The 71,197-nt window shown below is 48.0% G+C and overlaps 3 protein-coding genes across 3 annotated transcripts in view; all 3 read left to right on the forward strand.

The window, feature by feature from the left end:
• BPI (bactericidal/permeability-increasing protein) overlaps window positions 1–16,610 on the forward strand; it is a 29,195-nt gene extending 12,585 nt beyond the window's left edge. Inside the window, exons 6-14 of the mRNA XM_023743473.1 lie at window positions 1,283–1,374; window positions 3,137–3,313; window positions 4,398–4,457; window positions 5,757–5,924; window positions 6,921–6,988; window positions 9,071–9,113; window positions 13,108–13,171; window positions 14,142–14,218; window positions 15,738–16,610. Coding sequence (XP_023599241.1) covers window positions 1,283–1,374; window positions 3,137–3,313; window positions 4,398–4,457; window positions 5,757–5,924; window positions 6,921–6,988; window positions 9,071–9,113; window positions 13,108–13,171; window positions 14,142–14,218; window positions 15,738–15,776 — 788 coding nt within the window. The 3' untranslated portion in view covers window positions 15,777–16,610. The remainder of the gene's footprint in view (window positions 1–1,282; window positions 1,375–3,136; window positions 3,314–4,397; window positions 4,458–5,756; window positions 5,925–6,920; window positions 6,989–9,070; window positions 9,114–13,107; window positions 13,172–14,141; window positions 14,219–15,737) is intronic.
• Window positions 16,611–25,288: 8,678 nt separating this feature from the next.
• Window positions 25,289–46,261, forward strand: LBP (lipopolysaccharide binding protein). Its single transcript, XM_014467405.2, is given in 16 exon segments — window positions 25,289–25,421; window positions 27,212–27,326; window positions 28,712–28,840; window positions 31,794–31,949; window positions 32,560–32,623; window positions 33,856–33,885; window positions 33,887–33,923; window positions 35,728–35,819; window positions 36,360–36,536; window positions 37,783–37,842; window positions 38,626–38,793; window positions 40,060–40,127; window positions 40,663–40,705; window positions 42,711–42,774; window positions 43,583–43,659; window positions 45,875–46,261. Coding segments are annotated over 16 exon segments (1,458 nt in total). The 3' UTR covers window positions 45,920–46,261.
• Window positions 46,262–70,533: 24,272 nt separating this feature from the next.
• The window catches only part of LOC102425384 (lipopolysaccharide-binding protein-like), a 17,834-nt gene continuing 17,170 nt past the window's right edge, over window positions 70,534–71,197 (forward strand). The window contains exon 1 of the mRNA XM_023743474.1: window positions 70,534–70,657. Coding sequence (XP_023599242.1) covers window positions 70,534–70,657 — 124 coding nt within the window. The remainder of the gene's footprint in view (window positions 70,658–71,197) is intronic.

The raw sequence follows: 71,197 nt of genomic DNA on the forward strand, positions 1-71,197 counted from the left end.
AGACCGAGGTAGAAGGGGTTGAGGGGTAGGGAGATAGGAAGAATGTGATGGAGCCTGGGCCTGGGTGTGAAACAGATTATTTTCATTTTCACATGGCAGTTGACATTGGATCCCTATTGGGCCAGGTCCTGTGGCAAGTCCAGAAGGGAGGTGGAAAAACACCCACTCATTCTCCTATCCCCACAACCAAACGCCCTCAGCTCTCTGAGGCCAGACACACATACTGTCCTGAGATCTGAGACTGATCACTTTGCCTCTCTGGGCCTCAGTTTCCGTATCTTTAAAACGGAGACAATTCTCTCTGTCCCCAAGTGCGTGGCAAACTGTGAAGAGCCACAGTAGGTGGGGGAGGACTCCCCTGGCCGAGAGCTCACCGTGTGCCTTGCACCCGGTAGAATTGTCTCTCCATGTCCTCACCACACCCCACTGAGTTTGCATATTCTCCCAATTTTACCACGAGGAATCTGAGACTCAGAAAGGAGCCGTGACTTGCCCTGGACTCCCTCCCTGGAAGCTGGTGTGGCAAACATGTGGCTTATGCCCACTGATGATGCTTTACCTTGCTCCAGGCACCACCCAGCCCCTCCAGGGACAGAGCCCATCCTGGGGATGTGCAGTGCAGTTGCAATGTCCAGGGTTTGGCCTCGCCAGGCAGGAAAAATATGTTGGGTTTGAGTCCCAGTTCTGTGCCATCTTGCCTTGGACAGGCTGCCATTTCTGAGCCTCTAACATAGGAAGAAAGGAGGGACCGGTGTTTACTTAATTTGTACTGTTTACTGCTGGGAAGCAGAGAAACCTTCAGACCCGAGCCAGCCGGAGCTCAGCCTAGGATATTATTTATGCTAATATCGGTGCCTTCTGTGTTTGAGCCCCAATATGTACAGGGCATAGGGCATAGACCTTCTTCTCATTTAGTCCTTCAGCACCGTGAGCCACTGCTATCACCCCACTCTACAAATGACAAAAAGTGACTCAGAGAAGCAATAGGACATGGCCAAGGTCTTACAGAGTTTGATGCAAGCCCAGGTCTCTCTGCTCCTTTACCCTGTGTTTTAGCTTCATCGAGGGGCTGTTGGAAGAAGGGGGAAGATGATGGCTGTGAATGTGGGGTGTGGATTCATTTTCTTTTAAAGGGAGTTCCGGGTGGGCTCCCTGGAGGAGGTGGAAATGGAACAAGCACTACAGTTCTTAATTCAACTTTAGGGGATACTGACCCTGCATCAAACGCCCCAAAGACGCTGCCATAGGGAGCCAGCTCATAGTCTGTCTTCTTTCCCTCTAGTGACAGCCAAAATAGATAAGGTGGCCGGGATCGATTACTCACTGTTGGCACCACCGATAGCCACGACTGAAACCCTGGATGGGCAGCTGAAGGTGAGACTTACACCAACAATCATATACCCTCACTCCTGGGGCTCCCCATCATCCTGGGAAACAAACCTTACAAGACTCCACCCTTTCCTCTCTTCCTCAACCACCTGCATCCGAATCTTCTCCCTGCTCAGGCACATGGGCCTCCTGTCATTCCTGGAACACACTCGGCCTGCTCTATCCCTGGCCTGGCCCTGGCCACTCCTTCTGCCCAGAGACCCCCCGGCTCTCCCTTCCTTCCTTCAAGTCTCTACTCAAATATCCTCTCTCCCTGGAGACGCCTTCTCAGACCAGTGTCACTGACTAGCTCCTTCCTCCTGCCCCATATCTGCTTTATTTCTCTCAGCAGCATTTATTACTAACACGCACATACAAACACACACAGTCACTCACTTGGATTGAAAGAGAAGGGGCTGTGACTGCTTTGTTCGTTACTGTGTGTGCAGCACCTAGAACTGTGCTTGGCATATAGTAGGTGCTCAATAAGTGTTTATTGAATGGGTGGATGCTATGGAAGACACCAATTGATGTTCTCTCACATCGTTGTTCCCTCTCTTTCTCTCTCTCTCCCCTTCCCCTCTTTCTAAAATCAATGAGCATATCCTCAGGTGAGGATTTAAAAAAACAAAAAGAAATATGACCATTTTGTCATATTTGCCTCTGACTTTTTAAAAAATGAAACACTGTAGACATAAATAGCTCAGGCCCTCTTGGGCCCCCTCTCCAAACCTGCCATCCCACCCTCCTGAATTAATCACACTGAGGACGTCGGTGTGTGTCCTTCCTGCCTACGTGTGTCTGTAATTCTTACACAGTTGTTTTGTAGGCCTTTAAATTTTACATAAATAGTATCTGACCATATGTACTCATCTACAATTTGCTTCTTTATAACTCAACATTATTATTTTTTAGCTAAATAGATTATTTGCTTTTGCAGTGTGTTGCTAAATTGCTCTTCAGAAACCTATCCTATCTAATAAAAGGGTAATATGCAAATTAACCATCACTCTGTCACAAAGATGGCGGCACCCAGTCCTCTCAGCCCCGCCGGAGTCCCTGCTGCGGGACCCGGGCAGCGTGAGTGGCCTGGTGGAATGCTTGTTTCGTCGCCACGATGATGAGGCAAGTGTTCCACCCCAGCCACGGAGGGCCTCTGGGCAGTGGGCACGGAGAGGCGGGGGGAGGGTGTGCAAGAGTCAGCCAATCAATGATTCTCATCATTGATGTTTCTATGTCTCTCTCCCTCTCCCTTCCTCTCTGAAATCAATAAAAATATATTACAAATAAAATAAAGTACAAGTATACTCACAACAGTTCACCTCTCTCTTTGAAATTGCTGCTAACTTGATGGATGAAAAAACAAACAGAACTCATTGTTCATTTAGTAGAATTTCTGTGCTTCCTGGCAAGGTTGAGGCAGAGCCAATGGGATGGTAGGGAGTGTGCTGCGGGACCCCTGGTGCCCGGGGTTCCATTCCGGCTCTGCCACTTACCCAAGTGACCTGGGCCAGCCTCTCCACCTCCCTGTGCCTCAGTGTGGGCTCCTGTGAAATGAGCATGATCACACCTACCTCACAGGGTTGGTGGGAAGAGCAGGTGGACCGTGGCACCCAGGAGACGTTTGGTGCTATTGTTACTTTCTGGCCACGGCTTTCTCCTCTGCGAACGCATGATTGGTATCCTCAATGCATTTTTCCTGGAATGAACATGTTGAATGATAATGCCTGAAGGATGCCCAGGCTCACTCTGTCGCCTCCACCCCCAGGGGGAGTTCTTCAGCCTGGCCCACCGCAGCCCCCCTCCCTTCGCCCCACCGGCGCTGGCCATACCCATGGACCATGACCACATGGTGTACCTGGGCATCTCTGACTATTTCTTCAATACGGCTGGGCTTGTGTACCAACAGGCTGGAGTTCTGAACCTGACCCTCAAGGATGACATGGTACGTCCGGGCCGGGGGTGGGTGTGGGAAGAGCAGCAGACAGTCTGGATTTGAGTCTGTTCACTTTGGGGAGACCAAGGTCTGGACCTGAGTCAGCCAGACCTGAGTTCGAATATTGATTGGCCCCTCTTTTCCCACTGGGTCACCTTCGGCCGGTTCCTCCACCTCTCAGAATCTCAGTTCCCTCATCTGTAAAACACCAATAACAGTATCTACCTCCAAAGGGGGTGATGAGGATTAAGTGAGATAGAAATGCATGGGAAGCACTCAGCGCAGGCTTGGCAGTGGGAGCACTCGGTGAGTGCTCCTAGTGACAGCCAGCACTGAGACCTTGCTTTATGCCAGGCTCTGTAATCCAGTCTCAGCATCATGTCACCATGATTGTCCTCCTCCTCATTGTCTCTATATAGTCATGGCTGAGTCCCGCTCTAGGACTCAGTTTACCCATCGGTAAAATGAAGAGATGGCCATCCTCTCCAGGTCTAGGTGCAACCTGATCCAACCAGTCACCAACCACATGGGCTTCCTCCTGTGCCTCTCCTGGAAGAGATGTCATATTCTCCCTCCCTGCAGAGGGACCACAGGGATGCTGAGGCCCCGCCTACCCCCTGTGGAAATAAATGAAGACCACCGAATGAGAACTCTGTAGGGCAAGGGGGTCAGCCACCACTTGCATTTGGCAAAGACTCAGAGGCAGGCAGGGGGTGGGAAAGCTTCCTAGTGAGAGAAAGGGAGGGCTTCAATACATGAATTTGGGGGTGAGGGGGACACGAAGGTGTGCGCTTACGGAGCTTGTCAGGTGGGGAAGCTGGGTGTGGGTTAATAGAAGCTGGGCATCCTATACGATTGGTTTAAGAGCATATTTGACTTTTGGGGGCAAAAAACATTGGGCAGCTGGCAGTCAGGGAGCCGGTCCTGACTGTCCTGGGTTGGTTGCTGCAGAAGCCCTGGATCATTGTTCCACTGTCCTATAGGTCTGGCCATTGTGTTTGTATATTCCATCCCTCACTCTCATATGGAATTTGCCCCCTAATCTAGAACATAATTCCCCAGAATCTTTGTTTCTTCTCTTCTCTTGCTATAGATTCCAAAGAAATCCAAATTCCGACTGACAACCAAGTACTTTGGAACCCTCATACCCCAGGTAAGAAAAGGCCTGCCTCCCCCCTACTCCCACCCCCGCTGTCAGCCCAGGGGTGCTGGGAGGACAGGGCTCTGCTGAGCGGCCTGACGAGAGCCCCCTCCAGATCCAGGAGTAGTCCAGCCTGAAAGGGTAGCAGTAATTTGCAAAGTCCATCCCAAACAGAAAGGCTCAGGTGTGAGAGTGGCTGTGTGCTGGGGGCCCTGGGCTGGGTATCCAGCCAGAAAGACCATATCCCTGCCTTCCCGGGGCTCCAGTCTAGTGGAGAGAGAAAACGATTAGTCGGGCACCCAACACAATAAAAAAAGAAATGCAGACTGTGATAAGTGAAGCCAACAGGTTGATAAGGTCGTTAGACAAGGGGGCTAAAGAAAGCCTCTGTTTCAAACAGCTCAGCTGCCATAACCAAACGCCAGACTGGGTGGCTTAAACATCAGGAATTTACCTCTCACAGTTCTGGTCCAAGATCGAGGTGGCAGCTGGGTCTGTTTCTGATGAAGGCTCTCTTCCTGGCTGGTAGATGGCTGCCTTCTTGCAGGGTCCTCAGATGGCCTTTCCTGTGAGCACTTACAGAGAGGGGGAGCTCTCTGGGGTCTCTTTTTACAGGACACTAATTCTATCAGAGCAAGGCCCCACCCTGATGACTTCATTCAGTTGCAATTACTGTACTTCCTTAAGGCCCGTCTCCAAATACAGCCACACTGGGGATTAGGAATTCAATATACTATATGAATTTGGGCATGAGGGGGACACAAGTGTTTAGTCCTAACAGCCTCTTCAGTGGTGATACTTGAAGGTGTGACTGATAGGGTAGCTAAGGGAATTGTCTTGAAGCTTAATTTGCGTAACAATCGCATTATTTTTACTCAGACTTTGAGTTTACCTGGGGAGGATTGCAGGCCAGCAGAGATGAGGTGTCACCAAATCCCTCCTCATTCCCCCTTGAAGCCACCACTGCTTTCTGAGGAGGTGCCATTTGATCTAAGACCTGAGGGAAGGGAAAGAGCCAAGCTGGGAAAGAATGGAGGGACAAGCATTCAGGGAGAGGGAACAGAGAGTGCAAAGGGTCTTGGGAAAACAGCAGGTCCTATTTGCACAACAGGAGTCCCAGGTGGCTGGCACTGGAGGTGTGTAGAGTGGGGTTGGCAGGGTTTCAGCTGCCAGATCATGCGGTCTCAGGGTTTAGTCAAAATGCACTGGGAAGACATTGGAGGTGTTTATGCAGGGCCAGGACAAGACAGGATTTAGAAACATTTAAGTAAAAGTGTCCCTTTTGTTGGTTGTCCCCACCGGGGGCTGCAGTTGGCCAAGATGTTCCCCAACATGAGCATGCAGTTCCTCGTCAGAGTCTCTTCTCCACCGCACCTCACTGTGTCCCCCGCTGGCCTTGCCTGCACCCCGGTCCTGGAGGCCCAGGCCTTCGCTGTCCTCCCGAACTCCTCCTTGGCCCCTCTCTTCCTGCTTGGCATGGTAAGCTGTTCCAGGGTGTGGGCAGATGGGGAGCCCTGGACAGGGCTGAGAGCACGCCCTCGGGGTCAGGGGACCGTGTGAATCCTACCCAGATTCAAACCTGGACTCTGTAGCTGCAGGGCTGTGACCAGAGCCATTACACTAACTGCTTTGGGCTCCTGCAGGCACTCATTCACTCAATTATTCATTCGTCATTGGTTTGAAGTATGTGTACTGTTTCTGATTCATTCACTCCTATCTTCAGTCATTTATGCATTTGTGTATTGTTCATTCATTTATTCATTCAATTATTCATTAGATTGCTAACTTGAAATATGCTATATCTCTTCTGGTTTATACATGCATTATTATTCATTTATTCATTTACTTATACCCTTGTCCAATTGATCATTCATTTGTATATTTGTTCTTTCATTCATTATGTATTCATCCACACATATCTTTGTTTATGCCTTCATTGGTATGTTCAATCCCTCACTTATTCAAGTTTTTATTCCATTGTTGATTTGTGCACTCACTCATGTGATCACTGTGTCGCGCCGTGAACTTTCGGAGGCACCCACTCTGGCCGCTGGGGGTGAGGCCAGACTTTCTCCCACCAGGAGGCACTCACAGGCCGCAGCAGGTCTGCGCAGTCTCAAGCTGAGACCCATTTCCCCCACTTTGCAGATTAAATGGGTTCTCACAGAGTCGCTGAGGCAGGAAGCTCGGTTTTCTAACTCACCAAATATTTGTTGAATGAATAAATGAATGAATGGCTGTGAGAATAGGGCTGGCCTATGGCCTGACTCACAAGTAGCTTGGGAACTCAGACACGGACTCAGAAGCTGGGGAGAAAATGGTACTTGGTCCCAGCCCAGGACTCATCAACAAGGAGGAAGTAAAAGGGAGGCCACCCCCCACCCCCACCCCAAGCTGACCCTCCCAGCCGTGGAGGCCTTCCAGAGCCCCCAGGCCTTGGGCCAGCACCTCACCTCCTGGGTTGTTGTTTTGCAGAGCGCGAACGCTTCTGTGGAGGTCGGCGCCATGTCCGACAGGCTTGTGGGAGAACTCAGCTTGGACAAGTAAGTGGACCTGTGGGTCAGGGGGAGGGAGCTGCCCATTCATTCGTGGGGTCCATGGGCTAGCAATGACCTTACAGTGTGCCAAGTACTATGCCATTGCTTTTCCGTTCACCCATCACATTGAAGCTTCAAACAGTGTGCAGAGGGCACAATGTTCCCATTTCACAGACAGTGAAATCAACACTCAGAGACGAAGTGACTTGCCCAAGGCCACACGGCGTAGGGTAACCAGCCATCTCAGTTTGCCCGGAGTGTCCCAGTTGGGGCACTGAAAGTCCCTCGTCTCAGGCACCTCTCAGTTGTGGGCCAACTCATGGCTGATGCCACTCCACACTGAACCACAGCAGCCCCCGCCACCCCACACCCCCGGCCTTCCTTGGCACTTGGAAAACCCACTTCAACTTCTTCACCCCTATCCTTGGGACCCTGTCAGCCCTCCCCCGCTGGGAGACTGGGGTCCATGTGCTGGGTTGAATCCCGGCAGAGGAGGTGTGTGAGCGTGGTGTCTGACGTCCAGGCACCTGCATTGGAAGCGCAGCTCGCCGTGGTAAGCAACAAACTTTCCAAACTTCGGCGTCCCTGACTGTAAAATAAGCCCAAGAATTGCTCCTTCACAGCAGCATTGTCGTGAGGATGAAATGAGGCACTAATATGTGTTGATGTGTTTGGAGCACTTCAAGGGATAAAAATAATTGCTCGATAAGTAAAAGGGAGACACAGAAAAAAGAGAAATGCAGAAATTGGAGGAGAGACAGAGAAAGAGAGACATTCAGAGAGAGGGACACACACACAAGGAAAGAGACATCAAGAAAGAGAGACGGAGCGTGAGAGACAGAGAGACAGGCAGATGGGGAGACACATAAGAGAGACACAAAAGGAGGAAGAGGGAGGATAGAGGTGACACAAAGAAAAAGACACCCGGAGAGAGTAAATGCCGTGGCCCCAACATTTAGACCTGGCATCAACCTCTTACTCACACTCACGCTGGTTAAACTGAGTCCTGACCCAGGCTCCTGCCCATGTCCTCCTTCACCCTGGCACGGAGGTGTCCTTCTTCACCTTGGCATGGGTCCCTGAGGCCTCTATGCTGCTCATTTCTGTGACATCCTTCTGAGAAGAGTTACTGCTTTGGGAACAGGTGGGTTTAATGTTCCTTGAAGCTCCCGTGGGCCTCTCAGATAGAGGAGCCGGAGAGGACGCAGCTGGGTGGTGGCTGAGCACAGACTTTCTGAAATAACCTACAGGACTGGGGTCCGGGGCTCCTAAGTCTTGGTGAACAAGAGTGAGTTTTCAAACTTTGTAGGTAATGGAGACAAGAGTGTTGGCCTCCGGGGGACTTATTAGAAATTCTGCTTTGCTCATTGTTGGCTGTGTGGCCTCAGGCAGGTTGTTTGACCTCTCTGAGTGTCAGTTTTCTCATCTGCAACATGCCAGTGCGATGGCCCTTGCCTCTTGGAGTCTTGCAGGAATTCATTGGGACAAAGTACTCAACAGGGTGAATGATAGGGGTTTCAATAAACGGCCATTTATTTCTCCCTTTCTCTGAGATCACATTTAAAATGCCATAAAGGCTGTAAAGAAGAAATAGTTGATTGGCTCAGGCAATTGAAAAGTCCAAGGGTTTCAGGCCAGGGTGGATCCAGGTGCTTAAGTAATGTCCTTGGGACTCTGACTCCCTCGTCTCTTGGCTCTGCTATCCCCTACGCTGGCTTCATTTTCCAGAAGGCTATCGCCAAGTGGTGACAGAAATGGTCACCAGCAGCTTCCTGATTTCCCTGGAGAAAAAAGAACATCTCATTGCCAATATTTCCAGCTGAGACCACCTCTCCTTGGGCCAGCCATGAGCCACAGGGCCAACCCTGAAGCAATCACTGCGGCCAGGGAGGTGGAACCTGCCCCTTGGCCAGCCCACCCCCAGCTCAGCACTGACAGTGTAGAGAATGGGTGGTTTCCCCAAAGGAAAAACCGGGGGGCTGTGACCAGAGGAAGGGGGATGAACCAGAGTGGCCCTTCCTCCCCAGTAACTGAATTCTCATATGAGTCAGGCAAATGGTGTCTCAGCCGCCCCTCCCCTTCTCACAGGCTGCTCCTGGAACTGAAGCACTCAGACATCGGCCCCTTCTCGGTGAGTCTGAGGCCCTTGGAGGCTCCTTCCTTCCCCTGATCTTGAGATAATGGTCCTGAAGACCACTGGGCTCATGGCATCATTTCAGGAGGCCACTGGTCATTTGCATACAATTTGCATGTGAGGTAATGATGGGAGGAGCTTTGTGGGCCTTGGGCAGGTCACTTTCCTTTCGGAACTTCAACCCTTCCCCACAAGTCAGGGATAATCCTTCCCACTTGAGCTAATATGGTGAGGCTCCATTGGAGTTAAATGTGCACAATCTGGTATAGAAAATCTGCCCAGTAAATGTTTGTTGAATGAACAAGTGAATTACTTTGCCGAGCACCTGCTATAGGGCAGGCGCTGCTCCAGGTGTTGGGATATGCTCATGAGGAAGACAGGGAAGCCACCCCTTCTAGAGCTTCACATCATAGCGGGAAAGCAGACAATACGAAAGGAAGATTACTTCAGTCAAGATCAGCGCTATGAAAAACAAAACAGAAGTGGGGTAGACAGTGATGAGACGGTTGAGGGTTAGACAGTGTGACCAGGGAAAGCCTCTCTGAGGAGGTGATATCTGGGCTGAGGGAGGCAGCAGGGGGAAGATCTGCCGCAGGCAGAAGAAATAGCAGGGACAAAGGCCCCGGGGCTGGCTCACCCGGGGCTTCTGGGCTAGAGCAGATGGTGTTTGAAGGGCAGTGAGGAGCAATGAACTGTTTCATACAGAGTGACATGACCTGATTTGTACCTTGATGAAAGTTGCCCCGGGCTGGGAGTAGGAGAATGGAGTCTAGGGACAAGGTTAGACCACATTAATAAATGGGGAGATGGGTACATTTGTCCATGTGAAGATGAGGCCAGCAAGAAAGAGAAAGATGATAGATTGGGGACATGTACTTTGGAAGTAAGGTCAGACAAAACCTTTTTTAAAATTTTGTAAAATATGTTTTTATTGACTTTAGAGAGAGAGAGGAAGGGAGAGATAGGTAGAAACATAAATATTGATTGGCTGCCTCCTGCACGCCCCTCACTGGGGATCCAGCCTGCAACCCGTGACCTCTTGGTTCGTGGGTCGTCACTCAACCACTGAGCCACACTGGTCAGGCCAGGCAAAGCTTGATGAGAGATATGATGTATGGGGTGAGGGAAAGGGCATTGAAGAATGACACCTAGATTTTTGGCTTGAGCAGCTGGGTAAGTGGCAAAGTCACTGAGATGGAGAAGGGCAGGTGGGAGGGAGAGGAGCAGGGTTCTCACCAGCCCAGGTAGATGATGCCACTACCTGGAATCCCTGACCATCATTAAGTAGACTCACCCCTCCTCCCTCGTCCAAGGAGGGCCCTGCTGGTGAGCTGCCCACGTAAGTAGCAGCTCAAATGCTCTTCAACAGCTGCCCTGAGTGAGCATCACCCTGGTGACTCCCATTAGACGCCACAGCATGCGGATTCTGTCCACAGCGCCTTACTACGCGTGGCCTCTTGGTGAACCCCTGGAGAACATTTCCTTGGATCTCCTGCCCTGCCGGGGTTCTTGTCCCAGCATCAAGAAGGGTTCAGGAATCTGGAAAAGGGGCTGTGCATAAATGGAATCCAGAGACTAATAAAGTGTCCGGAGACGAGATATAATTTTGAAAGGCATTGGGGGTCAGAGGGCCTTCAGCTAAAGAAACTGAAGACTCCCTCCTTGTCTAGAACCCTTGCTTTTATTAACACAATTTGTCCTAAGGCAAGGTGGAGATAATACACTTCAAAGGGTAAGGTTTCAAAGGGTACAGAAGCATTGTCAGTTTGGGGGAATTAGCCTATGGCTGTCCAGTTGTTTGGCCAGTAGGAGGCAATAACATGTAGATTAAGATGCCCTTTTTTTTTTTTAAATATATTTTATTGATTTTTTACAGAGAGGAAGGGAGAGAGATAGAGAGTTAGAAACATCGATGAGAGAGAAACATCGACCAACTGCCTCCTGCACATCTCCCACTGGGGATGTGCCCGCAACCCAGGTACATGCCCTTGACGGGAATCGAACCCGGGACCCTTCAATCCGCAGGCCGACGCTCTATCCACTGAGCCAAACCAGTTTCGGCAAGATGCCCTTTAACTGGCAGCCACAATCAGTTTCCTATTCAGGTTTGGGGAAATGCCTTTAGCCATTCTCAACAGGTGACTCCATGTGTGACTCAACCCTGTTGAGTCCCCAAGTCTCATCAACCTTTTGATGAAACTCTTAAAAATTATGACATGCTGGAATTGGTCTACGGCACTGCCCCAGTACCCCCACCAAGTGGGTGCAACCCCCAAGTCAGACCGTCCCAATGTCCCTCCAAATCCGATGGAACTCCAACCAGCCCTTCCCATCTGATGAGAGATGACAACAACAACAACAAAAGGCTCAAAGCTACCTCACTGTATTCTCATGGCATCACTGGTGCTGAGGCACCACAGTGTGATGACTCAGTGGGCAACCAACTGCTGCTTCTGCAGAAAATAAAAATGTTAAGTTCCTAGATTCATGGGAAGAAGGGCACCGTGTTTGATGAGCCCAGAGAATTACAGCCTGGGAGAGGAGACTCAATTGTTCCAGAAACAAAAATGTGCATAATTACAAGTTGTAAATGTCACCACTGCAGGCAATGCTCTTGAGGGTGTTACATTATAGTTGACTTTTTTTTTTCATTGCAAAAGCAAAACATATACATTATAGAACAATCAGAACCTACAGGTTTACAAAAGAAAGAAAATAAAAACCATTTCCTAATTTCCCCATTAACTAATAATTTGAAGTATATCCTTCCTCGCCTTTTGCTATGTGTATCCAATAACAAAATGTAATTCTGTGGTTTCCACAGCCCACTTTCCTTACTCGAAAAATATCATAAATATGTGATTATAATTATACTTCTACACTGTCATGCATAACAATTGTGTAGTTTCCTAGCATCAAAGTGCCACCATGTCCTCCAGATGGCTCCCCAAGTGTGGACATGTAGGCTGTTTTTTAAACAATTGTTATTACAGTATAGTTGACATGCAATATTATATTAGTTTTCAGGTGTACAACACAGTGACTTGACATTTCTATTCCTTACAATGTGATCACCACACTAAGTCCAGTAACCATCTGTCACTGTGCCTACTTACCACACTATAAGTGACTATATCCCCCTTCACCATTTTCACCCATCCCTCCATCCCCCTCCCCTCTGGCGACCACACATATACGTGAACTCATGCTGTATTGTCTTTATCTGTCTGAGTTATTTACCCTCCAGGTCCATCCATGTTGTCACAAATGGCAGAATTTCATTCTTTTTTTTTGTTGTTTTTACTGCTGAGTAGTATTCCATTGTTTTTGTTACATTCATCACTCTTTGAGCATCCTTGCATCTGTTTCTGCCCACATCCTTGTCACTTCCTCAGGATAAATGCCTTAGAGGCATGCTTGCAGCCCACCAAACACACACATTTGTGAGGCTTTTGATGAACATCGCTGAATAACCCTGGGACAGGTTGAGCCAGTGTGCCCTCTAGCCCGCATTTTCACATTTAAATACTCTCTGCCTTGCACCTTATAGTCCAGAGCAGTGATGGCGAACCTTTTGAGCTCGGCGTGCCAGCATTTTGAAAAACCCTAACTTAACTCTGGTACCGTGTCACATATAGAAATTTTTTGATATTTGCAACCATAGTAAAACAAAGACATATTTTTATATTATTTTATATATTTAAATGCCATTTAATAAAGAAAAATCAACCAAAAAAATGAGCTCGCGTGTCACCTCTGACACGCGTGTCGTAGGTTCGCCATCACTGGCCTAGAACTTGCGTTGCCACTGGAACCTTTAGAGTTAGAGACCACTTCCATGACCTTGACCGAGCTGCAGAGTTTTCACATCACTGGGGTCCATCTCTCGGCCTTTTCCAACTGGGAGGTGCCCTGCGTGGGAGGGAGGGTGATGGAAGACCGCGCTGCCTGCATGCCCTGACGTGGGTGCCGTCCTCCTTCTGGTTTCCAGGTTGAGTTGCTGCAGGCCATCATGAACTACATTGTGCCCACTACTGTGCTTCCCAAGGTTAACGGTAAGGAGCTTTGCAGAAACACCTGAGGTTTAGTCCTGGGAGAAGTAGTAGGGATAGTTCTTAGAGCCGCCTAACACCTGGCTCCATTTGTGGGGGCTGAGGGGTGGTCACCTCAACTGAACCTCAGATGGCACCTGGCCCAGATTCGGAATGAAGAAAACGGAACTCGGCGTGGGTGGCATTCTTACTAGGTGCCCATCTGATCCTTATGAGGTGGGGGATTATTAATATCTCCTGCTTTCATGGGAGGAGGTCAGAGAAGTTAAATGACCAGGCCACAGAGCAGGTGAGAGGAGGAGCTTGGGTTTCATGCCACCTCTGAAGCCAGAGCCCTTGGCCTTTCTCCAACTCTGGGAGGAAGGCCAGGGGAGAAGGGTCCCAGCGAAGGTCTTATGCTCACCACACTGGTGAGCCTGCCGCTAACCTTGGCGTAGCCAGGGGCGACGGTACACAGAGAGGCCCACATAGCATGTGATTAGACTATTAAAAATAATAAATGAAGGCAACAAATTATTATATAGAGTCTGACTCATCCTCACACCTTGACACATGTAGCTTCATAATGACCTAGGAGACCAGGTTTGAATTTAGCATCGTCCTGAGTTCCAGTTCAGAACGTGGTGGTGTCAGAGAGCTGACCCCTGGCCACCGCCCATCTCTGATTTTATCCTAAACATTGAGGGGCTTCCTGCAACCACAAGTAGATACCCCCAATCACATGTCCACAGGCCGTCCACACCCGTGTGAGCAGCGCCCCCTGGTTGCCACCCAGGCCTGGTGCCCACTAGCAGGGTGCTCACCCTCAGCAGGGGGATCATGGTCAGGACGCCTGCTCAGGTCCTGGACGTGAGCTTGGGTGATGGGGCGGGAATGCGCGGGTCCCAGGTCTCTCTCCAGCCCAGGGAGGCCGCCCACCTGGCCCCATCTCCTCCCGTCTCCTCCCTGATCCTTTCCTGAACCTCCATTGCAGAGAGGCTGCAGAAAGGCTACCCTCTCCCGCTGCCCACCCACGTCCAGCTCTTCAACCTGGTGCTTCAGCCTTACCAGGTGAGTCCCAAAGGTCTCTTTTCACCCGGTCTCCACCACAACGCAACTGGTGCTGAAAAGCTTTCCCTATGCAAGCCCCGTGCCACGCACTTTCTACCCTTACAGCACCCCGGAAGGTGGGCGCTCTTGATAAACAGAGAAGGAAGCCCAAGACTCAGAAATGCCACGTGGCTATTTAATGAAGTCCAGATCCGAAGCCAGGCCCCTGCATATATTTTTTAATTGATTTTCTTAGAGAGGAAGAGAGAGAGAGTGAGAGAGAGAGGGACATGGATGTGAGAAACATTGATTGGTTGCCTCCCATATGCACCCCAACCAGGGAGCCAATCTGTAACCTGGGCATGTGTCCTGACCAGGAATCGAACCAGCGACTTTTCGAACCAACTGAGCCACACCAGCCAGGGCCAGGTCCCTGCTTTTAACTGTTGGCTGCATCATTCGCACCTGACACCTGGTAAAAATGCAACTCCCTCGGTGCCATAGAGCCTCGGCGGCTGCATTTAATTATTGTTGCATGCCTCTTCTTTTGCATCGGTGTCATTCCACGCCTGTGGGTATGAAGCCTGGTCAGTGGCTGGCGAATTCAGATACCAGTCCGGGCCACCTCCTCCTGCCCTTCTCCCAGCCTGACTCCCAGCAGCATCGGGCACTCTTTACCCCTTTCTTGGGAGCAGTCTTCTTAGCGTCAAAGAGCCCCCTCTCCCTGTTTGCCAGCTGCCTCTCCCTAGGGCCTTTCAGTCTCCTTCGCTGCTTCCTGCTTCCCCTTCCTTCCCACAGGGAGTTCCCCGGGCTCCTGCCCAGGCTCTGCCTTCCCCACTATGGGCTTTCCCTGGTCACGGCCATCAGCTCAGGCTCAGCACCCCGAGGCCCGAGCCTGTCCCAGCGAAGCTGATCGCTCTGCAACAAACCATCGCCTCCTGTTGCCCTCCTTACCTTAGTCAATGTCTTTCCTGATAGCCTCATGGCCCCATGGGAACCCCCATCACCCAGATTCCTTGCCCTCCCTCATTCCCAACATCCAAGCAACCCCCAACTCTTTAGACTAGGGAACTAATAGGGTGAAGAGAATGGAGAAACGTAGATGAGAGAGCAGAGAAAACACATCTCCTATTTGCCCACCTTTCCCCAAGCTCATCCTTAAAAGAAATAATGACCCCATGGCACCATTTTATTTCTTCATCTGTGAAAGTTCTGAGTAAAGGGCAGGAAGGAACAGGGAAGTGGGTTGGCAACCTTGGCTGGACCAAGGGCTCCCTTGAGCTGCCATGAGGCCGGGGTGACAAATGAAGGCCCCGGAGCTGCCTGGGGGTCTGCACCTCTGAGAGCTGCCGACACAGTCAGGGGCGCTGTGATGTGCAGACCCCAGAGGCGCGACCCCGAGTGCCCCCTCACTCCTGCCTTTCCGTCAGCGTCAGCGCCACTCTGCCCTCTCCCAAAGTTCTCTTCTAACCACCCGGCAGTCCCACCCTCACCACGGGGGTGCTCTTCCAGCTGTTGACAGCATTGTGTCTCTTCCTAGAACTTCCTGCTGTTTGGAGCAGATGTTCTCTACAACTGAAGTCGCCATCGGTGCGGGGGCTGTCAGCACACCAGCCGCGGAGGGGTTGTCAACACTGTTCCCGACAGGCCTGTGGGCCACCTTTCTCCAGGCGCCCCCTCTAGCTCTTGACCCAGAGACCCTTGTGAACGTCTCTGAACTCAGGTTTAGAAATGACCTAAGCATGGAGAGCCGTGTTGCTTGGGAAAGTGTGTGCTGTGTATTTTGGGGATTATGAGCTTCTTTCAAAAGCTAAGCCTGCCCAGACATTTCCGCCAGGAATTGCATTTCAGTTGTGTAACCACAATATGTCTCTTTGTGCTTCACACACACACACACACACACACACACGAACGAAAAAGAGAAACACCTGGGTTTTTTAAATGTGGAATTCTGTGTGATGGTATTTCTTGTTTTATGTCCATTCATTCATTCATTGGCTGTACCCAGCATGGCCTGAGGCATCAGTCTACAGCACAGATGCAGTCACCTCTTCATTTTTCTAGTTACTACCTTGGGCCCCCACATGCCTCTGTTAGCAAAAAGCGCCATTGTTCCCCTTTGGACACTGGCTAAGAGTCCAAAGGGAGTCTTGCTTTCTCATGTCAGAGTGCTGTGTAGATGGGTCCGCTGGGCTGTTGTTCCTGCCACTGCCACCTGGTGTCGCTGTTGAACAGCTATCCTGCAAAGCCTGTTTTCCCTGCCCCACACTTGGGCCCAAGGATGATGGATCCCTTAATCCAGTGGTTCTCAACCTTCCTAATGCCGCGACCCTTTAACACAGTTCCTCATGTTGTGGTGACCCCCAACCATAAAATTATTTTCGTTGCTACTTCATAACTGTAATTTTGCTACTGTTATAAATCATAATGTTAATATATGATATGCAGGATGTATTTTCATTGTTACCAATTGAACATAATTAAAGCATAGTGATTAATCTCAAAAACAATATGTAATTATATATGTGTTTTCCGATGGTCTTAGGCGACCCCTGTGAAAGGGTCGTTCAACCCCCAAAGGGGTCGCGACCCACAGGTTGAGAACCGCTGCCTGTGCTCTCCTCTCCTGCTCAGCCCTTGGGCCCAAAGTAGAACTGGGCCAGGGGACAGAGGCCGTTGAAGGTTTCAGTCGATCGCATTTTCAGCTGCAATTAGCCGTTCCCCATGACCTTCCAGGCTGGCGTGGAAGCCGGGTCACCAGTCCAGACCGTCCTTGAACTCTTCGTGAGCCTCCTCCGGGGCTTCAGGATAGCTCCTGCCATGGAACAGCAGGTGTGGCTGTCTCAGGCCATCAGATGGGCTCTAACAGCATTTTATTTCAAGTTGATTGAGCGTTTCTGGAAGGCCTCTTTGAGTTGCTGACATCTGGTCTGAGACCAGGAGGGTGAGGAAGAGTTTGAAGCAGTCAGTGGGGTGCGGGGCGACATGACCAGGGTTAGCTTTTAAAATGTTTTCTTGTGACTTCTGACAGCATTGGAGGGGCAAGAGTGGAAGGGGGTGGGCACAAGTTAGGAATCTGTTGTTCAGGCTTCATCCAGGCTGGCGATAATAAAAACAGACAAAAGCGTTTGTCCTGATGAAAAAGCGGATAAAAGGTGTTTTTAAAGAAAAATGTACACACTTCTGCTAACACCATCAATCCTCTGACAAATGGAGGTAGAGGCTCTGGGGCCACAGGGGAAGGGAGGGTCATTGATCAAACACAGCACAGGAACGATTTTATTTAATCCCACGACACTCTCACCCCCCAAAGTGGGAAGTGGCCAGTCCTCTTAGATCGAGTCACTCTCCCTGGGTCCACAGCTTGCAAGTGGCAGAGCTGGATTCCCACCCTCTCTGCCCTCAGAGCCCACGGTCTTTCCACTCCTCCCAGGTGTCAAAGTCTTGTGTGTCTGATGCTTGGGACGTGCCAGGCAGAACTACCAAGTTCAGTTGTACCGGTTTGCACTGTAGACAGGTGTCAGGTTGGGGGAACAAAATCCTCTCTCTAGTTTGCCCACCAAGAGGATGCACCTTTTCCTACTTGCCTAGCGGAGGCTCTGAAATGGAACAGAAAAGCGGCCAGTGGGGCTGGAAGGAAGAGCATGAGTGGGGACACAACACGGATGAGCAGGGGATGACACAATCCAATTCTCGTTTTTAAAAGACCCCTCTGGTTGGAATCGGGAGCAGAGCTGGTAAGGACAGGGACACAGCCCTGCCTCCCCCACCTTCACCTCATCTCCCACCTTCTCTTTGGACATAGTTGCCTCCCCGCCCCCATCCTCTACTCTCCAAAACACTCAGGCAGCCCCTGTTCCACTCTATAGAGGAAAAAAAAGCAGTATTTCTTGAACCTGAGGACTGCTGAGTGGAACACACTGTGCCCTGGGGACCTCTCTCTAGTGGCTGAGAAATAGGCAGTTGTTTGGAGGTGTGATCTGAGGACTCCCCAAGACAACCCAACTCCTCTGCCAGGCTGCCTACAAACCGCTGTCAGGGCAGCTTCTCCCTTAGGCGGTGCCGCTCCGAGGCCTGCTGTCGGGCCGGTTTCCTTGGGGGTGTTGAAAGTGCTCTCAGATTAGATGACTGGGATAGTTGCACACGTCTGTAAATACAGCAAAAACCACTGAACTGTACCCTTTACATGGGCGAGTGCTATGGTATGTGAAATATATGTCGATAAAGCTGTTAAAAAGCAGGAAGAATTGCCTACTCCAGGCTTCCTAAAAGCTCTCCATTTAATCAGCTTCCTTTGGGGGTCAAGCATTGCCCTCTGGGGTTCCTTTTGGAAATGGAGACATTAAATATGATGGAGGGGTGCCCTCTGTGGGGAGATGAGGGGAGGGCCGTGCACAGACTAACACTGTGCTAGCATTTATGCCACATCCCCTCAGAGGCCATGAGCGCCCCAGCCCCGGGCTAGTCTCTTCACATTTGTTATCTCATCTAATCCTCACGACTCTGAAAGTAGACAAGGGGTCCCCATTTCCGGATGCAGAGTCTGAGGTTTGGGGAGGTGCTGTGGCCCACTCGAGGTCACTCAGAGCTTGGGCGAGGGAGCACCGGGCCCTAGATTCAAAAGTCAACCCAGCTATGCACGGCTGCACAACTGTCCAGATGGTACTTACCCTCTGATCCTCTATTTCTTCCTCTGAGAGGGAAAACCTCGCCCTTGTGTTTGGCGTGAGGTTGTTGGGAGGAATCGGTGGTGTCATTAATAAGCTCATGGCATGGTGGTTATGAGCATGGGCTGTGCTCCCGGACACTATGGGTTCAAATCCCAGCTCTGCTATTTATCAGCTGTGTGAACCTGGGCAATTAACTCTCTGGGCTTGGATTTTTCTTACCTGAATCATAAGAATACCTACCTCACAGGGTTGTTATGAGAATCAAACATATGTGCAATCTGTGGGCCCAGAACCTGACACGTAGCAATCAAAGTTAGCTCTAAATGTCAGTAAATCCAGTAAATCCTTCTCTCTATACTGTAAGTACTTGCCATAGTTGCAGTCCCAATGCCTGGCATATAATAGGTGCTCAGTAAATATTTACTTTCAATATCATCTAGGATTTGAGTTCATGTCTGAATTCATAGTGACTCAAAGCCACTATGTCAGTGATTCTCAAAGTATAACCCAGAGCTGCCTGCCTGGAGGGGCCTGAGCCCAAGAATCGGAACCGCAGGCTGGCCAGAAAGCAGGGTTCAGGGCTGGCCCACAGTGTGACTTGGGCCAGTCTTCTCCCCCTCTTGGTTTCAATTTCACCATCTGTAAAAGCAGGGGCCCTCTGGAATTATGGGAAAGGAATCCAATAAAGTGAGCTCTGGCAAATATTAAAGAAGTTCTGGCTGAGAAATTTTCATTTTAACAGGAGCTCCTTAGGGTCCCCAAAGTTATCAAGACCCAGTGAAATGAGGCCACTGCTGGGATTTTAGATGCTGCCAATTGCAGAGGCAAAGGGGATGGGAGGGAGAGATGGGAGGGTTCTCAGGTTCCTCGGGGTCCCCCTGGGCCCTGCTCCAGGGGGTCTCCTGGCATCTCAAGTAGGTGATACACAAGCTTCAAACCACACTGGATTGTCACTGACATTACCACACTGGATTGTCACTGACATTCCTATTTTTCTTCTGTACATCCCCATGCCTCAGGGCTCATGTGTGTGTGTGTGTGTGTGTCTGAGAGAGAGAGAGAGAGAGAGAGAGAGAGAGAGAGAGGCCTAGGAGAGGGGCTGCCAACAATATTAAAGCCTGGAATCCAAAGTACCCTACAGAGATCCAGAACCGCAGGTCTTCATAACATCTTTGTCTTCCAGCGAGAGCTGATGCTCTCAGGAGTGTGGGCACCGTCAGGGGAAAGTGCACTGAACATAGAAGTGAACAGAGACACAGAACTGCGAACGTGGAGCTCATTTTGCCCCTGTACTCAAAGCGTGGTCCACCACCTGGGAGCTTGTTAGAAATGCAGAGTCCTGGCCCCCAAAGGAATCTCCTGACTCAGAATTTGCATTTAAACAAGATCCCTGGCGTATATATACCACATTCTTTTTTAAAAATATATATATATTTTATTGATTTTTTACAGAGAGGAAGGGAGAGGGATAGAGAGTTAGAAACATCGATGAGAGAGAAACATCGATCAGCTGCCTCCTGCACACTCCCCACTGGGTATGTGCCTGCAACCAAGGTACTTGCCCTTGATCTGAATGCCCTTGAGTCCACAGGCCGAAGCTCCATCCACTGAGCCAAACCAGTTAGGGCTATACCACATTCTTATCCATTCATCCATCCATGGGGACTTAGGTTGTTTCTCAATCTTATTGTGAATAATGCTGTAATGAACGTGGGGGTGCCGCTATCTCATCCACATCCTGTTTTCATTTCCTTTGGATAAATACCCAGCCCTGGAATTGCTGTATCACATGGTAGTTCTATTGTACCCATACTGTTTTGCATAGTGGCTGCACCAATGTACAGTCCCACCAACAGTTCACAGGGGTTTCCTTTTCTCGCATGCAAAAGTTGTGTGGTATGTGTATACCTCCTGCAGCCACGAGGGAGCAGGAGACCCTGCCATGTGCAACATATGGATGAAAGTTGAGAGCATTATGCTAAGGGAGATAAGTCAGACAGAGAAAGACAAAGACTGTATGATCTCACTTACATATGGAATTTTAAGTAGCCAAGCTCATAAAAACAGAGAGTAGGCTGATGGTTACAAGGATGGGGGGTGGGGCAGTAGAAGAGATGGTGCTCAGGGCGACTTAGAACCAGTGGATAAATAAGTCCTGGAAATCTAATACATGGCAGAGTGATTGGAGACAGCACCACTGTATTATGGATATTAAGGTTGCCAAGAGACTAGATTTTAATTGTTCCCACCCCCCAAACCAAAATGATAATTATGTGACAGATAGAGGTGTCGGTTCATGCTACAGTGGCCATCATATTACAACTAGAGGCCCGATGCATGAAATTCGTGCATGGGTAGGGTCCCTAGGCTTGGCTGGTGATCAGGGCCTATCTGCGGAGAGACTGGTGGGGTGATTGGGGGAGAGCACCTCCTCCCTCCCCCCCCTGGCACCTGCCTTGGCAGGCCTGGGGACTGCAGGCTGGGGGAAGCTCCTGTGTTGAGTGTCTGCCTCCTGGTGGTCAGTGTGCATCATAGCGACCAGTTGTTCCACCATTTGTTCCGCCGTTTGGTCGATTTGCATATTAGGCTTTTATTATATAGGATTATATAGGATATACTAGTATAAATATATCAAATCAACACGTGATATACCTTACCCTTATAGGTCAATTATATTGCAATAAAAATACATTTAAAAATAAATGAACAGGAGCCCTGGAGGATTCAAGAAATGCTGTCCTGGTCCAACACCGTCATCTGTACTTGGAGGGAAAGTGAGGATCGGAGAGGGGCATGGTTTGCCCATGTCACACAGCCCATCAGGAGAGGAGCCCAGACAAAGACCCAGGTTTCTTTGCTGTCAGTGCTTCCCACTTCAAGCAGTTCCCTCCCCCACAAAACCTCCGTGTGACCTTCCAGATCCAGCAGAATGTCAGCTCTCCACAAAGGCTTTCTCAGTGGCCGCCCGAGACTCTGTTGGTGGCATTCGTCTCTGTGTGTTTTTAGTTCTCTCTCTCCCAGCCCACTGTCCCCGCACAAGATCTGCAGACTTTGGAAAAGAATTCAGAGCTCTCCACAAGAGGAAGGCGTCTGCTACAAAAGATCCATGAGCTGATTGTGCCACTCAGGGTCCAGGCAGGAAACCGGAATCCAGCTCAGATGGCTCTTGGGATTCAAATGAAGAGGCTGGGAGAAAGGCTTAAGGAAACTGGTGAAGGAAGTTGCGGCCCCAGGAACTAGCATCCCTAAGCTTGAAGAGCAGAAATGGAGTCGGGCATCCACACCCAGTGAGGGCTGGAGACTGGTGAGGGGCTCAGGGGTGACATGACCCTAGCCAGAACTCTCTGCCCACCTGTGGCTGAACCCAACTACAGGTGGGGACACTGAGTCACGGAGTGCCCGAAGCACCCAGTGGGCGAGTTAGGATTCACACCCAGGCCATCTGGCCCCAGAGTCCACACCCTTCCCCTTGCGCTATGTTCTGCTTTATGTTCATTCACTCTTTAAACCAGCGGTTCTCAACCTGTGGGTCGCGACCCCTTTGGGGGTCGAACAACCCTTTCACAGGGGTCCCCTAAATACATCCTGCATATCAGATATTCACATTACGATTCATAACAGTAGCAACATTACAGTTATGAAGTAGCAACGAAAATAATTTTATGGTTGGGGGTCACCACAACACGAGGAACTGTATTAAAGGGTCGCGCAATGGGAAGGTTGAGAACCACTGCAAAAACAATTACCTCCTACATCCACTCAGCATTCCGAGCACTGTGGGTTCCAAATTCTGGGTTTTCTAAATTCTCTTCAACCTTTGTAATCAGAACACAGTAAACATTGTTCTTCTGAAAGGAGGAGCCTGTCCACTGCTGTGGGACTTCCTGGTGACGGGTGGTGGCAGCTGTGGCTTTCATAGAAGTGGGGGGACAGCCTGGTAGGAGAAAGGCCCGGGGGTTCTGCCAGCACTGGGGTCACACTGCTGCTGGGGGCCCTGCTGGGTCACCAAGGCACCTTGAGCAGGGGGAGCACCTATAGCGGCGGAGGCCTGGCCTGAGACTACTGGGCATGCCGGTCAGGGCAGATCTAAGGGCCAATGTTTGCCGCCGTGGGAATTCCCCCAGCCCCCAGCCTGGGACATCCTCCAACTGCCCCAGAAGACAAACCTCTGTGTCCCCATGAGGTCCTCACTCTCACCCTGCTCTCCAAGGGTGAAAGGGCCCAGGGAGCCACCTGCTCTGTCCTCATTTTACAGAGGGAAACTGAGGCACTGGAGGACACACGGCCGCTGAGGGTCACAGGCCAGGCAGGGCTGAGCCAGGTTGGGACACTGGTTTCCTGACTCCCAGCAAAGGACCGGTCCCCATCCCGGCAGGCTGAGCCCAGGAAGCAGAAGCCCCCAGGATGGCTGAGTCCTCTCAACCCTGCCTTCAGGAGCACCCGGGCTGCTGGGGCGACAGCCAGGACCTCAAGGAACCGCAGCCTGAGGACAGAGGAGCTGAGAGGCCTGGGCTGTGTGCTCCGCGTGGGGAGTTCCCCTCCTAATCCCAATTCTAGTGCCTTTTGTGACCCGCCGGGAAGACACTGTCACCTCACCCCGTTTGATTGGTTGAGGCAGTCACCATGACCCACCCAGTTCCAAGGACGGGCACCCAGACTCCAGCTTTTGATGGGAGGAGTAGCAAAGAATTTTTGTCCGTATTTTTAAAGGACCACAATTAGGAAACAGCAGAGAATGGATAATGCTGTGGTGGAGAAAGTGCGGGGGATTCTGGGAGCGCAGAGGGGGCCTTTCTCTAATCCAGGAAAACCTGGGGGAGACTAGGGAAGGCTTCCCGGAGGCGAGGGCAGAACAAAACTCACAAATACAGGGAGTCCTTGGGGACCCCAATGCGTTTAACACAACCCCTACTATAGATTTTGTTTTCCCAAATGAAATTTCATCATCTTTACTTACTGCAAATACAATATTACCCAGAACCATGCCCCCAATAAAAATTTTAAATACCAACAAGCAAAAAGTTTTTTATTATTTTTATTTATTTATATAATCCTCAGCCTAAGATATTGTTTCCATTGATTTTTGTTTGTTTGATTTTTAGAGAGTGGAAGGGAGGGCAGGAGGGAGGGAGGAGGAGAGAAACATCGATGAGGGAAAGACACAATTGGTTGCCTCCTGCATGCGCCCTGACCAGGGATCAAACCTGCAACCCAGGTAAGTGCCCTTGAGTGGGAATCAAACCCAAGACCCTTCGGTGCACGGACCGACGCTCTAACCACGTAGCAACACCAGCCAGGGCAAAGGATTTTTTAAAATACCTATAATCCTGCCCATCCAACCAGAGACAATCTCTCATAACTCCTTGCTAAGAATTCTCCTGGTTGGCAAACACGGAAACAGAACAAAGAACAGAACCTCACCCGATGGTGCCATGAGAAACCGACCCCTCCGGGCCCTCCTTCCTTATCAAGAAACTCACTGATTGCTGCAGCCTCACTCTCCATGGCTGTCTCATCAAAGCTTCACCAGTGCCCCTTGGTGGGACACTTTAGGTGGGTCCCCCTCCCCCTTCCTGTTTCACGTAGCACAGCAACGGGCATCTTGGAGCAGCGACACATTTGCACGCTGACAGCTCTGTAACGGCTGGGTCAGGTGGCCGTTGTTACTTACCTTCCTGAAATGTTACTACCACCAACGCTGGAGAAAGCCTGTTTTCCCACGGCGGGGTGGGCTTGGGGGTGGGGATGGTTCTTTGTTAAACAGACTGGAGTATAAAGAGGAGAGAATCTGGAGGCACCAGGCTGGCTTTGAGTCCCAGCTCTCGGCCCTTTCCTGGGTGTAAATCTTTTTTTAAAAATATATTTTATTGATTTTTTACAGAGAGGAAGGGAGAGGAATAGTTAGAAACATCGATGAAAGAGAAACATCGATCAGCTGCCTCCTACACATCTCCCACTGGGGATGTGCCTACAAACCAAGGTACATGCCCTTGACCGGAATAGAACCTGGGACCTTTCAGCCCGCAGGCCGACGCTCTATCCACTGAGCCAAACCGGTTAGGGCCTGGGTGTAAATCTTGAGCATGTGCCAGCCTCTCTGAGCGCCAGTCCCCTGGTGTGTAAACCCGGCCTTCCTAGCAATGCTCACGGGGTCTTTGTGTGGGCGGAGTGGACAGATGTGGTCACCTGGGGCCGGGCCAACCTACCCTCTGACCCTGGGGCAGCAGCAACTGGCATCGAAGTCTGACCCATGACCCCGGCTGTGTCGCAAGCAGGTTCCAGGCCCTGTGCCTCCCCGTCCCGTCCTGATTCCAGGAACCTGTCCCCACACAGGAGCTGCCCCAGCCCGCGTAGCTGCTACTTAAGGAAGCTGGGCCCCGCCTGCACTTGCGCAGTCCTGCCCATCCACCCAGACTCCAGGATGGGGGCCCTGGCCAGGGTCCTGCCCTCTCTGCTGCTGGGGCTGCTGCTCGCGTCCTCCCCCGGGGCCCCGGGGGCTCCGGGGGCCAACCCCGGCCTGGTCGCCAGGATCACCGACCAGGGCCTGCAGTATGGTAAGGAGCGATGGCTGTGGGCTGGACTGGCTGACCCGCTTGGCACCAGGCTGCTCTGGGTTCGCGGCTCACAGACAGGGCGCTCTTCCTCCGGCCATGTGGCCTTCCGGCCAGGCGGCCCTGGCTGGAACTCTGGCCTCATCACCCAACCGCTGAGTCGCTCAGGCACTTCCTTGTCTTAGCTGGGTTCCTGCCAGTCAACAGACACAAGGATTTGGGTGCAAGTAGTTGATTTGGGAGTTGATTTCAGGACACACCGTAGGGGAGAGGCAACAGGAGATGGGAGAGGGCAGGAGGGCAGGAGGGGGATGTTACTAAACCAGCTCCCACCCATGGACTGCAGCAATTCCACTGGGGAAATTCTTGGTAAAGTTTGAAAATATGTGCCTGAGAACTAGAAGTCAGAACGGTGGTTACCTCTGGCCAGTGGAGACCGGGAGGTGTACGAGGGAGCCTGCAGGGTGCTGGGAAGGTGCTGCCTGCCTCTCAGCTGGGGTGGTGGTTACAGGTGTGTATTGCAGCTTTAAAATGACCTGGCAATCCCTTATGATTGGTGCCCTTTGGGTATTTATGTATTTTATACCTCCATTTTAAAGAATAGGAGTATTCTTTAAAAGTAGGAGTATTTTTTAAAAGATGCCGAAACAATGCATCAGAATTCATCCATCCATGGGGCAAGGGATCGGGGGTATTTATACACTGCTCCCCACAGAACCGATCAAGGGAAGTTCCTCATATTCATGGAGCCTCGATTGCCTTATCTATTAAATGGGGTAATGACATTCCCTCAGGAAAGGTTGCTGGGAGCCCAGACCGGCTGGGGGCAGAGAAGGAAGTCGGGGAAGTCTCCCCGGGGAGGGGAGGTAGAACAGGTAAGGGGGAGTTAGCCAGAGGCCAGGGGTAGCACGCCGCACGGGGGCCGGCACATGCTTTTGCTGAGGGAGGAATGCACGTTGAAAAGAGGCAGACCGCTGGTCAGCCGTGTACGCATGTCCTCCTTGAGGGCAGAATCCTGGCTCCCTCATATTTCAGAACAAACAGAAGGTCCTGTTTATACTGAAACCCTAAATCAAGCAAAATTTGCCTTTGTCCCTTCCGCGTGTGAATGTGCCGTGTTTATGTAACCGGCTCCCTGGTGTTGGACTTTTCGGTCCTCCCAGTGTTTTTACTGTGTAAACCCGCCTGGCTGTTCCCGGCATTGCTGAGCGCCTGCGGTGTGCCAGGCACCACGCCAGGGCTGCCTTTGATCCTCCCAGCCCCTGAGTGCTCTGCAGGGGTTTCCTTTCATCGTCCCGCACCCCAAGGAGGAAAGTATCATCACTGCGTTTTGACAGATGGAGAAAGTGAAGGCTGAGGACTTGTTCAAGGTCACCCAGCTAGAAAGATGCCAAAGTCTGGATTCTATCCCTAAAATCCTCCTACTCAGGCTAGAAGACACTTAGCTGGGTTCCCACTAGCCAACAGACACAAGGATGCAAGTAGTTGATTTGGGAGTGAATGAGAACCACCCATGAAGGAACGAGAACCGCCCACACACACAAGCACACGGCCGGCCCTTCTCCCCCCATGGAGTTGCTGACACAGGCATCCTGTTTCCGCACCATGAAATGGGCACGTAACCCATGTAATGCCGTGATATCCTGGTATGCAGAAGGGCTCCATAACCCATACTGGAATGAGCGTCAATAAGGAAGTCGGCGTCTCTCCCTGGGTGGTGGGAGCCTCTGAAGGGATTGGAGGGGAGGGAGGCAGGCCGACTAGGCTGACTCTCAGCTTCTTCCTGTCCGCAGTGGCCAAGGAGGGGCTGGTGGCTCTGCAAAGTGAGCTGCATAAAATTATGCTGCCCGACTTCACTGGGGACTTCAAGATCAAGCATGTTGGACGTGGGCACTACGAGTTCCACAGGTGGGGCTCCCTTCTGCTGGGACCCCGAGTCGGCCGGGCAGGGATGGGAGCCTGGAGAGGGAGGGAGAGCCTGAGGATTGGGTCGGAACCCTCTGGGACAGACAGTGGCATAGTTCCTTCCGAGTTCAGAAGGAAGTTCAGGGAGGGAACTGGCTCCTCTATTTGCTCATGAAACAAATATAAATGAAGACATACTGACTGTGGACCTGAGCCTCAGTTTCCTTACCTGTGAAATGGGGATGACACTGCTACCTCCTTTGGGTAATAATAATCCAGGCTCCAGTCTGACCCCTTGGATTTAGTCTGGAAGGGAAGATAGACCTTAAACTTTAGACACAGTACCCAAAGGTTAGAGCTGAGGTTTGAACATCTGGAAGAGTCAAGGAAGGCTTCCCAGAGGAGGTGGCATTTGAGCTGAGTCTTCAAAGGATTATTATATACTAGAGGCGCGATGCACGAAATTCCTGTATGGGTAGGGTCCCTAGGCTGGCTGGTGATCAAGGCTGATCAGGGCCTCCAGCTGCCAGCCGGGGCCTTCCTTCCTTCTGTGCCCTGGTGGTCAGTACACATCATTGAGAGTGATCGAACTCCCAAGGGGACACTTTGCATATTAGCCTTTTATATATATATATATATATATAGCTGAGCAACTGATGCTAAAAAAAACACACACACACACACGAGGCAGTGTTTGAGGGGCAGACAATGAAAGGAGGGGAATTGAGCCCACAGCTCGTCACTCCCTCCCTGCTCACGACCATTGTTTCCTTCCTTCTTTTATTCAGTCTACCAGCAAGCGTTTATTGAGCACCTACTCGCTGCCAGACAGATAAAATGGGACTTGGCCATTCTTTTCCCACTGATGGCCACAACAGTGTGTCACCTTGGTTTGCTGCCCTCAGCCCTTTTGGCGTCTTTACTCCAGCTGCCCTTGGCCTTCCCTGAATCTGATCCTCACTCCCCCCGACGCACACACACCTGAATGTATTAAGGGAGGGGATGGCAGGGGGAGGGAGGTGCAAACCCAGAGGGGTGTGTCCATGGGCCGTACTCAGATCCCACCCCGATGCATGAGATTTGTAGACTCTGATCCTGAGTGTGTGACTTTGGGCAAATGCCCCTCTTCTGTGAGTTTCTATTTCCTCCTCTGTGAAAAGGGAACAAGGATAGTCCTGACCCCTCTGTGAGGCTGTGACACAATGGGTGCAAGGTGCCTGCCTGGCTGTGTGGTTGGTGTGGGGCACACAGCAGGCACTTGGCATGTGGGGGTAACCAGACACCTGCCTGAAGTAGCCCTGCTGGTCCAGTCCCCACTGGGGGGAGGTACAAGGCGAGATCAAGGCCCCGGCCAGGGCTGATGCTGCCTTCCGTGTCTCTCTCCCCAGCCTGCACATCCACAGCTGTGAGCTGCTGAGCTCTGCTTTGACACCCGTTCCTGACCAGGGCCTGAGCCTATCCATCTCCGACTCCTCCATACGCGTCCAGGGCGACTGGAAGGTGCGCAAGTCATTCGTGTAAGTTTGCTCGACTCCCAGGCTCTCGGGCCCTTGGCCTTGGTCCCATTCTTCTTGGGTCCAAGGAGTTCCTCACTCATCGGAGGGCCACATGGTGGATGGAGGGAGTCCAAGGCCAGAGACCCCCAGGTTCCAAGTCCTGGCTCTTGGGCCAATCTCTTCCCATCTTCTGCCTCCCTGGTGAGGGTGTCCATGAGCTAAGTGAGATAATAGTGTGTTTTCTTGGTTTGCTTCCCCCAACAGCAGACCCCAAGGCTTCAAGTGAAGGTACTTTATCTGGAAAATGATCTAAGGAAGCACCCGTAGGGGTTGGGGGAAGGGAGGCAGGAAGGGAAGGAAGACACTCCTGAGACCCTCTGGGGACAGTGTGGATGGAGCACCCCTCTGAGTTACCCCAATGCAGACAGGCGACCCGTCTTCCTATTTGCCATTGGTCAAGGGAGGCTCCCCAGGCACTTGGACCCTCCAGGGTCCTTGGATGGAAGGTGGGTTCGTCTGCCGTTACGAAATCCCCCAGACTCCCAGTTGAAGCATCAGAATTTTATCTTTCTTGCACATCTGGAGGCTAGGGGTCCGAAATGAAGGCGTCAGAAGGTCTAGTTTCTTCTGAGTCCCCTCTCCTTGGCTTGCAGATGGCCGCCCCCTGTGTGTCCTCACATGGTCACCCCTCTGTGCATGCACCCGGGCCTCTCTGCGTGGGTCCTAACTCCTCTTCTCACAAGGTCACCAGTCAGATGAATTAGGGCCCATCCTAGGGGGCTCGTTTTAACTTAATCACCCCTTTAAGGCTCCGTCTTCAGTACAGTCACATTCCGAGTCCTGGGGTTTAGGCCCTCTACGTATGGGCTGGGGGCGGGGCACAATTCAGCCGGTAAAAGAGGGCTGCCCAGTCTCTTCTGGGGGACCTGACCGTATGTCCACTTTAGACCTGCACTGTCTGTGTAGCAGCTTCTGCCGCATGCCGTCACTGATAATAATTTTTAGATTGATTACATGTGGAAATGATAATTATAATGAATTACTCTTTCTTTTTGCCTTTCTTAACATGGCTACTAGAAAATTTTAATGACCAATGTGGCTCACATTATATTTCTGTTGGACAATGATGCTTTAGCAAGATGCTCAGTGTGTGTGTGTATATATATATACATATGTGTGTGTGTGTGTGTGTGTGTGTGTGTATATATATATAAATAGTATATATATATATATATATATATATATAGATATATATATACATTCCTTCAATTCCATGAAAGAAATCAGACCACACTCTTCTGCCCTGGCTTTTTTCACTAAAGTATATCCAAGATCTCTTCATAGGAGCATGTAAAGATCTACCTCATTTTTTTAACCTTTTTTCCAATGTAAAATTTTTATTGAGGTGAAATTCACAGAATATAACATTAACCATTTTAAAGTATATACTGGTAAGTCAGTGGTGTTGGTACATTCACAATATTGTGCAACCACCACCTGTGTCTAGTTCTAAAACATGTTGTCACCCCAAGACATAAATAACCCCATACCCATTAATCAGTCACTCCCCATTTCTCCCTCCTCTACCCTCAGGTAACCACCAGTCTGCCTTCTGTCTGTGGATTGCCTGTTCTGGACATTTCATATCAATGGAATCATACAATATGTGACATTTTGTGTCTGGCTTCTTCACTTAGCATCATTTTTTTGAGATTCATCACATTATAGCATACATCAGGACTTTATCCCTTTTTATGGATGGGTAATAGTCCATTGTATAGATAGACTACTTTTGGCCTTTTTAAAAAAAAAATCCTCATCCAAGGATATGTTCATTGATTTTAGAGAGAGAGGAAGGGAGAGAGAGGGGGGGAGGAGGGGAGAAACATTGATGTGAGAAACATGGACTGGTTGCCTCCCATACATGCAATTAGGTATGTGCCCTGACTGAGAATCGAACCCTCTACCTTTTCATTTATGGGACAATGATCCAACCAACTGAGCCACACCAGCCAGGGCTGGCCTTATTCTTTTTAAAGGCTGCATAGCATTGATGCCCACAACTCACTGAACCGTCCCTACTAGTTGACCTATAGGTGGTTTTCTCTGTTTTTGCTATTACTCATGACACTTCAGTGAGCTGCCCCACACATATATCTTGGCCAGAAGAGCCACAGAGTAAAGGCTTAGAAGTCAGGTTACTGGGCCAAAGATGTGTGTGTAATTAGGAGGGATCCCACAAATCTGTATTCCAGAGGTGTTCGCCCAGCCACAGCGCCTGGGGCTTCTGTGGCCCATACCTTCACAAGCACTGGCCGTTAAAACTTCAAAAGTTTTATCAACCTGATCGGTGGAAGCTGGCATCGTAGTGATTTTTATTTTTAATAACTTTCACATGCTCATTTGCAGTCAAACTTCCTGTTCCTGTCTTTGATCTCTTTTCTTTTTGGTTGGTTTGTCCTTTCCTTATTAATTAGTGTAAGCTTGTTCTTTGTGTATTAAGGAAATGAGCTCATATTTGAAGGAAATTAGCTCTGGCTCGCTCGTGATGCAGTTTTGTGTGTTTTTTACTTTGCATGTGGCACTTTTTGTTCACTGAAGTTTTAATTTTCCTTTGTGGCTTCTGAGAGCTGGATCCTCCCTAGAAGGGCCTTTGCCCATCCCTGACTATAAACAAGCGAACCCACGCTTTCTTATAGACCAAGCATGTCAAACTCAGAGGCTAACACGGGCCAAATAAACAAGGCAGGCGACCTGCGGGCTGCGAGTTGGATATGCTTGTTATAGATATTTTATGGACTTCTTTGTAATAAATCTTTGCTTTGTAATAGTATTTGTAAAATTTTTTGTAATTAAATTTTTGCTCCAGCTCCACTTATTTTCGGGTGAGAACTGGGCTTCAGATTTCATTTTTCCCCCCACACGGTGGCTGACCTCGCCGAGGAATCCACCATTCTTCTCTCATCTCCTCCAGGAGGCTACACGGCTCCTTTGACGTGCACATCAAGGGCATGACCATTTCCGTCAACCTGGTCCTGGGCAGCGAGCCCCTGGGGAGGCCCACGGTCACTGCCTCCAGCTGCAGCACCCACATCCGTGATGTGGAGGTGGACATGTCGGGAGACTTGGGGTAGGTCACCACAGGGGCAGTGGCCAGCTGGACCCCTGGCTGCAGCCGGAGGTCCAGCCAGCCAGCCGGCGACCTGGCCTCTGACAAGCACAAAGGTCCAGGCGTAATGCACGAGCCCATCACGGCACTTGGGGGTTGTTATTGGGGACACCGCTGAGAGGGACAGATTAACAGACACAGATTCCAGCCAGGAGTCCTGGGGAGCCATTTCCACCAGACGTTTTCAGGAACTACCTCAGGCCAATGAAATGTGGCTGTTGGAGGAACACCAGGGCTTTTGGCCAAAGGAGAGTTTATGAGAAACATACAAGCCCTTGGGCAAGTGTCTTTGAGTGGAGTGTCCTTGATTAGGGAAATGTGGGTTCTTGAGCCCCTCCCCCAAATCGACTGAATTCGCTTGGGGCGCAGCCGGGGCTGGGATGCCAGATGCCCTGAATCAGTGAGTATGCCCGGAGCTGGGACCCTGGGTCACAGCAGGTACCACCCTGGGGCAGGGAGGGCTCCCTCGGGAACCGGCCTGCCGGAGGCCAGGGCCTGGCTTTCCTGGCGGCCTCACCGACACTGTGTTCAGTGGCACACAGCTGGCCTTGCCCTGTGCTCCGTTCCCCAGGTGGCTGCTGAATCTCTTCCACAACCAGATCGAGTCCAGATTCCGAGAAATACTGGAGAGCAAGGTAAGAATGTCAGAGCCACAGAAGGGCTGGGCTCAAGTCATACGTGGGCCAAGGCCCAGAGAGAACAAATCACCTGCCGCAGGTGGCAGAGCTGGTGTGTCCGCTGGGCCGGCACGTAGGTCTCTGGACTCTGCGTCTGTCCTGTAAAGCAGAGAATGGTTAGATGCTTGGCCAAGGGTCGGAAGCAGGGGCCAGCAGACTCCCGCCCCACCCTCCGCTTGGTCTTGCTCGCTGGGCCCCACTGCCCCACAAAGGCCCAAAGGAAAAGCAGCACTTAGATGCCTGCAGCAACCAGGCAGGAAACTTCAAGGGCGTGTGAACCAGGTGAGAACCCGGTTCCTACCTGGGCAAGCACATGAGCACCTGCCTTGGGAGGGAAGGCAGCGATAGTGTCAGTTTTTCCCATTTAAAAAATTATGTGAAACCTCCAAATTGTTATATCTCTGGCCCAAACAAAAACGTTTCACTCCCATTTCGGAGGTGTCACTCGCCTGGAGCTGTGTCTGTAGCAGTGTGTGCCTGGGGAGGGAGAAAGTAATGTAGGAGGAAAGAGGGAAATACACTTATATCCCTGCACCTTGGTCCAAGGTCTGCTTTGGCTCTGAGTGCCCCCTGGTGGTTGAATCGGAATAGCGGGCATCCCCACAGATGGGTGTGGCAAGCTGCATTCTGTGCCTTGTCTTCTGGGGTCCTGGGGTCTAGGTGAGTGTGGGAAACATGCAAATCTGCTTCTCCAGCACCTCACTGCCATGTTGTACTGAGTCGGAGGACACAGAGAGCAATGAGCAATCCAGCCAGCCTGTTAAGTGATGACATTTGGAAGTACCTCCTTTAAATACACACTTACTTGGATGGCAGATCTCCCTACTATCCAGTTCTGCTATTCCCCTCTACATTCCGGGAGCCCGGGGCTGCTCAAAAGAACTGTCTGCAATGGGGGAGCTCAGGGCAGTGCCTCCGGCCAGTGTCCCCTCATCAGCCTGTGTAGGCGACTCCCTAACTCAGATGTCCAGCCCTGGGATCGACTTGGGAAGGTCTGATTGGTCCCTGTTGGGGTTCATGTAGGGACCTAAGTGTCTCTGATTATTTCTGTTTGTTCAGTGCCTGGCACATAGTAAGTACTTATACGTTTTTATAAAATCAATGAGCAATGAGCAAATATGTGAAATGTGACTAAAGCAATTAGCACAGCGCCAGGGAACTCCCTCAGGCTTTCTCTCCCATCCTTTCAGGTTTGCGAAATTATCCAGAAATCGGTGACCTCTGTCTGACCTACAGCCTTACCTCCAAACTCTTCCAGGTAGGGTGCCCCCCCCCCACCGGACAGTTTATTTCTATTAATTCTCATAAGAGCATATATGTATCTTACAAAATCTTAAGTGGGACAGAAGTACAGAAAGTAAAAATTAAAAGTCCCTTTTTCTCCTCAAATTTTCTTCCAAGAGGTAATCTCTGTGTTGGGTGTATCCTCTTCAATATTTTCTTTGCATATACAAATATGCATATACATATACATACACATGCGCATATGAACATACATTCATATATATTCCTTTGTTCATGAATATAGACGCACATGCATAATTGTAATATTAATGTACACAGGATAGACATTGTCCTTGTGTAACTTGTATATGTTGAAGATCTTTCTATATCAGTGCATATAAACTGATCTCATTAAAAAAATCTCTTTGTGGAAGTCAATACTTAGAGAAAAGCGCTCCCATTATAAGTGAACAGCTTGAAGAATTTTCACAAACTGAGCACATATATACCAGCTCCCAGATCAATATACAGAATATGATTGCTCTCTCGGGTCTCCTTCTGTCACTACCCACCGCTCCACGGTAACCACTACCCCAACTTCTACCAGCAAAGGTTAGTTTTGCATTTTGTCCATGGATGGAGCCTTGCAGCACTTAAAGTCTTTTACTAAAAGCAAAGGCATCTTTGTTCAGCCTTAAAATGAATTTGACCCGTGTTGTTGCATGTAGTGAGCTCATTCCTTCTCCTTGCTGTGTAGTATTCCGCTGAGTCAGAGTCCCTCCATTCTACTGTTGAAGGTCATGTGGGTAGCTTCAGTTTTCGACATTATGCATAGCACTGCTATGAATATTCTAGCTCATGTAACGCATGTCTTTGGGTTACACTAGGAGTGAAATTGCAGGCTCACCTGGTATGCATGGTTTCAACATGATCGGATCCTGACAAACAGCTTTCCAACAGAGCTGTAACAGACCTCATTTTAGTAGCTGTGTAGTAGTCCCTCCGATGGCTGTGTCTTCATTTATTTATTAAGTCCCCAGGCTCTGGGCATGCAGGCTTGGTGCCCTCCTTGCTATTGCCCACATGGGGAAGGCGGCACCTCGCCCAACCTCCTTGCCTGCACATGTGAGTGTATCGTAGCACAGTCCTCAAAAGTGGAGACCCTGGGTCCGGGAGGCACAGGTAAAGTTTGTGGTTCGCTCCCTGACAAACAGCCTGAGGTGTCCTCTGATAGCCTGGCCCCTACGCTCACCTGTGGGCATCCCCTCCAGCGGAGGCCCAGGCGGGCACAGACAGTCCTGTGTGAGATACAGACCCCCTGTTCCTCCAGGGCGTTGGGGGGAGAGTCTGAGCCCTCTGCACATGCCGACCTTCCTGGCTAATTGGTTTGTGTTGAAGGAGGTCAGTTTCCCCTCAGTTGTAAACTTGGGGAGCAATACCCTTGGTTAGAGAATTATCCCCCTTGTGTAGCTTCCTTGGCATGAAGCTCCTGGTGTGAATGGGCTGCCAGACCTGGGTTCCGCTCACCCTCAGGGTGCGTGTGTGTGTGCGTGTGCGTGTGCGTGTGTGTATGTGTGGAACCCACTCACTCTCAGGCAGAACACACCCCTCCCCTGATGGCTAATCCACTAGTGGGACAAAAGACCCAGCTGGTCTCTCTCTTATGAAGCAGCTCTTTGCCCAGGGCTGGGCTGGTGGAGGGTCTGGAGGCAGAGGGGCAGGGGCTCTGAAGAAAGTGGGGCAGGGGCTCTGAAGAAAGTCACCGGAGTGTAGGTCAGTCAGAGCCTCACCCCTTCTCCTCCTCCGGCTCCTGATTCTGCCCCTCCCCCGGTTCACAGTCACGACAGAGATCGACAGTGTCGCCGGCATTGATTACAGCTTAATGGAGGCCCCTCGGGCAGCAGCCCAAATGCTGGACGTGATGTTGAAGGTGAGGGTCCTGGAGCAGGGGCTTGGGTGGGTCCTGCCTCAGCGAGGCATTCGTCCCTCAGGATCAGCTCTTTCTCGGAGCCTCCGGTCCGCCTGGCTCAGCTCTGTCCTCATCTCCCCTGGTTCCAGCTGTGTTGAGGGGGGGGCAACCGGGAGTGGTGGGGAGTGTTCCCAGGGCCAGGCTCCTCTCCCAAGGCTCTGAAAACTCCTAGGCCTGTAGCTTCCCCGCCCCTCCCCCCTTCCTCTCCTTCACCTTGCCCTCCATGCAGATGAGCTCAATCAGGAGGTCTGGCCTATACGTCTTGTGGGTTAATACACCAAAGCTGGCGAGTGTTTTATTAAGGGATTCTGGACATGCACCACTTTAGGAAAGGAAGACCCAAAGGAAAACATCTTTAATGGTGGAGTTTCAGGCAGTGTCTCTAGCCAGTACCCCCCCCCCCCCCCCACCCAATCAACCTGTATAGTGACTACCTAGCTCAGAAGTCCAGCCCTGAGGTAAACTTTGAAAATTCAAATGGACCTTATTTTCTCTCTCCAGGCTGAAATTTTTAACCGTGAACATCGCACCCCAGTTGCTTTCCTTGCTCCTGTCATGAGCCTTCCTGAGGAACACACCCGAATGGTCTACTTTGCCATCTCTGATTATGTCTTCAACACAGCCAGCCTGGTATATCATGAGGCAGGGTACCTGAACTTCTCCATCACAGATGATGTGGTGAGGCTGGCGACAGAATAATGCTTACAAATGATGATGTAACCTGGCTTCTCTTCCTTCTTTCCTTTCTGCCTGATTTACATCAGCGAAGTAATAAATTATGACTAAGAAAAAAGATCAGGACCAGGAAAAATATGTCAGTACAATTTCCCTTCTCACTTTGGCTGCCAGGAAGCTCAAAATCAAAGTTCTTTCTTATAACAACTGTAGAAGACTTTGTGGCTTGCTTGTCTGTGTTTTATTCTCTCCCCCTTCCCTCAGTCTAGATCTGTTATTCTAATTCATAATTTCTCTCATTCTGATAGTTTGTAGGTTTTTGTTGTTTGTTTTTTTAAAAAAAGATTTTAGAGAATGAAATGAATAGTAAATTAAGACCAAGTTAAAAATAAAGCACAATTATGAAGACACTGGACCCATGGAGCTTCCTTGTAGTCAAAGTAAAAAGGAACATGATTTAGTGATTCGTGGTAAAAAGCAGAAACAAAGTTCTAGCACTTACCTCTAAAACAATGTTCTCAAATGTGGCTTTGTATAAGGGATACTAAATTTTAGAGTGGATCACATCTTTAATATTTCTGGGTTTCAGAAGGTTATTTCTAGTAGCTCTTGTAGCCCGTGAACAATGTCAGGATGGTGGGAAAACACAGGGTGGTCCAATTTGGATGATCCGGTTTCCCTGGTGATAAATCAGGGGCCACCTGGTGAATGACTGGGTGACTTTTCCTCCCATCATCACATCTGATTCCCCCATCCCACGTGCTGCAGTCCTTTCTCTTGCAGACGGGATCACATAACTGTGCTTTACCGAGTGCCCACTATATGTTAGGCCTTGTGCCAGAGGTGTTGTACCCACCATTTCACTGAACCCTCACGATGCCATGGTAGGTGGGGACTATTGTTAACCAATTTCACAGGTGAGGGAGTCGAAGCTCAGAGAGGTGAAGGGAGTGGCCCGAGACCACATCGTGACAAAGCCAGGAGCCAAACCTAGTCTGTGTGACTGCAAATCCCACTGTCATGAACGCACTGAGCGGGTCCCGCATGTCCCTGTGTCCCACGGAGAGCAGAGAGTCCCTGCGGTCTCATGTGCCCCTGTTGAATGACAGACAGGCCTCTTGTCACTGCCATGGTAACCCCGGGCATTCGAGAAGTTCCAGTCCGAAACACCCGCCACCTCTCCCTCTCTGTTCAGACCTTCAGTTCTGGAAGGAGCACCCTAAAACTTCTTTGCGTCTCTTCACTGCAGGTTCCACCGACCTCCAACATCCGACTGACCACCAAGTCCTTCCGCGCCTTCGTCCCCCGGGTAAGGCTCCCCTTGGCCCTCGGTGGTGCAGGCCAGCCTTCAGGGGTCTCTCCTTAAAACCCCCCAGGCTCCTCTCAGCTTGACCAAGAGTCAGAAGATAGCAACGAGCCCCTCAGTGAAGGCCAGAGTGCTGCAGGCTTTGGGACTTTCCTCCCTTCAAAGCCCCAATAGCACTGGCCTGAGCCCGGGGTCTCCTGGGACCACAGGTTGCCCAGCCTTACAGGTGCCATCTGAGAATCCCAAGGAATGCCATCATGACCCATGCACAACGGAATACAATGCCTGGGGACTGTCACCGATCTAACCCCACTGGGCATTCAGTTGTCTGTAAGGTTTTGTGTGTTTTGTTTTTTTTGTGTGTGTTTTTTTAAATATTTCTTTATTGATTTCAGAGAGGAAGGAAGGAGAGATAGAAACATCAATGATGAGAGAGAATCATTGATTGGCTGCCTCCTGCACGCCCCCTACTGGGGATCGAGCCCGCAACCCAGGCATGTGCCCTTGGCCGGAATCAAACCTGGGACCCTTCAGTCCACAGGCTGATGTTCTCTCCACCGAGCCAAACTGGCTAGGGCTGTCTGTAAGGTTTTGCCATGATAATGTCCACTCCCTGTGTTCATGGAACAGTGTCCTATGACACCACTAAGAGAAAAAGGCACAGAGCATTTTATGGGAGTAAAAACCACCAGAAAGCACGCTCAGAGTTACCTGCCGCCCTCCAGGCTCTCCCTGCAAACCCGTACGTTTCATTCTCTTGACCTAATCTCCTCATTCTGCCCCCAGTTGGCCAAACGCTACCCCAACATGAACCTGGAGCTCCAGGGAAGAGTGGTCTCTGCCCCCGTCCTGAACTTCAGCCCTGGGAACCTGTCCTTGGCCCCCCAGATGGAGGTTGAGGGCTTTGTGCTCCTGCCTAACTCTGCCAGGGAGCTTATCTTCCAGCTCGGCGTGGTAAGGTTTGCTTTTGCAAATGCTGTTCCTTTTTCCCGTGTGCTTCCCCCCACTCACCACCGGTCCAGTTCCTTCAGATTTCAACTTGAATACCACTTCCTCAAAGAGGCTTTTCTCGATTGCTCTTACCCCAATGCACCTTAGGCTCCTTGTCATTTTTCTCTTGTAGCACCCTATTAATTTACTTCATTACATTTATTATGAATATACTTAGGCAGCTGATGGCAGGTTTATTTGTTTAATGTAGCTGTTTGCAGCAAGTGAGTCTGGGCTGCTGTGGGAAGGAAGGCATAGGGGTCTTTGACCTGTTGGCTCTGCATCTATAGCTGACCCCTGAAGACTACATTTCCCAGGATCCCTGGCAGCACTCTGACATCCAGCTAGGTCAGCCAATCGAAGGCACTATCAAGAGAATGGAGGGCAAGAGGAAGGAAGAAGCGGAGCATTTTTCCCTCTCTTTGTCTAGGACAGAGACAGGGGGAGTGACTGTCACCTCCATGGTGGCTACCATAACCCCACCTCTCTCTGTTCTTCTGGCCTTGAGGTGGAAGTAGCTTCCTGCCTCTGTTAATCCCTGAGTTGCCACTTCAGCTCGATTTATTTATTTATTTATTTATTTATTTATTTATTTATTGGCTTTTCAGCAATTCCATCACTTGTTTAATCAAGTCCCTGGGTTACATTCCCCCTGAGTTAAACACCGAGAGAGCGCCCCCCCCCCCCCTCCCCTGGGGACCCTATCTTCTAGGGAAAGGATTCGGAGCCTTTGGGGACTCTTGCTCACTGGGCGGAGAATTTTGTTCTTTTCTTTTAGGTTTGAAACTCAACAAAAGACATTTCTAGAAGGGTAATTGCACCCACATGCTATATCTACAATTTGATATTGTTATGAGAATTTTTGTCACCATCAATATATTTTAAATGAAAATATAATCTATTATCACTATCAAGGTTATTGTTATTCCCAGGGCTGAATCTTAGTCCTGACATAGCTAGAAGTGAGCCCTTTGAGATCTCAGGACAGGTACTCTACACTTGCTCTCAGTAGTCTGTTCAAAGTTTACTGTTCTCATAGTCAACCATTTCAAGTAAAAATGTTCAAGTTCAAACATCAAGCACCTACAATGAACCTTCTGGGAGTCTATAGTCTACTAGCAGGTTCCTGCTTTAATTCATCGAGCTGTGTATTTAGAGAAGACAGCTGGTCCTCGTAGTACATGACAGCCTCCCTCACTCAGACCTGTTTCCTTCTCCTGGACTCTCCAGACCACTAACCTGTCGGCCACGTTGACCTTCAACACCAGCAAGATCACTGGGTTCCTGAAGCCAGAAAAGTAAGTCAGCCTCCCACCCACATGGGGGCGCTCAACCAGGCTTGCTCCATCTGGCTGGCACTCGCTGATTCTCTGTAAGTGGAGGTGGGGATGTGACCAGATCCTCCTGTCAATGTTAGGGGCCCAACATTTAAGAGGGAAACTTAAATCTTGCCCCAGTTAGCCAAATTATTTTGCCCCTCTGGCCCTGCTTCACCAACTTCCTTTCCACCTAAGCCCCATTACTTCCAGTCTTCTACAGGATGTAGCAATGCTGCTTTTTCTTAATCTATGAATTTTAGACATCGGCTATACTGACTTCCTGAAGTGATAAAGATTGAGCTCTTTTACACTACTTACCTCCCCTCTTTGAGTCTTCCCAATAAGGTGATATCATTGTTTTTAGATAGTCATCTTTTTCACTCCTGCCCCTACCCCACCCTTGGCCATGTGCCTTCTTAAGCCAGTGCCTCCTTCTTTCCAGGGAACGCCACATGGCTTAAGTATCCCGTGGGTATAGTACCCACATCTCTGAATCATTTCTGATCTATTGTAGGATACAAGTGGAACTGAAAGAATCTAAAGTTGGACTATTCAATGTAAGTTATTATTGTTTTTGTTTATCAATATTATTGTTTTGGTTGGGGTATTGATTCATTCAGTCTTTACTAAGCAATGTTACACGGTGCCTAAGAGTAGAAAATGGAAAAGGAGAAGAGCTGTTCTCTGCCCTAGAAAAGTATAGAAGCTCTCAAGGACTTAAAACCCAGGGCGAAGCAAAAGTTACATCCCAATGTAAGGCAGTCTATCATTAAGTCTCCTATTGGACCAATTTTTTTTAAACTGCAAGGAATAGAAAGCCAACTAAAAATGTCTTAAGCATACAAGAGGAATATATAAAATCATGTGATTAAAAAACAACCACAAAACAAAAACAATGAAGACTACTAAGGCTAGAGATTCCAGGCATAGCTGGACCCAGGTGCTCAAATTAATGCACCAAGAACCTCCATCTCTCTGTTTGCTTTTATCAGTGTTGGCTTTATTCTCAGGCAGGTTATTCCCATTGGTGAAAAAACCCTAAATTTCCTGTGGTTTCATTAAAAAAAAAAATCCCTGTGCTAGCTCTCATTAGATCAACCTTAGCCATGTGCCCATTCTTTAGCCAATCACTATGGCCAGAAATACGACAAGGCCAGTCAGCCAAGTTTCCTGGAGCCAGAATTTGCAATCCCCAGTAGTATGGACTGAAATTGGAAAGGGGGTTCCCCGGAGGAAAATAGGGACTTGTATTAAAACAAGAGAAATTAATTGCTGGGCACACAAAATGAAGAGATGCTTTTCACAAAGAGAAAAAAAAGTGGTGAAATAGTCCCCTATTAAAGGAGGAAAGAGAATGGGAAGATGGGTGTGGGCTGAAGCAACCATGGGGAAATTTCTGAAAAGAGAGAAGGTGGGGTGATGGCAGCTGCTCCTCACAGGCCGAGGAGGACATGGGAAGACTTGAACTTGTGGTAGTTGTTTTCCTCTTCAGCGTCCCAAGGATACTGACCTCTGACCACACTCACCTGTTCTCCTCTCCCAGACTGTCCCTTAAGTACTTATGAAGAGGAAATAAACACAGAAAGTGTGGAGAGACACTGTGCACAGGGTCCCCAGAGAACAAAGTGGATAATGACACACTAATATTGTATCTGGACATGGCATGTAAATGTTTAAAACATTTGTAAAACATATGTAAAGATTCACAAAAAGAGTATTCATTAAGTTTTTGGAACATATGATAAAAAAAACAAACCAGAACTATAGAATCAGATAAATCTGGATTCAAATTCTGACCCTGCAGCCCAGTGTCTAACAAGCCACTTTCATTCTGATCGCCTCAGTTTTCTTATCCATAAAATGGGGACATTGATGTCACCTTAAAGGTGTTATTGTAAAGACTAAAGCAGATATATGTAATGCTCTGGGTCCTACACCTGGCACATAGTGAATGTTAAAACTTGTGTATCTTGCCCTGACTGGTTTGGCTCAGTGGATAGAGCGTCGGCCTGCGGACTGAAGGGTCCCAGGTTCGATTCTGGTCAAGGGCATGTACCTTGGTTGCGGGGTGTGCAGGAGGCAGCTGATCGATGTTTCTCTCTCATCGATGTTTCTAACTCTCTATCCCTCTCCCTTCCTCTCTGTAAAAAATCAATAAAATATATTAAAAAAAACTTGTGTGTCTTAAATTTTGTTTATTGCACAAGTAATTCAGGAAAACATTCTCACTGTAAAAAACTGTTTTTGAATATTTAAGACAAGGCTAAGCCAAACTTCGATGTTCTTCCTAGAGGAAAGATGGTTGGGTGTGTAGTCTTCCAACATTTTTCTCTTTTTGCACACTTAAGTGTACATCTTGATGTAGGTATCTATCTGAAATTTGCTTTTTCCAAGTCTTTTGCCATGTCAGCACATACCGTACCATGTCACCCCCAGGGTGGCTGTGTGGAGGTTTATTGGTGGGCAATATGGCGCACGTGGTCACAGTGTTCTCTGCCAGGTGGAGAACGCTGTGACCAGGTGAACAGTGGCCACATGTGCCATTCTCCTGTTCTCCACCAGGTGGAGCTGTTAGAGGCGCTGCTCAACTACTACATTCTCAACACCCTCTACTCGGAGGTCAATGGTAAGTATCACTATGGATTTTTCCAAGTCAAGAGTGGACACTGCTTTTGGGGGGAAAGAGAGCTGGACTTGGAGTTAGGAGACAGGGTTCTCCTGCCGGCTATGAGACCTTGGGCGGGTCACTTCCCTATGAGCGTCAGGGGCCTGTCTTCGCAATGGGAGTGTTGAAGTCCACCTCATCTCCCTCCAGGGCTTAATGAAGGCTGGGGCCTGGGGCAACAATTCAGAGCACAGGAAACTCCTTCTAAGAGAAGAAGAGACTCATGGAAGTGCCCCCCCCTCCCCTGAAGTGGCAAGGGAAAGACTAAAGACCAAGTTCATATAGAGAGCACAAGACAGCCCCCTCTAAATTCACATTTCTGATTCAGTTGCCAACACCCTTTAAACATTTAAGCATAAAGACCTACGCCCTATTTCATTTGGCTGCAATAGAAAGCAACATGGGGGTGGAGGGCAGATGCCCACGGCTTCTTATCATGAGTGCATCCCGCCCATGCCTACCACTCCTTCCAAATGGCCTCATGGCGGCAAGCTCGGGCTCCTGTAGCAGCCTTCCTGGGTTTTAATCCCAGTTTGACCCCTTTCTAGCTGTGTGAGCAAGGATAAGTTACTCGGCCACTCTGTGGCTCAATTTCCTTATCTGTAAAATGAGAATAATAATCCTATCTACTTCACAGTCTTTGGTGATAATTAAATGAGACTATGCTGTGTATAGAGTTTGCACAGAGGCCTTTTTTTTAAAAAAAATAAATTCTTTGTCTATAATTGCTATTCACAAATTTCTCTCAATGTTGTGCCTCAATCTCCAGCTAAACTGGCATCAGGCTTCCCCCTTCCTCTGCTAAAACGTATTCAGCTCTACGACCCTGTTGTCCAGATCCACAAGGTGAGTGGGTTCAGGGGGCTCAGGCGGTTTGGGGAGGGGACTGTTGAGCTTTCCAGGTTCAGAGGCCAAAGCTCAGTGGGTGAGGTCCAGCCCAGCCCTGCAGCTGGGAGAGCCTGGCCTGGGGTGGGATGCTAACTGCCACGAAGCCATCCATCTGTCCTTCCAAATGGCACTTCTGTGGGAGCGGAAGGTAGTTGACATGGTCAGTACTAAACTGCCTTCTACCCCTCACCGTGAGTGACCTGGGGTAGCCTCAATACTAGTTCATTTTTAAATACTGTAATTCTAGATATGCCAACAGGCTGAGTTCTAAAAGCCATTTGTAGCTTTTTAAAATGTCTTAATTCTTAAGTGGAAGAGCTTTATTATAAACTAGTGGCCCAGTGCATGAAATTCGTGCACAGGGGGCAGGGGGCGTATGTGTCCCTCAGCCTGTCTTGCACCCTCTCCAATGGGATTGGGCCTAAACCAGCAGTCGGACATCCCTCTTGCAATCCGGGACCGCTGGCTCCTAATTGCTCATCTGCCTGCCTGCCTGATCGCCCCTAACCACTCTGCCTGCCAGCCTGCTCATGCTCAACTGCCCCCCCACTGGCCTTCTCACCCCCATTTTCCCCCCTTGCTGGCCTGATTGCCCCCAACTGCCCCCCACCAGCCTGCTTGCCCCCAACTGGTCCCCCCTGCCAGCCTGATCACCCCCAACTGCCGTCCCCTCCTGGCCTGATCGCCCCTAACCACCTCTGCCTCGGCCCTGCCACTATGGCTTTGTCTGGGCAGCGGCCACAGAGCCGGCTGGGGCAACCAAGGAAGCCAAGCCTCCCACGCCCGCTCTCTGGCTGGCTTGGCTCTATGGCTCCGACCGGCGCCACCATCTTTGTCACATCAATTTGCATATTCCCTCCTTATTGGCTGTGGGCACCGCCACCTTTATCGTGAAGTGATGGTTAATTTGCATATTATTTGTTTATTAGATAGGATATGTGTTTGGTGGGCTCCCCCTCATAGACCCATTACCCCCACATACACCCACAGTTTGAATATTAATATACTTCCTTCAGTATTTTTTATCTCGCTAAGCATTTGAAAAAATTGTGTTTTGAATAGTTGCATTGCTAGTGCTCATACATGTTTTCTTTTTTTCTTTTTGTTGCAATCTAGTCCCCCCCCCCGCCTCCCCAGTGTTAAGTACTGCCTCATCCATCAGATGGACCATAATTTACTGAACTATTTTAGGACCAAGGAACATATCTAATTCTTCACTATTCTCTCCACTACTCAATCGAGCATTTTATGGTCCGTCTGTGCCTCACAGTCCAGGGTATCTTTCTGGGACAGTGTCCGTGAGGTGGGGTGACTGGGATGGTGGGCACTGAAGGAGAGGCTGCATTGTGCCTGGCACAGCATCAACATCCAGCAAACAGCAGCTGCGAAGAGAGCGAAGGGCAGCGGCGTGGCCAGGAAGGTTGAAACACTGGCCACTTGATATATTTGAAAGTCAAATCTCCAAAAGTCTTTTGGGTGCTGAGATACTCAACACCCAACTTCGGTTGGGCGTTTACAAGGAGTCAGACGGATTGTTGTTCCGAGCAAAGACTGAGTGACAATTCATGCAGCTGGCCCCAGTTTTCTCCTCTGTAAAATGGGGTGTAGCCTGTAGCCTACTGGGCTCCTGGGACAGTAAGAGGCCAAGCACGGAAGCGTCTAGCTCAGTGTGGCACGTGGGAAGTCATTGGAAGATGTGTTATATGCTCTTATTCATTAGAATTGTGAGCTCCATTCTGTCCATTCGTTTGACACCCAAAGGCAGGGGATGTCTTGCCGAGGGAAAAACTAGGACTTTGCCTTGAGTGCAGAATTCCTGCCCCTTTGGGTGACGGAAACCTACAAGGAAGAGGGAGCGAAAACCCTGGCGGCTCACAATTTTGTATTGTTTGCCAAGGAGAGAGCATTCAGGTGACACAGAGGACATTTATGAGGCCTGCCCGGAAGCAGCAGCTTGGGAAATGGCAGATAAATCGCCGCCTTAGAGCAGGTCGCTGGCAAAAGCAGTGCTTTATGGAGACCTTGGGGACGGAGGCACACTGCGATTTATGTACTGACCTGGTTTCTGGCAGAGCTTGTGTTCCCACAGACGTGGGCCTCCTTTCACATCGGAGAAGCATCTCTTTGAAGCAGAGGATGCGTTTACCATCCTGTTCTGTCTTGTCTCTCCTAGGACTTCCTGTTCTTAGGCGCCAACATCCAGTACCTGAGAGTTTGAGGGCGAGGAGACAGACGGGCTCGGAGGCCGCAGCGGGGTCAGCAGGGTGCTGCTCCAGATCTGCAGGCCATTCCCGGAGATTCTGGGAGGATGAAGACTTTCCTGTTCTCTCTGGGGGGAGGTCTGCCTGGCCTCTGCCCCCCAGTCCTCTTCGGGAAGTATGCCCAGGCCCTCTTCAACTCCGGACTTTACTTTCTCCGCCAGGATGGACTATCGTCCTCACTGGCCTGTAGATCGTCAAGGCCAGGCACCGTCGTTTTCATTCACCGTCTGATCCCCACGCACAGTGCTGACACGTAGTGGGTCCTCAATAAATATGTACTGAATGATTCCCTGAAGGAACCACCTGGTCCTCCCTGTTGCCCACGGGATCTTTGGATGGTCAGTCCCATCTGTGGTCTCCAGTGCCTGACCCTGACCACACTCCCCTTTCCCATCCGCTGCTGCTGTGGGAACCTCAGTGAGAGAAGAAGGGATTCTGCTCCCCACTCAGCCCTGGACCTGGCACTGGTGCCCGCTCTCTTAAGGGGCTTGTCCGTCTTGGTTTATGGGGAATTCGTGGGCTCATTTTAATATATGCCTCCCACCCCCCTCACCTCTTGCCTGCTGCAGACACGGAGCCAATGGGTCTCCCAGAGCAAAAACTCAGCCTCCGACTGCTTTCCCCATTGACGCGGGTGTCAATTAGGAGGAAATTGACCCGTCTCGGGTTTTGGTCCGACCCAAATAGAAAGCTCATCCCCCTGTTGTTTATGAACCCCCAGCCTGGAGGAAGAGGCCTTGGTTTCTAATTATTGCACAACCAGACTTTGATCAGACTAAAGAGCTGCTTCCAACCTATGTGGTTGGTTACCCCAGGACTGAGAATCACCAGGATCATTTGGTATTTTTTTATTGTGCTCATGAGCAGATGGATGGCGCTGCCCACTAGCAGGTAGGTCACAGGGAATAGACGGATTTACCGTGTGTGACAGATGCAGTCCAAGATGGAAGGATGAGCTGGTGCCCAGCTGCCAGCAGGGTGAGCCGTGGCTGCCCCTCCTCCCTCCTAGCTCCTTTGGCTCACTTGTCCGCCACCATCATCCATCGCTGTGGTGGATGGGGGAAGGGCTCAGGCTTCTTCCAGTGCTAGTCATGTGGTCTTGGGCGGTCCCTCTCCCCTTGGGGTCCTCGCCTATGAAATAGGGGTGATAGTAATAGTAGCTACTTCCCAGGGCTGTGATAATGATGAGGTTAGGTAACCTGTATAAAAGGATTTATTTAGCCATAGTGAGGACCCAATAGGTATTGGCCAGACCTGCTCACCAAGCATCTCCCATTTGCGGGCACTGGGTCACTCAGCATGGGGTATGGACAGGCAGCGTAGACCCAGTGGCAGCCCTGCTCTGAAGAGCATTGCCTCGGATGTGGTAGGAAGAGCCAGCCTTGCTCCCAGTGTACTTGCTTTGGGCTCCTGGCAAGGCCTCGCTGAGCCTCGGTGTCCTCACATGTCCAGTGTGGCCGGGACCCCTCCTTTCAGGGTGACTAGGGTCGCGATGGGTTCATGTCAGGCTTCTGGGGATGCCCCGGGCACAGCCAGGTCCTGGTAAACGGCTGGTGCTACTTCACCTGCCTCACTTAGGAGGAGAGGTTTCCAAGTGGAGAGAAAATGAGATGGGGCAGGGGAGGGAGCCTACGAAGGGTATGTGATCAACCAGTTAAGGGCCACAGGTGCTGGGGTATGTATATACCCTCCCCCTTCTGTCACTGTTTGAAGAGAGCTCCTGGCTCCAGTCTGGGCAGAGCGGGCGCTAGCAGCCACAGAAACTTCTCATCAAAGAACAGCAAGTGTCCGATGCGCCTCTTCCCTTGGCTGACTTTAGTTGGCATCCTTTCCCTTTAACAAGCGGTTACTGTGAGTATAAAGTGAGTCTTTCCAATGAGTTACAGAACTGACAGGTGGTCATGGGGACCTTCAAACGCGCACCTGGTGGCAGAGTGAGGGTGCCCTGTGGACTGGGCCACATCTCCCTTCACAGGGGGGTCTCCTGTTCTCCAGCTCCTCAGGACACGCTGCTGCCTCAGACGCTGAGCCCGAGGAGAAGACACTTGGACTCTGTTCTCTGTGGCCTGGCTGAGCCTGGAGGGCCCCCACCTCCTGCCCCCAGCCGACTCAACCTCAGCTCTGCTCTCGTGGGTGCTACAGGCCCTGTATCAGCCGGGCTCCCTAACTGCACACTTCCTAATCTGCTGTGGTTAGCAGAAGCAGGAAGTCCTGAAGGCCAGCAGTGGCTGCACTCACCCTCATGCACAGTAAGTCCTCACTTAACATCTTCAATAGTTTCTGTGACTTTAAGTGAAGAGACATAATGAAACCAATTTTACCACTGACATAAACAAGAATTAAGTTCCTATGGCATCTCATCAACATTATAATGAAATGACACTGAATGAAAGAACAGTGTTCAAGGACCTGCTATATACGCCTTTGGTCCAGACCTCTCTTCTGAGCTTCTGACCTGTCCCCTAACGACAGGGTTGACGTCCCCTCGGGCGGACTGGCTGTGAGGGCTGCACCTGGCTCCTGTGACAAGGGAATCTGTAAAGGCGTCCTGAGGCTTTTCCCTGGAGTCTGGTGCATAAATCCCTCCACCCTCCCACCCCCAGCACATCTGCCTGGGCCTGCTTCTCCCAGGCCGCAGAGGAACGCTGGTAGTAAAACACAGCAACACAGACGGCTGCTTTATGGGCCAGAAGAAACGATTTTCCACCTGGGGCCACTAAAGAATCCAGAGCTGAATCTCCACTTCCCTGAGCGAGGGCTTTCCTCTCGCCACAAGTGATCTCACGGGGCCCTTAGGCTGTTTCTAAAGGGATGCTTTCACCACTACCACCTCGTCTTGGGTGCAGGGGTAGGCCCGAGCCATCACCTGCACCCCCAAGACCCACTCAAGCCCAGCTAGCTTTCAGCCCCACCCAGCCCACCCCCAGAAAGCTTTCTAGATCTGCAGTCCAATCAAGAATGGTTCTCTAAGAACTGCTCCTGCACAGAATCATTTTAAGAGTCAATATAGCCCAGCCGGCATGGCTCAGTGGTTGAGCGTCGACCTATGAACCAGGAGGTCCTGGTTTGGTTCCTGGTCAGGGCACGTGCCCAGGTTGCGGACTTGATCCCCAGTGTGGGGGATGCGAGAGGCAGCTGATCTGTATGTGATTCTCTCTCATCATTGATGTTTCTATCTCTCTCTCTCCCTCTCCCTTCCTCCCTGAATCAATAAAAAAATATATATATATTTTTTAAAAGAGTCAATATAAAAGGGCTAAAATGAAAAACACAGACAAAATCTAAGCATTGGCTAGCATGTGGACAGAGTAGCTGGAACACTTGCCCGTTGCTGGTGGGAGTGTAAAATGGGTACATCCATTGGAAGGATCTGCTAACGTTGAACATGCATGTCCCTATGACCAGCAATTCCACTCCTCAAGGACACCCAACTGGAATGGCTGCACATGTTCAACAAAAGACACGTGCTGGTATGTTTATGAAGTACTCTTCATAATAAGCCCTCCCTGAAAATACCCCACATGCCCCTCAGTAGTGCACAGGTGAACTGTGGAGGAGTCACACAATGGAATAGTAACAGCACTGAGCCAAAATGAACTTCACCTGCATGCAGTGACATAGAAGAAACCTGCAAACAGGATGCTGAGTGAGAGAGACTGGACACAAAAGGGTACGTACTGTTTGGTTCCATTGATACAAAGTTCAAAAACAGGCAAAAGGAATTCATGGAAGTCAAAGTTGGGAGGGCGCTCATGCTGCCAGGAAGGAGTAACCGGCAAAGGCCAGGAGGGTCTCCTGAGGTTTTGATACTGTTCTGCTTCTTGACACGTGTGTGAGTTCACTTGGTCAGCATGCATCTATGTACACTTATTATTTGCACACTTTTCTGCACATGTTATACTTCAAAGAAGTGCATATAAGACACGTCTGTATTTCTGAGACTTTTTATAATGTCTTTGATTACTTAGGCTCCCAATAAAGTTCCATTTCTCCAGGTTTTTCCATCCAATAAAACAGAAGCACAACTAGCGTAGGCTGTTTATCACGGCACTGTTTATAACAGCAAAAGAATAACAAAGCCCAAATAACAAAAACTGAAAGTCACCTGTGGCCTTGAGAAGAACCAGTAACGTATGGGGCAAACATGCAAAGGGAGACTATGCAGTCTAAGAAGAATGACCATATGAGCAAACATAAAAGCCGGCAAAGGCATTATTAGGTGGAAGGAGTAAGCTAGGCAGATACGGTGTTATCTCCTTTTACTGAAAGTGCTGTAGACACATACACATATGCTTATAAGTATACAGGGAATTTCTAGGGGGTTGTCCAAAATGCTGGGAACTGAAGTCAGTTCTGAAGATTGGAAAGGAAGCGTTTGTAAAGTTGGGAAGCTTTTGCTTTCCTTCTTATACCTGTTTGGTTTTCTTTTCTTTCTTTCTTTTTTTTTTACACAAAATATTACTTTAAAAAAAATAAAAATGTAGAGATGTAAATCAAAGTAATTTAGGCACATGCTTAAAAAATCAAATGTGCAAAAGGGCTTATAATAAGAAGCCACGGTCTCAAAGGGAATATTAGCTCCTTGCTAATATTTTAAAAGTATAAATCATAATGAATTCTCTTAGAAGCATTATACTTGTGTACTCTGTTGCTTTATGTCTCATTTTTAATTGAACATTAAGGGAATGCAGTATTTTAATTGTAACTCCGCCAATATCTTCATCTAGAGACGTGTTGCCATTTTTGTCTGTTATGAAATTTCTGTTGCCAAGAAAGTCAGGATTACATTATTTTCTTTCAGATTGCATTGGTGTAGTGCGTTCTTGGTTACCAAAATACTCATATAGCTTAGGGGCTATGAAATGGTAAATATTCATGATGTGTGAGAGAGCATGATACATAACTGTACAATCCCAATTACAAAAGAAAGGGAAGCTTAGTTGTGTAGATACACAGGAGACTGAGAAGGACACGTCATACTACAAACTGCTTGTGATTATGGATGACTTTGTTCTTCGCTTCTTGTGTTTTTCAGTTTCCTACTATATGTACATGTTAACTTAAAAAAAATAGTGTTATTTAAAAAAAACAACAACCTAAAAGCAGTCTCATTTTATTATTTTGCATCTAGATACCTAGTTTCCCCACCATCATTGGTTAAAGATAATATGTTTGTATGGGAAATAAAACAATTAATAAACAATAATACAAGAATAAACTCTATGTTTCAAGCACTCACAACTGAAAACCTACTTTTGTCCCACCTTGTACTTTACCCTCCCCCCCCCCCACCACCACCATTGTGTAGTCTGGCACCCTTGTCGAAGATCATTTTGCCATATATGTATAGGTTTATTTCTGAGCTCTCTATTCTCTTCCATTGGCCTATATGTCTGTCTTTATGTCAGTACTGTTTTTATTTCTGTAGCTTTGTAATATGTTTTTAAGTCAGAAATTGTGAGGCCTCCAGCTTTATTTTTCTTTCCTGAGATTGTTTTGGCTATTCAGGACCCTTTTTGGATCCATATAAATTATAGGATTGTTTTTCTACTTCTGTAAAAATATGTCATTTAGCCTGGCCAGTGTTGTTCAGTGGTTGAGCGTCGACCTATGAACCAGGAGGTCACAGTTTGATTCCCGGTCGGGGCACATGCCTGGGTTATGGACTTGATCCCCAGTGTAGGGCGTGCAGGAGACAGCCAATTAATGATTCTCTCTCATCATTGATGTTTCTCTCTCCCTCTCCCTTTCTCTATAAAATCAATAAAAATATATGTATTTTTAAATGTCATTTAGATATTGATAGGGATTGCATTGAATCTGCAGATCACTTGGAGGAGTATGGACATTTTGACAATAGTATTAAATCTTCCAACCCATGAACATAGGATGTCTTTCCATTTATCTGTGTCTTCTCTAATTTCTTTCAGCAATGTTTTTTAGTTTTCAGTGAACAGAGTCTTCTTCTTTCTTAGTTAAACTTATTCCTAAGTAGTTTATTCTTCTTAATGCTATCATAAATGGGATTACTTTCTTAATTTCCTTTTCAGATTTTTCACTTTTCATGTGTAGAAATGCAACTAATTTTTGTACGTTGATTTTGTATCCTGCAATTTTGTTGAGTTTGTGTATTAATTCTAATGGTTTTATTGTGGAATCTTAATGCTTTATACATAAAAAATCATGTCATCTTTGAACAGAGATAATTTTGCTTCTTCCTTTCTGATTTGGATGCCTTTTTTTCTTTCTCTTGCCTAATTGCTCTAGCTAGGACTTCCAGTACTATGTTGAATAGAAGTGGTTATAGTGGACACCTTGCCTTGCCTTCTTCCTAAAATCAGAGTATAAGTTTTCAGTATTTCCCCATTGAGTATGATGTTAGCTGTGGGCTTTTCATATATGGGCTTTATTATGTCGAGTTAGTTTCCTTCTTTTCCTCATTTGTTGAGTATTTCTTATCTTGAAAGGTGTTGAATTTTGTTGAATGCTTTTTCTGCATCTATTGAAAAGATTATGTGATGTTTATCCTTCATTCTGTTAAGGTGGTATCTGATTTGTGTATGTGGACCCATCTTTGCATCCCACGGATAAATCCTATTTAGACACGGTGTATGATCATTTTAATGAGCTGTTGAATTCAATTTATCATTTTGTTCAGGATTTTTCTCATCTAGAGTCATCAGAGATATTGACCTAGTACTTTTCTTTTCTTGTACTGTCTTTGTTTGGCTTTGGCATCGGGGTAACACAAGCTTCATAAAATGAGTTTGGATGTATTCCCTCCTCTACAGTATTTTGGAAGAGTTTGAGAAGAATTGGCATTAATTCTTTTTTTAAATGTTTGGTAGCATTCTCAGTGAAACCATCTGGTTCTGGGCTTTTCTTTGTTGAGCGATTTTTAATTACTGATTTAATCTTCTTACTAGTTATAGGTCTGCTCACATTTTCTATTTCTTCATGATTCAATCTTGACTAGTTTTATGTTTCTAGGAATGTATCCATTTCTTCTAGCTTATCCAATTTGTTGCATATAATTGTTCATAGCAGTCTATTGTAATCCTTTTTATTTCTGGCATCAGTTATAATGTCTCCTCTTTCATTTCTGATTTTGAGTCTTCGCTCTTTTTTCTTATTCTAGCTAAAGGCTTATCACTTTTGTTGATCTCTGTAAAAAAATAAAACAACTCTAAATTTTATTGATTGTCCCTGCTCAGTTAACCCTTCCTTTCCTCCAGTAAGAATATATGCACCTGTCTAGACAATAAATAACCAAGTGATCACTTCTGGTTCAGAATTTTAGAAGCTTGTTTTCAGCTCTACAGTTCATCTGGCAATTGATCATGTGGTACTGTAACCTGCTATTTAATATTTTGCTATCTAACTTCTCCTGAATTGTATGTCTAACCTCCCTAAGAAGATTATAATTTCCTTGAGGGCAGGAAACAGGTATTATGTCATTGTGTCACCCACAGCTCATTGCAGTGCTCAGTTGGGTACTTAATATGTATCTGGTGGTTTAATTTAAAGTCTTTTGTCACTTAGCCTAACATTCCTATGTTTTCCCCAGTTACCGGCTGCCTTAGGAACCTTATCACATAGCTCCTCCAAGCTATAGTCAGCTGTTCATTGTCTCCATGTCCTCTGCTTGTGCCGCACATGCTCAGTTGCCCCGCACTCCTGTTCAGATCACAGGGCTCCCCAAAGGCTATCTCACCCTGTTCTCACTCTTTCTGATGATTCCAAGCTGTCTGCTGGGGCTCCAGAGGGTACTCGGAAGGTGGGTGAGCTGCGAAACGTTAAGTCAGGAGGGTGGAAACCCAGGGCAGCAGGAAACAGAGGCCTACATTTTGGAGGGTGATCAAGAGCAACAGGGATGGGAGGCCTGGTAAACTGAGATCATTTTTGCCACAGTTAATATTTGGGTGAATTTCCATGACAACTTCCCTTTCAGGAGAGCCTGGGCCTGGTTAAGGTCATGCAGAGAAGGAGTATAGACTGTGTGGGGAGGAGGCTCCAAGAAAAAAGTCCCTTTTAGCTCTAACATTCCATGAGTTGAAGTTGCTTACTGTTATGGGCTGAATTGTGTCCCCAAGAACCTATGCTGAAGTCCTAACCCCCAGTCCCTCAAACTGTGACCTTATTTGGAAACAGGGTCTTGACGGAGGTAATCAAGTTAAAATGAGGTCACTAGGGTGGGCCTTGTCCAATCTGACTGGTGTCCTTATAAAAAGGGCGGATTTGGACAGAGACAGACACATACCCAGGCAAGATGCTGGAAAGGCAGCCCTACGATGACAGAGGCAGAGATTGCACTGATACCGTTGCTAAGGAGCACTTGAGGCTGCCATAAGCGAGGAAAAGGCAAACAACGTTTCTCCTCAAAGTCCGAGGGAGCCTGGCCCCTCTGTGGGTCCCTGGGTTTCAGACTTCTGGCCTCCAGAACTGTGAGACAATAAATGTGTGTTGTTTCAAGCCACCCTAGCAAACGAATACACTTACCTTGTCCACATTTCCTTTCTCTTGTCCATAAAATGAGCACTTAATGTCAACGTCCCAAGAGGGGGAGGGTTCCCCTTGAGATAAAGACTCCAATGGGCTTTACTTAGCCATGCAGAAGTCAGCTTTCTCACCCAGGTTGCAAACTCACCACAGCTGTTTCAAGTATTCTCATGAGAGGAAAATCTCCCAAAGTGTTCCCTGGGGAAAGGGCTCCCAGGTTGGCATGTTCTCTCCTGGGGGGATGTCCTAGCTGCTCAGCGCCCTCAGGGCCGCTCCTGCCCGCCGTGTGAATCTCCGATGCACTGTGCAGAGGAGCAGATGGTGAGGTGGCTGCTGATGTTCGGCGCCCAATTATTTGGAAAAATCCTCGTTGTTTCCATTGGAATATTCAGTTTCCTCAATCTATGTGCCAGTGTGGGGAGGAGAGGAAATTCACTCATTCCACAAATATTTACCGAGTCTGCACTGTATGCCAGGTGCTGTTAAGGTACTTGGGATATAGCCATAAACAAAACAGACCCCAAGCCCCCACCTCTGTTAAGTTCTTATTCTAGTGGGAGAGAGAGGCAATAAACAAAAACATAAGTTAATTATATAGTAGGTTAAGGGATGATCATGGTTATGGGAGAAAATAGAACAGGGTTATAATCCAATCTTTACTTTGTTGCTCAAATAATCACAGCTTTCAGCCCTCAGCAATGACTGCAGGTTGGTTCCTGGGTCCTTTCACAATAAACCCATCCTTTTCTGAGCACTTCCTTACTCTCCAGCACCAGGATATCTTCCAGACTCATGTTTTACTTTCTCTACCCAAGCTCTGGAATTAAACATCTATACAAGAAACTTTAGTTTTGTAAAATAGGAAAATGGTGTCCTGGCTGGTGTGGCTCAGTTGGTTGAGTGTCCTCCCATGCACCGAAAGTTTGCTGGTTCAATTCCCCGTCAGGGCACATTCCCAGGTGTGGGCTCGATCCCCAGTTGGGGGTGTGCAGGAGGCAGTTGATCAATGATTCTCTCTCATCATTGATGTTTCTATCTCTCCAAATCTCTTCCTCTATGAAATCAATATAAGTATAAAAAAATAAAAATAAATTTAAAATCTTTAAAAATAAAATAGGAAAATTGTAGTTAGAAACCATGATCTGGGCACTAGATATATAGGTGTGCTCATTGCTACTAGGATGTCATTGAACTAAGAAATACACATGGGTGAACTAACACATTCATGCACACATCCATATTTGTTTTTTCAAACCGAAAATATTATATTCAAACTGAACATATGTTAATCCATCTGTAAATACATGTAAAATCATGAGTTTATACTTATATTTCAGATTTCAACCCACACAGTGTTCATTCTAGCTCTTTCCTTAATATCTCTATATATAAAAGCATAAGTGACCGTTATGACCGGATGACCAGAGGACCAGCCAGTAGCTATGATGCGCACTGACCTCCAGGGGGCAGGCACTCAATGCAGGAGCTGCCCCCTGGTGGTTAGTGAGCTCCCACAGCCAACCTCCTGCAGCCAGCCAATCTCCCATGGTCCCTCCCGCCCAGCCGGCCAACCCTGATTGGCTCCAATCTCTGGCCAGGTTGAGGGACCCCACCTGTGCATGAATTTGTACACCCGGCCTCTAGTGTGTGTGTGTGTGTGTGTGTGTGTGTGTGTATGCTTCTTTTTTTCTTATTTATTTATTTTTTATTTTAGAGAGAGGAAGAAGGAGAGAGAGAGAGAAACATTGATTTGTTGTTCCACTTATTTACCCATTCATTGGTTGCTTCTTGTATGTGCCTTGACGGGATCAAACCGGTAATCCTGGCATATTGAGATAACACTCTAACCAACTGAGCTACTCAGCCAGGGCTCTATCTTTACTTTTAATTTCTTTTTCTGATGATGAGAAACATGGCTCTTGTTATCCACAACACATTTAGTTTTTTGGTCAATACTAGTCTAATCTAATAAAAGAGAAACATGCAAATTGACTGCACATCTGCTATGCCCCAAGCCACACCCACCAGCCAATCAGAGCGGCTATATGCAAATTAACCCAACCAAGATGGCGGCCAGCAGCCACGGAGCTGGAGCAAGCAGGAGGCTTGATTGCCCCAGTGATGGAGAAAGCCAGGCTTCCCGCCTGCCCTGGCCCGCTGTGGCTCCGCTCAAGGCAACAAAGTTTCAATTACAGAAGATAAATAAATCCCAGATACCTGCTTCCAGCCAGCTTCCACTGGGAGCTTGAGTGGCTGGAGGCCGTGGCCAGCCTGCAAACAGCCATCAGCCACTCACCCAGGCTGGCCAGGCACACCAGCGGGACCCCCACCCTGATCAGGGACACCCTTCAGGGCAAACCAACCGGTCCCCACCCATTCACCAGGCCTCTATCCTATATAATAAAAGGGTAATATGCAAATTGACCCTAACAGCAGAATGACTGGGAATGACTGGTAACTATGACACACACTGACCACCAGGGGGCAGACGCTCAATGCAGGAGCTGGCCCCTGGTGGTCAGTGCGCTCCCACAGGGGGATCTCTGCTCAGCCATAAGCCAGGCTGACGGCTGCCAGTACAGCGGTGGTGGTGGGAGCCTCTCCCACCTCCTCAGCAGCGCTAAGGATGTCCGACTGCAGCTTAGGCCTGCTCCTCGCTGGCAAGTGGACATCCCCCGAGGGCTGCCGGGCTGCCAGAGGAATGTCTGACTGCCAGCTTAGGCCCAATCCCCTGGGGAGCGGGCCTAAGCCAGCAGGTGGACATCCCCCGAGGGGTCCCAGACTGCAAGAAGGCACAGGCCAGGCTGAGGGACCCCCCGAGTGCACAAACTTATGTGCACCTGGCCTCTAGTATACACATATTACTAAATAGAACACAACATGCAATTCTATCTGTGGCCGCTTGTACAGAGGAAAGACCATGTGAAGAGGCAGCAAGAAGGCAGCCATCTGCAAGCCAAGGAGAGAGGCTTCAGAAGAAACCAATCCTGATAACACTTTGACCTTGGACTTCTAGCTTCCAGAACTTTGAGAAAATAAAATTCTGTAGTTGAACCCCCTGCATCTGGTGTTTGTTATGGCAGCCCTAGCAAGCTGATACAGAGGGCTTCAACTTTTTGCTCTATTTTTATTTCTTTGACTTTTGTTTCAACTGCACATGTATCCATGCATTATTTATGTAATTTAAAAGTACCTATTAAAATGTCCTCTTATTGTGCTTATCTGTCATTTCTAATTGTGCTTTCTCCCCCTGATTAAGCTTGCTTGTGGCTTATCTCTTTACTCTGTGAGGTTTCTTTCCACAAGTCAGCTGTTTGATTGATCAATTCTACCTTCGTTTTGTTTTCTGACTCATTAATTTCTGCTTGTTTTCATTCTGTACTTCTTTCCTTAGATTTATTCTGTTGCTCATCGTATATCTTCCAGGGTTGAATGTTTAATTCATTTCTCTTTCTCTTTTCCTGAAATGTAAGCATTTAGACTAAATTTTCCTTTCAATGTGGTTTTAGCTATATCTCATTGCTTTTGACGTGTTGCATTTTCCTTTTTTTGCTTTTTCCAATGTGGTTTGAACTTGCAATTTTGACTTTCTTTACTTCTCAAATGGGAAATTTTGAAGAGGCGTTTTAAAAATTTTCATGGGGTTGGGTTTTTGTCTCATTTCTACTTTTGTTTTAACTTCTGTTTTCATTTCTTGGTGGTGAGAGGGTTTCTACTGTATCTCTTTTGGGGAAAGAGACTGATATTTTCTTTATAGCCATGGTCAATTTTTGTAATTGCTTTTACGGGTGTTTCAATGAAAGCTATGCTCTCTGTTTTCAGGATACACAATGCAATGTTATCACTAATATCAACCTGATTAGTTATTTGATTCAGATCCTCTGTATCCCTTTGTGAACTATGGTTCACGGTACAGCCTTGAGCCACCCTTTCTCCAGTGAGGTTCAGTTTATTTATTGCTGGTCAGCTGGCGTTGTGAAAGGGTGGTGTTGGAGTGTCATCCCATCTCTCCTCCCCTCACCCTGCACTCAGGTTGTTGGTTTGAGTTAGGAGCCCAGCTCAGAGAAATATGGGGTAGTGAGGTTCCTGGGTCTGCCCTAAAGCCCCAAAGACAAGCCCAAGATGTGACCTTCCCTAACCCTCTTGAGTCCACCTCAATCAAAGATGTTGGCCATTCTCTTCTGGATCATCTCATTTACTTTTTGTTGTTGTTAATCCTCACCTGAGGATATCCCCCCCACCCCCATTGATTTTTAGAGAGAGTGGAAGGGAGGGGGAGAGACAGCGAGAGAGACACATCAATTGGTTGCTACCCGCACATGTTCCAACTGGGTTGAGGATCCAGCCTGATACCGAGGTATGTGCCCTTGACTGGAATTGAACCTGAGACCCTTCAGTCCACGGGCCAGCACTCTAACCACTGAACTAAAACAGCTAGGCCTAATATTATTTTCACAGTTCCTGGCTAGCTCTTCAGAAAGAGGGTTCTTTCAAGGTGTGGCTCATCTCTGGCTTAGGAACCTCCAAGTGAGTTCTGACTACTTTAGGATCCTGGGGCATCCAAAGAAGTCACTCTGAAGGGGCAAGGGGAAGAGCAGAAGGCAGGCAGCTTAAGCAGCCAAGCTCTTTTGGTAGATGTTAGCTTCAACTCAAAGGAAGCATCACAGTGAGATGGTCCAGAAACGCCGAAGCTGCATTCAAAGTGCAGGCTGCAGCGCCATCTACTGGCCATGTGTTAGAATGTTATGGCTGGAAAGAATGAGACAGCTGGTCACCTAGAAAGCAGGTTTACCGTGCAGACTCCTCGTCCACACTCTCGTGGGTACAGAGGTGTCTGCATGTTTAGTCCCTCAGAGAATTTTCGTGAAGGTGGTTCAGTGCTCCCCACCTCTTCCCATAGGGCACCCTATTTTAAGGTTGTGAACAAAAAGGTTCACAATGATGTGATGCACTGAGATGTACTCCTGCCCCAAACACCCAACCTGAATCTAATGATGAGGAAACAACAGATAAACCTAAATAAACTGACTGGCTGTACTCTTCAAAAATGTCAAGGTTATGGAAGACACAGAAGGCTAGGGACCTGTTACCAACTCAAGGAGTCTAAGGAGACAGGACAACTGAATGCAATATATGATCCAAGATTCTCTTGGCTATATAGGACATTACGGGACAATTGACAAAATCTGAATATGGTCTGCTGAGAATGGCATTGTACCATTGTACAATGTCAATTCCATGATTTTGATCATTGTACTGTGACTACATAAGTGAATATCTTTGTTTTTAAGGAATACAAACTGAAGTACTTAGGAGTCAAGGGCCGTCAGGTCTGTATCTAACTTGCAAACAGTTTGGGAAGACAAAATATATATAACATATATATGTAATCTTAGTGAAGATTATATAGTGTTCAGGAATTCTTTGTACTGTTTTTCACAACTTTTCTAACAGTCTGAAATTATACTAAAAGAAGTTAAAAGATGGTTCACATCCCTCCTGAGAAAATAGAGTGACATATGCTAACATAATTCAGTTACACATTAAAACAGTAACTTCTCACCTTTTTATGGAGCCCTTAGTAGGTGCCAGGCATGTGCTAATTCCTTTTCATGGTTCATCTCATTTAATCCTCACAGCAATCCTAACACAGAGTTGCTATGATTAACCTCCAATTTTCAGATTTGGAAACCTACATTTCAGAGAGGTGAAGTGACTTGCCCAAGGCCCACAGCTTGCAACTGATGGGACTGGGATGGGTTCTCTGAATCCAGAGCTGTACTTATTCAACTAGCAGCACAGAGGGTCCACAGCACTAGATGACAGGGTTCTTATTAGTGAAAGGACTGGGACCACCTCCTACGGCTGCCAGATTGAACTCTACAATGTCCTCCAAACATACTTGGGCACTGACTCTGCCACTGGCCATGCTGTTGCACCTGGCTGTCCTTCTCACTGTCTAATGTTCCTCCCCTCCCTCTTCCACCCTCCCCCATCCATTGTTCCTTCCCGAGCCCTCTTCCTGGGAAGGCCCTCTTCCTCCTTTGCAGTCCCATCTCCTGCTATAATTCCTTTTGCAGAGGCAGAAGAGTGTAGCTATTGCTAGCTCCAGCTCTGGATTCAGTCAGGCCTGGATTTAAAACCTGGCTCTGCCATTCACGGGCTGTGTGGCTTTGGGCAAGTCACTTCACCTCTCTGATCATCTTATAAATAAAATGGAGCTATTATAACCCAACCTATTATAAAGAGAAAGTAAATTGAGCTATACAAAATTTTTCCTATCACATCTGGCAAGCAGCAAGTGCTTACATGTTAGCTACTATTATTATGTCCTATCTCCATAATGTCTCTTTTAAATTTTTTAAGATAAAATTAGTTAGAAGCATGTGTCAAAGTTTTATTTCAATCTTGCCACAAAGCCAAGTCTTTTTTTGTTAAGGACATTTCACAGGAAAAGAAAATGGTTGGGTAATCATTAAAATGAATACAAGACAAAGAATGTCTGATAATAGGCCGAGTGTTTGGGTAGCTGATTTCCCCAAAGAGGTTTTAATCTTGTTAAAGTTTATCAGAAAATTGCTTAAGCATTTATCAGGAATGCTAATTTTCTCTCAGAAGAAATTGCATCAAGCAAGAGAGTTCTATACCAGACTGTGAATGGGACACGTTTCTTCATCACATCCGCCATAATCAAGGCTGACATTTCTTGATTTCTCACTCTGCGCCCAGCCTCAAGCTGCATTCCTAGCTTAGCCTTGAAGCAGATCCTAGATACATGTCAATATTGCCCCTCCAACCCTCCTTGCTCCTCCCTAACCTATTCCCATCTAGTTCAGGGTCAGACTAGGCAGGTGACTACTAAATCCTGATGGAATGGATGAATGGGTGTAGTAACAGTCTCATCCCAGGCCTTTGCACAGAGTGGGACACATACCCTCTCCTGTTCTCCACACCAGCAAGATGGAAATAAACGGGGTTCTGAGAGTAGAAATCCAAGTTAGTGGGTGTAAGCAGGTGCTATTCAGAAGAATGTGACTTGGTTTCCTCGTCCGATACCATCAAGTAAGGCCTCTACCAGTTAGATGACAAGATGTTTTATTCTGGCCATAGAGCCCAGTGGAGCCACCAAAGGCTCATTATCAAGCATGGATGCCTTTCCTCTGACAGACAATAAAGAGTTGGATCCAAGTTACTTGTTAGCTTCTGTAGGGATTTGTAGGACATCTTGCTACTGCATGAACAAACAGATGGACTTGGCTGTTGGCTGCAGGGATATTTTGGAAGAAGAGCTGCCTACCCATTGTGAAAAAGCAAAACACTGTATCCGAAGGGGGTGCACTGTGTCCAAGCTGGTTTTAGATGAGGTCAGTTGTCTTCAAAGTGGTCCCCAACAAGCAGCATTAGCAGCACCTGGGAACTTATTAGAAATGAGAAGTCTTGGTCCCCACCCCAAACCTACTCAATCACAGACTGTAGTATGAAGCTCAGAAACATGAAGACTTCTAGGTGATTTGGATGCAAATTGAATTTTAAGTTGGGTTAAGTTGTGATAACTTTCTGTCTTCTCTCACTTCCTATCACCTTCTCTTCCTCTGTATTGTCTCCCATCCTTAGATTCAATCTACATACCCAGGTGGGTTGTAAGACCCCCTTGGTGGATCACCAAGGAAGATGAAAGATGGAAGATGATTAAGCGCCAGGATTTGTCAGGTTCTCCAGGTGAATGTATGAGAGCAGGCCTGGCTGGATGAGCTAGAGAACATCTTGATGGCATCTGAGGCCATGGCTCCACATGCTTCTGGGGCAGATGCAACATCAGGTCCAAGTTTGGAATCTGTGCTGGCCTTAGCTGATTATAAGGATGTTTGAAGCAACATGGTTTAGGAAAAGAATAGCAACTGGGAGAAGAGGTGACGAAGTGGTGGAAGGTACCACAAGAGACACAATGGAGCCGTTCAGAGAAGAAACTACAACAGCTGTGGGATGGATCTATTGAAACACATGAGCAGGCTCTTGTATGGATTTCTTGCAGGTCTGGGGGCTGATGACATTCAGTGAATGTTCAAGGACAGAGTGACTCCTGAAGGCTGGAGACCATCAGAAAACACATATATAATTACATATTGTTACATATTGTTTTTGTAATTAATCACTATGCTTTAATTATGTTCAATTTGTAACAATGAAAATACATCCTGCATATCAGATGTTTACATTACGATTCATAACAGTAGCAAAATTACAGTTATGAAGTAGCAACGAAAATAATTTTATGGTTGGGGGTCACCACAACATGAGGAACTGTATTAAAGGGTCGCGGCATTAGGAAGGTTGAGAACCACTGATATAGAGGATATTTAAAGCCAAAAGACTTGATGAGGTCACCTAGGAAGTGAGAGAAGAGAGAAAGGCCAAGGCCGAGCTCAGGACTCTTCAACATTTAAAAGTTGGGAAAAGGAGCAAGTGTGAGCAAAGGACCCTGAGAAGAAATGGTAAATGAGGAGGAGGGAATCCAGGAGAAGGTATTGTCCCAAGGAGGAAGGAATCAACTGTGTCAAATGCTACTGAGATATTGCCTGTGAAGAGATTGGCCAAAATGAGAAATAAGAACTGACCATCGCCGAAACCGGTTTGGCTCAGTGGATAGAGCGCCGGCCTGCGGACTGAAAGGTCCCAGGTTCGATTCCGGTCAAGGGCATGTACCTGGATTGCGGGCACATCCCCAGTAGGAGATGTGCATGAGGCAGCTGATCAATGTTTCTCTCTCACTAATGTTTCTAACTCTCTATCTCTCTCCCTTCCTCTCTGTAAAAAATCAATAAAAAAAAAAAGAACTGACCATCGGATTTGGGGTGATGGAGTTTGTAGGTAACTTCAATGAGAACAACTTTGGTGAAATGGTAGGGGTGAAACCTGATTACCGTGAGTTTAGAAAAGACCAAGAAAGAGATAGTAGTGAGCCATTACTTTTCCATTTGCTCTTCCAATAGTAAGGCAACAAAGACACCAACTGAACACCAACGGGGTTCCTTACCCTCTGGTTTCAAAATGGGTCTGACAAGAGATGGGAGAGAGGAAGATGAGTGGGCGTATCCTCTACAGGAGGCCTCTATAAAACTCTTCTTCCAGTCCAGTAACTGCTTCCTCCCTTCTCCCTTTGTGCCTGGGGATATACCGGTTCAGCTGTCACTAACTTCATGTTCCTGCGCTTTTCCTTGTGGTTCCTCTATGACTATCCCATGCCTTTGGAAACAGAACCTTTGTAAATAAGCCCTCCTTTAATTGTCCTAACTTAAATGTGTCTTTCATTTCCTGTTGAGACACTGACTTATACAAGCTATTAGCCAAAAATTGAGCAGCTGGAAACCTTTTTTTTTTTAATTTATTAAATCTTTATTGTTCAGATTATTACATTTGTTCCTCTTTTTCCCCCCCATAACTCCCCTCCTTCCAGCTCCCACCCCACCCTCCGCCCTCACTCCCCACCCACTGTCCTCATCCATAGGTGCACGATTTTTGTCCAGTCTCTTCCCGCATCTCCCACACCCCTTTTTACCCCCAAGAATAGTCAGTCCATTCCCTTTCTATGTCCCTGATTCTATTATAATCACCAGTTCATTCTGTACATCAGGTTATTTATTCACTTGATTCTTAGATTCACTTGTTGATAGATGCATATTTGTTGTTCATAATTTGTATCTTTACCTTTTTCTTCTTCTTCCTCTTCTTAAAGGATACCTTTCAGCATTTCATATAATACTGGTTTGGTGGTGATGAACTCCTTTAGCTTTTCCTTATCTGTGAAGCTCTTTATCTGACCTTCAATTCTGAATGATAGCTTTGCTGGATAAAGTAATCTTGGTTGTAGGTTCTTGGTATTCATCACTTTGAATATTTCTTGCCACTCCCTTCTGGCCTGCAAAGTTTCTGTTGAGAAATCAGCTGACAGTCGTATGGGTATTCCCTTGTAGGTAACTGAGTTTCTTTCTCTTGCTGCTTTTAAGATTCTCTCTTTGTCTTTTGCTCTTGGCATTTTAATTATGATGTGTCTTGGTGTGGTCCTCTTTGGATTCCTTTTGTTTGGGGTTCTCTGCGCTTCCTGGACCTGTAAGTCTATTTCTTTCACCAGGTGGGGGAAGTTTTCTGTCATTATTTCTTCAAATAGGTTTTCAATATCTTGCTCTCTCTCATCTTCTGGTACCCCTATAATTCTGATGTTGGTACGTTTGAAGCTGTCCCAGAGGCTCCTTACACTATCTTCGTATTTTTGGATTCTTTTTTCATTTTGCTTTTCCGGTTGGGTGTTTCTCGCTTCTTCGCATTTCAAATCTTTGACTTGATTCTTGTGCTCCTCTGGTCTGCTGTTGGGAGTCTGTATAATATTCTTTATTTCAGTCAGTGTATGCTTACTTTCTAGATGGTCCTTTATCACACCATCGAGGGTCTCATTAGATTTCCTGTACATCTCATCAAGTTTATCGACAGACTCTAGAAGCCTCTTGAGAGACCTCAAAAGTGTGGTTCTGAACTCAATATCCTCCCTTGATAGTTTTGTCCTGTTTCTTTTTCTCCGCATTTTTTACGCTTTCTTGGTACACCCCCTAGTGGTCTTTGTGCGCAGTCTTGTTGTAGTTAAGCCTTGATTGTTGTAGTTAATACTAGAGAGATTTGACCTCCAGGCCGACTGGCTGTGAGAATCAGCTGTGTTTGCAGTGGGAGAACTTCTGTCCTCTAGGGAGGTGCTAATCTAGCCTTTGCCTGAGGCTATCCGGCAAATGCCTCTGTGCAGGGCTTGGGCGGGGCGGGTCCCAGGGGATCAACAGGGCGGAGGAGGGAGCAGTTATGGCTGCTCTCAGTCCGTCCCCAGGGGCTCTGCCTCTCTGTCCCAGCAACCGCTGCAAACCTCGGAGGGACCGAAGCCAGACAGTCCCGCTTCTCCCGTTTGAGTCTGGGTCCCTAGAGACTCGCCTGGATCTGGAGCTCAGAGTCTGAGGCTCCCTCTGGATTGAAACAGACAACCGCGCCCTCAGCCACCAGCCCGCGCTGCGCGCACTCCGCACCTTAGTATTTTACTTCAGCACTGCGCCTCCTCTGATTCTCGGTTCCTCCTAGTTGTAGAACTTCCACTCAGCCAGCCTTCCTGTGGTTCTGGATGATGTCCGTTCCGTCTTTTAGTTGTATTTTTGAAGTGGTTGTTCGAGGCAGCAAACTCCGGTGTTAACCTATGCCGCCATCTTGGTTTCTCCTCTGGAAACCTTTAAGAAAAACTTTTTTATCATAAAATTTTTCAAAAAATATTAGAGAGCCTTTTATGATAAACTCCCATGGACAGATTACCTAACTTCAGCAACTAACTATGGCCACTCTCATTTCATCGAACCCCCGCCCACTCCCCACCCCTCCACTGAATAATTTTAAAGAAGATCGTGGACATTTATTCATAAGTAATTCAGTAGGGATGTCTAAAAAGTAAGAATTGTTTATACAATACCATTATCACAGTTGAAAATTTAATATGAATTCATAAATATCATCAGAATATCCAATCAGTGTTTGCATTTCCCTGATTGTCTCATAAATGTTTTCTCCTACTTAGTTGGTTTGTCTAGGGACCCAGACAAGCTCTCTTAAGTCTCTTAAGTTTCTAAATGTCCCTTATATCTACTCTTTTTTCTTTATCAGGAAACCATCTCCAAGTTTTAATGTTAAGAACAGAAAGCAAGTGTAAGAACCTGTTTCCTGGTGTGCTTCTCTGGTCACCAGGTGCTTCTGGAAGCATGAGAAGGACACAGCCTCTGGGGAAGGAGCTGGAGGACTGGAGACAGCGGTGGAAGGAAGAGTTCTTCTCACCTTTGTATCATTTGCACCATTTTTATCATGAACAGTTATTGCCTGTGAAGATATTTTTTCATCAGCCCAGTCCTAGAAGAAGCAGATAAATGGAATTGAGCTTGGGTAAAGGACCGGCGACAGGCACAGCTTGGGTAAAGGACTGGTGACAGGCACAGCTTGGGTAAAGGACCGGTGACAGGCACAGCTTGGGTAAAGGACCAGTGACAGGCACAGCTTGGGTAAAGGACCGGTGACAGGCACAGCTTGGGTAAAGGACCGGCGACAGGCACAGCTTGGGTAAAGGACCGGTGACAGCCGCACGTTAAAATCTGTACTGACCCAAGAGAGAAGTCCATTGGTCCCAACTAGGAAGAGAAAAAAAATGCCAAGGCTAGCCACCCATGGGTGTTCACAGATTGGAGTGAGTTCCCTGTCTGTGTGAGAAGAGGAACTTGGATGGAGGGCAGGGGGAATATCATTCTCCTGGAACATTAAATCAGACATGTGCAAGATGCCTGGAGGGCCCATTGTGCTGTAAAAATTGCCTGAAGACACGTTTTTCAGCCCAGAGTTCCTGAATTCAGAAGCATGAGCTTACAATTTCCTCAGAAAAACTGACCTCAAGTTTTGGCCAAAGAAGAAGTGAAAGCTGCAGCTAGGTTTCTCTACTACTGGTTTCACTTTTCTACTAAGATCTGATGTTTCCGGTAAGATTCGGTAAGATATTTCAGAAAGCCAGCTCAGGGGACAGTCCTAATGTGAATGGCCTCACTGCCCAAGCTCAGCACTCAATGCCTTTCCAAACATTATCTTATTTAATCCTGCAAAGTTGATAGTATTATGCCTATTTGGGGGATGAGATCCAAGCTCACGAAGAAACCATCATGACTCAGATTTAGCATCTTCATGACTACTATCCTCATGCCTAACAGAATGTGACCTTATTTGGAAATAGGGTCACTGCAGATATAAGTAGTTAAGATGGGTCAATAGGACTGCTGTTCTTATTAAAAGGGGAATGTTGGAGATGGACACACAGGGAGAACGACATGTGAAGATGAAGGCGGCATTCAGGCGATGCATTTATAAGCAAAGGAATACTAGAGATTACCAGCAAACCACCAGAAGCAGGGAAGAGGACATTAACAGATTTTCCCTCACAGCCCTGAGGAGCCAATGCCTCCAATACCTCAACCTCAGACGTCTACCCTCCAGAAGTGTGAGAAAATAAGTCTTTTGTTGAAGCCACCCTGTTATGGCAGCCCTAGCACATGAATATAGGCAGTCTGTTTTGTTCTCTAAATCATTATTTTTTTTAAAAAAGTAATATATATTTTACAAATTTATTTCAGGGAGGAAGGCAGAGGGAGAGATAGAAACATCAATGATGAGAATCACCGATCAGTTGCCTCTTGCACGGCCCCCACTGGGGATCGAGCCAGCAACCTGAGCATGGGTCCTGACCTGGAATCAAATCATGACCTCCTGGTTCATAGGTCAACCACTGAGCCAGGTCAGCCGGGCTCTAAATCATTCTTGGTCCAACCCTGTGGGCCTCCTTAATGTAGATCTGCTCCATCCTGCAACTGCTGCTGTTCTCCTGACCACTCTCCTGATAAATTATTTCCTAGAAATTGTAAAGAGAGACCTCAGCTATCCCTTCCACATACCATCCTACAGCAAAGCATTCTCTACTGGTTGGTTCCCCTAAATAAAGCCAAGGCAGAAGGGCCCCCAAAAGAACAGCTCCAAGAAATGTAGGGGCTCTGCACCAAGCAGACTGACCTCTCATTTCCTAATTGGGCATCAGCTATTTCTGGGCTTGCTGAGTGGCCCTAGTGACCCCAAGCTGGGAAAAGAGCATCGGTGAGGAATGACAGGATGTTATGGGCAGATGAACAGGAGGCAAGGACCACCTCCCTGAGGTGCTGTTCTGGCCACCGGCCTAGGGTTGAGGTCATGAAATTGGGAATTGCAGGTAGAAGATGATTCTCCCAAGGATTGATCTTTGCCTAGAGTTGCTTGGAATGGAGGAGGCTCTGTTTACACACCCTGAGCTGACAGACATCAAGCTTGGTAATGACTCTCAGCAAGGGTCACCTCACCAGCACTAAGATAAACAAAGAGAATACCAAACTCCCCCAGGGAGCACAGTAACAGAGCAGGGAAGAGAGAAGGGTAGGTGAAAGAGAAGACCATCCCTACACTGCACACACACATGCACACACATCCATGCAAGCACATGCACGAACACACATGCTTGCTCACTCCAAGCTATGAACAATGGAAGCCTGCATGGCGGTAGAGGGAAAACATCAAGAATATGAGACTGAGATTTGATATGGACAGGACCAAATCTTAAGTTGAACCAAACACAGCTGGAAATTCATGGAATCAGGACTGAGATGTCATTAAGGGAGCCCCCTATTCAGAAAAAAGGAGAATTTAAGACAGCATCGGGAGTGTCAATTACTGGAAACTGAAAACGATTCCATGTTTATGCTTCAAGGACTGAATAACAAGGCCTTTCAAAAGGATATCCCTTCCCATGTTTGTGCCTCCTCTTCTTCCACCACCTCTCCTCCGTTCGCACCCCTCACCCTTGACTCTCCCACAAGTCTTTGTACCTTCTGGATTGTGCAGTGCTCCCTCAGGTTTCCATGACTTGGCTCATGCTATTCTCTCTGCCTAGGATAACTTCTCTCTCTCAGTTGCTAAACTCCTACGTGTACTTCAAAACCAAGCTCGAGCACCTCTACCATCTTAATTGCTCCCTCTCTGTGTTCCCATAAGCCCTGGAATATAAACTCTCAAAGCACCTACTATGTCTCCTAGCACTTATCACAGTGGAATTGTATGTTGATTTGATAAAGAGGAGATAGGAACTGGGAAGATGAAAAGAGGGATGAACATGAGATCTTTCACATCTTATTATGACCGATAGATTTTTGAACCATGAATGCATTTCCTCTTTGAAGAAAATTAAAAATGTAATGCAATGAAAGAATTGTTCTCACTACTGTGCAGAGTACTACCCACAATAAAAAGTAATGAATTGTTGATACACAAAACAAATGGATTAGTCTCAAAACCTAATGCTGCATAAAAGAAGCCAGTCAGAAGGGCAGATGTACTGGATGGTTCCATTTGTATGAAGTTCTAGAGTGGGCAATATAAATGGTAACAGAAATGTATCAGTGGTTTTCTGGAATAGGAGGTGGGAAAGGAGATTGGGAAGAGGCGTGAGAGAGCTTCTTGGGATATCAGAAATATTTTTTACCTTGATTATAACGTGGTTACATGGGTGTAGACATGTGTCAAGACTCATTGAACTGTACACTTAAAATATGTGCATTTTATTGAATGCAACTTATCCTGTATAATAAAAGCCTAATATGCAAATCGACCAAATGGCAGAACGACCGGTGGAATGACTGGTCGCTATGATGCGCACTGACCACCAGGGGGCAGATGCTCAACACAGGAGCTGCCCCAGCCCACAGGCCCCAGGTCAGCCAAGGCGGGTGCCAGTGGGGGCCCCCCAATTACCCCACCAATTGCCCCACAGATCAGCCCTGATCGCTGGCCAGCCCTAGGGACCTTACCCGTGCACAAATTTCGTGCACTGGGCCTCTAGTACCTTAATAAGTTGACTGAAAAACAATGTAGGCAAGAGAACATCAAAAGTTTCTGGAGCCTAGAGGTGCAGAATCCATTTGTTGTATTTGCAGACTGAATTGAGATGGCCTTGCTTGATATAAGTGGAGAACAGTGGATTCCAGCAAAGCCAGGGTGAAGGCTCTGCAGGCTGGGCAGTGGAAGTTCCGGTTGGAGAGGTACATCGCAGCCAAGTTGTGGTGGCCTTCACTGCGAGGCTGGGTGTTTAGGTTTCAGTTTGTAGATAATGAGGAATGAATGGAGGGTATCAGCTAGAGCCAGGTGTGGTGGGGAGGCCCTTTGGCTCTCAGCAGTACTTGGAAGAGGAAGAAGCTGGAAATTAGAGCACCATTTTTGCTACTCTCAGGCCAAAAATAAACCACAACCTCTCCTCATCTCAAGTTGCTGAAACTTGGGCTGCCCCAAAGCCTTGACTCCTCCCTGCTCTCATTCCCAGCTGGCTCAGTTCCCCATCTGGCCCCTGGGTTTATAAGCACCTCAGTCTCTGCTGTCACCTTCAGTAAGGGAGGCTCCTACAAAGAGACTCTGACCAATCTCTACCCAGGAAGAAGCTGAGGACAAGATGATGGCCAGACCATACTGTGTGGTAGTGGCCCTACTGCTGCTAGCAGAGGTCTCCAGGCTGGGAGAAGGAGCTTCTAATCCTGGGTTTGTGGTCAGGATCACCAGAAAAGGCCTCGAATATGGTAAGTGGGTTTGGCCATTCCTCTGGTGCCCATTGTTGCCCATCAAAGTGGTGTAACCAGGACTTTTTAAATCTCAGGTGTGCCCTGCCTGGCTTAGAAACCTTGGCTATGTCACCCTCTGGACTTCAGTTTCCTCATCTTGAATTATCAAAGGTTAAGGGTAGGACTAGATCAGCATTTTTTCCTGGGTGGTCTGTGGAGCCCCACATTAGAATTGCTGAGGCACAATTCTGGAGATTTACCCAAGATTGACTGATGTTGGGCCTAAGAATCTGCATTGTTGACATGTGGTCCAAGCAATGGTGAAAACCCTAAGGTTTGACCACACTATGGGGAATGATTCCTCAAAAGTCCCATTGTATTCCATCATTGCTTCCATGATCTGGTTGAATGAATAAGTAACAATGATTGCCATTTACCAGACACTTTGAGTTCATAATCTAATTTAATTCTCAGGCTCAGGTTGGTATTATTATTATTATTATTACCATTTACATGTGGGGAAACTGAGGTTTATGGAATTTAAGGGACTTTCTTGCA

Source organism: Myotis lucifugus, unplaced genomic scaffold (assembly GCF_000147115.1).
Source record: "Myotis lucifugus unplaced genomic scaffold, Myoluc2.0 scaffold_393, whole genome shotgun sequence".
Lineage (NCBI taxonomy): Eukaryota > Metazoa > Chordata > Mammalia > Chiroptera > Vespertilionidae > Myotis > Myotis lucifugus.